Source organism: Salvia miltiorrhiza, chromosome 4, assembly GCF_028751815.1.
Source record: "Salvia miltiorrhiza cultivar Shanhuang (shh) chromosome 4, IMPLAD_Smil_shh, whole genome shotgun sequence".
Lineage (NCBI taxonomy): Eukaryota > Viridiplantae > Streptophyta > Magnoliopsida > Lamiales > Lamiaceae > Salvia > Salvia miltiorrhiza.
Window position 1 is genome coordinate 28,707,546 of NC_080390.1, and position 72,089 is coordinate 28,779,634.

Genomic DNA, 72,089 nt, shown 5'->3' on the forward strand with positions numbered 1-72,089 from the left:
ATTGACTTCGTTTAGATTTGTAATAACTCTTTTATTGGAAATAAAAATATTTTTTTCTTCGGGGTGCGAATCGATTTAACTCTAAGTTCAAGAATTCTTCTAAAACTTTATTAAGGAAGATTCAGGGTATTATAACCCTCCCTCCTTAAAAAAAATTCTCAAAATTTCAAACTTCTAACTATCATTTTTAGCTTGTAGTTCTCATATACTTGCTCTTGTTTGTAGTGATTCTACATGATCTTAAATATAATTGCTCTTCCAATTCTGAACATCATCCTAAATGATAACTTATTTCTTAAAATCTTTTCTATCATTACAAACTTTACTTATTCTACATAAATTATATGGCTGAAATGGCCGAAAGGCCAAAATAGCCTAAATCTCAATATTCATGCATGTGACTTATATTGTGATTTATTGATCTCGTATATAAGTTTTTACTTGATTTTGAGAGAAAATTAAGCAAGAGACTCATATGATGAGACGTAGGCTTCGCATCAAAGTGAGTGTGGCAAGGGTGGAGGAGGAGATCATCACGGTTGTGGTGAGAGAGTGATGGAGCATGATGAGCTAATACGAGGCAGCCTCCTAAGTACGGCCTGCATTCGATGTTGAAGTCATGTGGTTGATAGTAGTAAAAATGAAAATAAACTAAGAACGCGCAATACTTTAATGTCTTTCGAGGCAGTACGTTTTTCTACCGCCTCACGAAGTGTAAGCCTAGTTTGAACCCACCTTCGCCAGTTCTTCATCACTGCAATAAGTGAATGTCTGGACTACTAGCTGAACGCTAAAGATCTGTAGGTCCAATGCGAACAAGAAGTGTTGTTTGTACAATATGTTTAAACATGGTCACAAAGACATGCCTGATCTATGACCAAAGAATTTCACCAGCTAAAGATACCTAGATCAATAAGAATATTGGGAGGTAGATGGGTGCTCATATGAGATAGTTGAGTCATCATATCTGGTGTTTGCAACTCAGTAGCTTCTTGAAACTTATGAAGCTCAGCCAATGTAGCTTATTGAAGTTGCAACAACTCTTGCAGCAGTTGAGGCACCTCTAACATCGTTTGCAAGCAGTCACGCAGCTGAATTTCAGAACTAGGAGGGCTCGAACGGGCAAATTAGAACTTGAGAAAATAGACCAAGGCCCTCTCGCCATGATGAATCTATAGCTTGCTCGAACATCTCCATGCAAATAGGAACATTTCTTGAAGCTGCAACTACTCTTGTAGTTGCTGAGGCACCTCTGACGTCCTTTGCAATTTGTCACATAGCTGAATTTTAGAATTAGGAGGGGCCCAAACGGGCAAATCAGAACTTTAGAAAATAGACTAAGCCATCTCACCATGAATCTATAGCTTGCTCGAACATCTCCACGCAAATAGGAACATGTGATGATCCCTACGACAATACTACTCCACTTTGACAAAAAAAAGTAGTATTACAATTCTACTCAGCTATGACTCTTAATAATACAACAATCCCGATGTCTAGACCAGCGAAAAAAAGTAACACTCCAACCCAAATGATTATATTCTTGCACACACAGAGACGGAGACAGGGGGGTGGCTGGTAGTGGCCACCGCCCCCCTCAAAATTTTAAATTCTTCCATGTATATATATGCATGAATATATAAATGTATATAAATATTTATCTAAATATATATGTGTATACAATTTTTTTAGTGGCTCATTCTATGACCGAGCCCAATATAATTTATACTTAAAATCCAATTTAATAAGTTGAACTAAACAAAATTCATTTAATAAAATATAGTGAAACTTGGTTATACAAAAATTGATTTGCTTGTTATATTCACTCATATATACTTAACTTAAGGATAATCATGTTATTTAAAACTATATAATCTATGAAAATATTGTTCATTATTATTATTACTATTATTATTATACTTGTCTTTTAATAGAAAATGTATGAAATGCCCAAAAAAAAAATTGTTTGTTATTTAGATTATGCTTGTCTTTTAATAAAAAAAATGCCTAAAATATACGAAATGTTCAAAAAAAAATTGTAATGTATTGAAACTAATTTGTAATATATTGAAACTATATAATCTATGAAAATGTTGTTTGTTATTATTATTATTATTATGCTCGTATTTTAATATAAAAAATGTCTTAAATATACGGAAGCCCAAAAAAAATTTCTCAGGGGCTACCGCCCCCGAACCCCCGTAGTAAATTCAGCCCCCCCTGAACTTAATTCCTGGCTCCGTCCCTGTGCACACACATCTTTAACCATGGCAGCTAAATTTTCTCTATCCCACTATCCTCTCCATTTAACCCATTGTTCTCTCCTCATTTAACTAACTAGTCATTTAACTAACTATTCTTTAAATTAGCCGTCATTCTCTCTTTTACTTTTTTTTTCTTTGCCATTTTTCAACTTTTTTTTTCTTTTTCTTCAAAATTCTTTTTCATTTTTTATATTTTCATTTTTTCTAAAATTTGACACTTTGGTTAGTAAAAAAAATTCAATACGCATATCAAATTAAAGATCACGAGAATAACTTTAATTTAATTTAATATATTAAAAATTAATTTAAAATAATAAAGATATACAAATTAAAAATTCAAAATTAATTTCTCTATCTTTTGTTTTATAAAAGAAGTTAGTTTTTCAATTTTTTTTGTTATATGCATAGAATGTTTTGTGAAATAATGAAAATTATGTACATTTTATTATGCAAGACTGAAAGTATTTGTATTAATTTTTTTCACTATTTCCATATTTTATTTTATTTTCACTATTTTTATTCTTAGAGAAAAATGAACATAAACAAGCTATATCAATATGTTAAATTAAAACTTTCCTTATAATATCATTAGTACCATTAAGTTTTAATCTTGGAGGAAGAAATACATTAGGCAATAAAGGATCCGATTCGAACTTCCTTTTACTTTCACTAATTTTATTGAAATTTGATTAAGAAGAACATTCGAAATTTTCTATGACCAAGAAAACAACAAAGAAACAACATAATTAAGGCAATTCAGCAAACGAGAAAGATATCTTTATCTCTTATGTGTATAATTCACAATAGTCTTGCAACAATTTTGAAGTTCAAATGTATTGCTTCATTGTTCTCTTAAGAAAGTCAATATTAATTTATACATTTTTTTTAACTATATATAATTTTATTTTGATATCGAATATTTATTTTGGTAGTAAATTTTTTACTATATTCTTATACTATCATTACAAATTATGTAGGTAAGTTTTATATCAATGTACGCAATTTTCATAAATAACGATAATTTGATAATTTTATATAATTTTTTTTTAAATTAAATTTATTATGATCCATGCATCGTATGAGAGTGCACACGAATTATGATATTAAAGAAAAGTTTTATTAAAATAAAAATAGCAAAAATAGCCACATGGCAAGATCACGACGGTCCACATAGAACGACCCCTATTTAGGAATTACGAACATCAATAAAATAAAAAGGACAATGATAGCACAGAAGCATTCATTTAACTACATTTTCCAAACCCCTTTTGCTACTTTACTAACACCTAGAGACAATGTCATACATTACAACACTAGCAAATATCTAAACATTACAGCATCTTTATTCCAAAGCATCAAGGCTTCAACTGGTACAGTCACCGTTGCCAAGCGATGAGAGTAGGTAGAGAACCTCTTCAGCATTCAAGAAATGGATTTTGCAGAGACGGCATGGAACTCGATCACAGGATTAGGAAAGAATACAAAGAATAATAAATGTAATAACAAGTAATAAATGGTGGAGTTGAGGAATGTGATGCCAAACTGCAAGAATCACAGGCCAGCAGAGACCAACCCGTGCAATGTGACGATACCAATCACAATGTTTTCGTCATTTACGACGGGCAAAAACTGCACCGGTGATGGTGGAGACTCCATCTTCTGCATTGCTTCCACTGCCATGGCTTCTGCGCCAATGGTCCTTGGGTTCCTGGAATTAAGAGATAAAGATCCGTCAAACTTTCTCAATCAAAATTCAAGAACAGAATATGGTCCTAAGAATAGGTCACTAGTGATCAGAACGTCACAGTTAATAAACCTATCTTGCAATATAGAGTTGCATTATAAGGAAGGATGGATAAAGTTAGAGCCAGTTTATAACACGGCTTTGACACGTCAGCATGTTCGACTTTGTGAACTGAAACCTGCTCCTAGATAATTTACTCTCTGTTAAACAGTGACTAAGAACCTGAAATTGCAAGAAAACTGACAGCAAGACTAGGCTGCCTCCCCCCTTCTTCCTATGCCTATTACCAAGCCACTCCCTTTGCCTTTTGCCATACTCGAATGAGATCCCATTCATCCAACAAATTCTAAATATCCCATGTAGGTTTCCAATTTAAAATTCGCCTGACTAAGAGACAAATTAACCACATTGGAACCAGAGCGAGTTGCCTAAATGGTTAAGGAAAAAAAATGATCAGAAATAGAACAACATGATGCAAAATAGGTTGTTAGCTGATTAGGGAGTAGCTAAGATCATTGTTTAGTTCCAGTGAGAGTAATCATAAGCCGAAGAAACCAACACCTAGATCTCATTACAAGAAATCGTCAGTTTGCTTCAGAAATGATACATAAATCAGGTTTTCGCCAGATCACAAGAAATATGCTAATATATCAGCACTAGGGAAGGTGGTTCTAGGCTCTTAAAAGGGACTATCAGCTTCGAGAATCTAAGTTGAGTAAGAGGATAAGTTTAAGTTACTATTTGTACCGACTTAAAAGTTAAAGAATCTTTGCATGACTGCATAGACACTATAGGAAACTTCATCTAGTACACGTATATGGATTCTCAAAATGCACTTCATCATTATGTCATTTTCCAAGAGAAGATGCTTTACTTGCAAACTCAGCAATTGAATGACATACAATCATGAGCCAAGACTATGCAACCGGGTGAGGAACACACCTGTTACACATCTCTCCCACAGTGAGCTTGAAGATTCCCTCACCACTGGCTTTCAATGTGCGCCGCAAGTCACCATCAGTAAAAGTACCTAACAGATGATAATCATCATTTATAACGAGAAGGCATCCACAACCTTTACTGGTCAGCTCTACCAGCAGATCCATGATTAGATCTTGCTCCCTGCACACTGGAAGCTCGTCTTTCTTCTTCATAACATCCTTCACCTACAACCAAAACGGGACTCATTCGCAATGAATCAAGAAAACAGACCAATCATATATAGTCCTATAGAAAAACAAATTGGCTATAAAGACAATCTCAGAATACAACAGAGAAATAGATAAAAGATCCCCAAAAATGAATCTTCTTTCACCAGTTTTCATCGAAATCATACTCCAAGAAACAGATCCCATCAACCCTCCTATACCACTTCTACAATTCTTCTCAAATTTCTCCACTATACAATTCTTACCACACCAAACTCTAAAATACCAAAGCACAGCCATTTACAGCTAAGTCTACAAAGGTGCATTTAATTCAAGAACTTCATTTCCTCCTAAGAACCTCATTCAAAGTTGAATCCAACACCTTTCACCACATTCAGATAAAGCTTCACGACCCTAAGTGGGAGTTTACTCCTCATTACTAGGATATATTCAATCTCACCCTTTCAATGAGATATGAATCACACAAAATTAGCTGAAATGATAGATGTTATCAACGGATATTATCCCAAAGTTCCAATCCTTCTTAGTAAACTATGAATTAACTATCTAGGCTAATCCTCAAAACTAAACGACCACTAAATCCTCCACCGACATTTCCCTCCAAATCCACATCACAAGCTCACACACAATTCACAGATACAAAACCAAGGCAGAAGAAAATCACAAAAATTACCTTAAAAATCAAGCTCTTCCCAATCCTCCCAGCAGGATGGTTGGACGCGTACTCGTCCTTGCTCAAATTCCTCGCCCCCATAAGCGCGATGGCCACCGTATCACCAAAAACCATCTGGATCGCCGTCGACGTCACCGGCGCCAGATCGAAGGGGCACAATTCGCGCTCCAGCGGCAAATGCACGTTCAAATCGCACAGCCGCGTGAGCCCATTCGGCGTCACCGACGTCACCGAGATCAAATAAACCCCCTTCGCCTTCGCGCATGGCACCAGCTTCAACAACTCCTCCGAATTCCCGCTCTTGCTGAACATTACCAGCAAATCCGTCGTCGACAGAATGCCGATGTCGCCGTGGAGCGCGTCGACCGGCGACAGGAACCCGGATTTGATGCCGAGCGACACCAGCGTCTGCGAGATCTTCTGCGCCACGAAGCCCGATTTCCCGACTCCGGAGAAGAAAATGGTGCCCTCGGCCTTCAGGAGGGTCTCCGTGAATGCTAGGGTTTGCGAGAGATCGAGATTCTGGAAGAAATGGTTGAGGTAATTCTGCTGGCATTTGAAGAGGTTGAGCAGATGGGTTTTGTCTAATTTCTGCGACATGTTCATTTCTTGATCTTGTGGGTCGGTAAATGAGAGAGAAAGAGACCCCATTTTTCCCGGATTTCTTGCTCGACTGAGCAGCTGAATCTGTGATTCAAGGAAGAAAAAAACGCGCTCAATATTTTTAGATGATTAGAACTTAGTGCGGATGCAAGTACTATTTATAGTAAGATTGTCTCGTCATATTCTTGCTACTTAGAGAACGTTTATTTACTGTATACTTGTTAATTTTAGCGAATTAATATTATTGTGATAAGTTGGAGTGACAAATTCATATTATTGTAGTTAGTTAAAATAACGTAAATATTCAACTATATTATTGATATATATTATTGAGTATATCGATCAATTAAATCATATCGATATTTTAAGTGTCCATCTAAATATTAATTTGATGGCGATTGATAATTGTGTGAAAGGGAGAATAATTTCAAAATTTATATAGTGGGAGACATAATTTTTCATTCCTATATAAAGAATTTAATAGAAAAAATCGTGTATTTAAGTATAATTGAGCCGTGTCTAATCACTAATCATGTGTATAGTTTATTCTGTAAAATTTAAGTTCAAGCTCTATTTAAATTTATCTAGGTCCAGATCAATACAAATATTTTATAAATCGACAACGCGAACATAATTTCCATAATGATGTTCAATTACCATCCATAAGATTACATAAAAGACAAACAAAAAAAGTGTGTACCAAATTATTAGAGTAAATTCCATGAGAAATCTATGGAAAATTGTCGGTCCATGATGTCATAACAATTCCCAATCACAATATAATTATAAACTTAAATGGGACCCAATATTATTTAATTTTCATAAATATTGATTTATATAGATATCCGTGTTAAAGAATTGAAGGTGATGTTGGGCCCACTATTTAGGTGACATGGAATTAATTAGTCTTCTTATTTATACCATGATTGGTAAAATATTTAATTCATATTTGAAGTTTAACTACTTTGTTTGATGTTGTAAGGGGGTTTTGTAAGGGATTTTTTTTTTTTTCATTTTAAGTGAAAAGTGTTATCAATTATCATCTTTAGGTGCTTATAATTGTCAATCCATTGAATTGAAGGGTATGTGTCTCCATGTACTAGCTACAAGTTGTCATGCACAGACCAAATGCTATCATGCGTAGGTCATATGCAACCATGTGTTTGGCACATGCTCGAAAATATTACTCACCATGTCCCACTAAAAATGATCGGTATTCTCTTTTGAACTATTCCATTATATGGCATGTTTTCATAAATAAAAATTTTAATCTTTATAAAAGTGTAGATCCTATTACCCTATCAATTTCAATTCATGTATACCTTTTCTTTAATTTTCGTGCGAAAAGTTTTGAGCCACTTATAATGAAATGGAAGAAATATATTTAATATTTTAAGTAGTTATCTTTTTATATTAATTAATTGTCCATTCATCTGAAAAATCAATTATAATAAATAATGAGTGGATTTTGAAAATGGTCACTTTCGAATAGAAGATTTAAAAATTGGTCACTAAAATAAAAAAAAATAAAAAAAAATTGTCACACTTACCATTTTACCATTTCACATAAATTTTTTTAAAAATTATCCACGAATTCACAGCAAAGCTGAATTCACAACTAGCATTAATTTTAGTTGTAAATTCAATTATTGAAACTCGAATTCACAACTGAATAGTTAGTGTTGGTTGTTAATTCGAGATTTAAAGTTTGAATTCACAACTAGAAATAGTGTCAGTCGTGAATTCAATGTTTAAAACATGAATTCACAATTAGAAATATTGTTAGTCGTGAATTCAATGTTTAAAATTCAAATTCAAGACTAACATTATTTGTAGTTGTGAATTCAAACTTTAAAATTTGAGTTCACAACCAACAATAGCGTTGATTGTGAATTCGAGCTTTAAAACTCGAATTCACAACTAACATTAGCAATTCAGTTGTGAATTCATCAAATTGGTTGTAAATTCCAGTTTTAAAACTCGAATTCACAATCAACTCTAACGACTCAGTTTTGAATTCGTCGAGCTGATTATAAATTCTAGTCTTAGTTGTGAATTCATAGATCTGTTTGTGAATTCAAGAACATTAAATTGTGAATTCATAGATATGGTTATAAATTCAAGAACATTGAATTGTGAATTCATAGATTTGGTTATGAATTCATAGATCTGGTTGTGAATTCTTATAGTGTCTCTTTCTCGTCTAATCGATCAATTTTTTCAATAAAATTTACAAATCATCACTAATAAAAAAAATTAATATTCAACACTCCAAAGTCCAAACAAGATTCGAGTCAGCTCAAAAACATAAGATTTATAGTTATGATGGAAAAATTTTAAGCCTATAAAAATTTCAATTTGATTGAGTGTTGCATATCAACAAAAAGCAAACTTCATAAACCACAAACTAATCCACTTAAATAAATACTAAGATATACACATACCATGACATATGATGTAGCTTTACATTATCTTGATATGGTGGTTCTTAAGACCAACCTAACGAGTTTGTTGACTATTTATTTATATATATAGCGAAGCAAATAGATTAGTATATATACTAATCATATAAACACACACACACACGCTGCAATTTCTCAAAGAATGAAGGAGAGGGATAAAGAATGAAGTAGATGATGGTGTGAAGGAGAGAAGAGAGTGGTAATTTTTTAATTTTTATGTTAGGGGTAATTTTATATTTTTTTACAAAAAGTGGCCAATTTTTAAAAAATTTATTTGATAGGCTAGTTTTTAAATTTATTATAACAAAGTAGTCAATTTCATATGTTACCTCATAAATAAATACACAAAATTAATTCATAAATAATTAACTTATATGTGTATGGGGTATACAATAACTACAAAATAATAAATAATAAATTAATACTTTTACCAATATTTCATCATGTGTAATTGCACACCAAGTACTTCATTATATAGAATGCCAAATAATCGGTGGGCATTCATCGTCGATCATAAGGGGGCAGATTGAAATTCGAATAGGAATATATAAGGGAGCTTTACCTGGATTATTTTCAGCATACCTTTCACTTTTCAGTGAATTAATCTTAGTCATTTTAGCCGAAATCATATTCAATTGAATTTATCTTAAGTTAGATAAAAATAATAAAAGTTTTGGATTGGCGTATTCCCTCTCATACATTAATACGTACTCGTTCGGAACCAATACCTTATGACATGCATCTCCTTACTTATGGATATATATTAATGTCATCTCCAATTAGATTTTATTTCCCAAGTTTCGCGCTCAGCTTCTAGTACGCAATAATTCTCCAACTTTGTATCTCAATATGAAATTTTATTATAGAATTTATACCCATTATTTAAATGTTTTCATTTTGATAGTATTGGAAAATTGGTTTGGAGTTGAACCATGTTTAATCAATTTTTTGAATGACGAGACATTTAATTTTGTATAATTAAATAACATGTGTCGATCTATGTTCTGAGTAAATGATTGTGATACTTAAAAATAGAGATGCCAATCGAGGTCGTATGTGCCGCGTCGCCGTCGCCACCCGGCCGACCTCGTAAATAGGACAACCACATGCCCATCTTATACTGTAATCGCCTACAAACATTTTAGTTACAACAGACAGTAAGACGTGAAATGAAAGAAACGACAAGGTCAATTTATTTGTAGAGGGTTCATTCATTGTAATGGGCCTTCTGCCTTCAGCATTGATCAATATTAGACGACATTCATAAAATCAATCTGTGCTACTGTATACGAACCGAGCCGAGCCAAATACCTCCAGGCTCGGGCTCGGTTCGTGAAGATTTGGTTCGGCTCGAGCTCGAATTCGAGTCTAAAAATGAGCTCGAGCTCGGCTCGCTTATATAATACCAAGCTCGAGTTTGGTTCGAATTCGGCTCGTTAATTATTCGTTTATCTCGAGCTCGAGCTTCGCTCGTTAATTATTCGTTTATCTCGAACTCGGCTCGAATTATTTATATATTAAGGTTTCATTAAAATAAAAAAAATTATATTTGTTCATATATTACTAGACTATTTATGAATCATAATTTATAATTTATTTTTAACAAATAGATAATTTATCAAGTTAGTAGTATTTTTTTTTAATTATGAGTATTATTTTTATTATTTAAAAAATATGTAACAAATAAAATATATAAAATTATTATTTAATGAACCTATCCGTGAGCCTATTCGCGAACATATTCGTGAACCTATTCGTGAGCCTATTCGCAAACATATTCGCGAATAGGTACGAGCCGAACATGTTCGCGAGCTCACGAGCCGAACATGCACAGGCTCGAGTTCGGCTCGATAATTTTATCTAGCTCGGATTCGGGCTCGAGTTTGGCTCGTTTGGAAAACGAACGAATTTCGAACGAGTTTTTTTCGAGCCGAGCCCCGAATAGTTCACTAGCGGCTTGTTCAGAAAGGAAAATGAAACACTGTTTCAAAATTGAGTGCGTCTGTAAATTCCTGTACAAGTTTATATAAATAAAGACGAATACTAAAGCTTGATAATCTTGCATTGTTCAGTGAGATCAGACATTGTTGGCAGCCGAAAGCATTTTGTTTTATAAACTCTAATCTACAAAATAATTATATGAATATATATATCCATTCTTGGTGTGCCTACAAAACTCTTGCAAAGTTTCTCTATGATTATTAACTCTAATCTAAAAATTTATGGGATTGGTTTTCCTCATATTAAAGATACCGCTAATTATCTAATGCTAGCAATGCTGCCAAAAGTCGTCTACAAAGATTTTAAAATTCCATGACAAAGTAATTAAACTCCTATATCATTACTCTTTCCGCCTCGTAACAAACAAAAATAAGAAAAGTATTTGTTGACTTCGAAAATGTCAACTCATATTTCTTAGGCCAATCTCGTCATTTCTCTGAATAATTAATTACCATATTATTCATTTCCCACCATATAAATCACGAAAACTCCAAGTCACATTAACTATCTATGCAACGTTCATAACCAAATTAAAATTATGGCAAAACGATTTGAAGAGCATCAAATTAAGGCTCTTAGGTCAGCATTTGAAGCTTCCGATCGCTTAACTAAATCGAGAAAAAACGAATTGGCAGAGGCCACGGGGCTGGATGTTGAACAAGTTTCGAGCTAGTTTAGTCGGGAGCGGGCTGGTAAAAAAGCTCGGGAGTCAGTATTTCACCTCGAATTTGAGTACTTGAGGCTCCAAGAAGCTCTAAGGCTTAGTCTCGAGAGAGAGAACGTTCTCCAACTCGAGATTGAAGAATGCAAGAAGAAAGCAGTGGAGATTGAAGCCAAGAATCAACGCTTGAGAGAGAGTTGTAAGAGGGCTGTGGAGTTTGACGAGGTATGTGAGTGGGAGTTGAGAGAGTGAATTAATATATCCTACGTTGTAAGTTTTGTGGATTGGATTTTTCTATTGCAAGAGATGTTTTGTGTCGTATTTTAATGTCATCGAGTATATCAAGTATACTTGATGCCATTGCATATAATTATTTTTGGTGTCGATTATGAGATGAAATATATTCCCTTCGTCCCATTGATCTTGTCCCATATTCCTTTTTTGTTTGTCCCACGATCTTGTCCCATTTTTATAAATGGCAACAATTAACTAAATAATAATAATTCTTAATTACATTCTCTCTCATACTTTATCACTTTTTCACATTCTATTTCCTACTTTGTCATCTTCTCTCTCTTACTTTCTCACTTTATTACATTCTCTTTCCTACTTTATCACCTTTCATCTCCTACTTTATCAATTTTATATTTTTATTACCTACACACTTAAAACACTAATAATATTCTCCTTAATAACCGTACCGAAACCAAATGGGACAAGCCCAATGGGACGGAGGGAGTATTATTTAGTGAAGGTTATTATTGAGAATTTTTTCTGATTTGATGTTTACAATAGAATTGTAACTAGTGCAATCGACAATCTTAGGAGAATAAATTGAAGGCTTTTATATGTTGGTGTAAAGAAACAATTTCATATCAATTTTTCTAGTTGTTTTTCCTAAAAACCTATATACATTGTTGAATGTGACTAAACTGTTTGGTCGAGTATATATTATATATACACGATTCATTCAATTCATTTTTGTTCTAATATATTGATTTGCCAACTGGTAAATATATGTTTTAGAAGTGAGAATAATGAATAAGCCAATATATAATGTTAAATAAAACAGTATATAATGTTGAATATAGATATTTAAAAAATTAGTAAAAATTTTGTTCCTTCCAAGATTCAAATCCAGATAAAAAGGTAAATATCAGCCGTAAAATATATTAAATCAACACCTACAAATCAATCTAAGGTCTCACCATATATTAAGGATCTCATTGGAACCATTCCCCGTCTTTATATATATAAATAAAAAAGTTTGTAAATAAAATTAATTTAAATAATAAAATAAGAAATTAAAAAAAAAAAAAAAAACTTTTTCTCTCACCTAAGCCCATACTTCAATTTTTTTTTCTCCATTTTTTTCTTTTACCCACATCAATTTTCACTTTTTTCTCTCTTATTTTTTCTTCCTCCTTTTTTCTCTTATTTTTCTTCCTTGTTATTTGCATAAATATTTTTCCTATTTGTAGCATATTATAGAAATATTTCCATATTATAATTATAAAACGATAATTCGTTATCTTACTTTATGTGAAAATAGAAAAGTGGATTATTTTTGAAAAAAAAAATTGTGCCCCAAATTACTACAAGTACATTGTGTAAATTTGTAAGACTAATGTTAATAACATTCCAGTCAATACATGGCGGAAATTTAAATAACACACAAGATACTTTTTCATGGGTTATATGTCTCATGGCCAAATTCACTATATTTAACATCACAAAGTACAGTACAAGATTTCTCGACGATCAATCTTTACAGATTAGCTGCCTAAGATTATGACACATATCTACAACCACACCTATGAATGTTGATTCAACGCAAAAAATAACAGTCAATTCACTACTACAAAAACCCTCATACATGAAGGCTAAAAACCGTCATCTATACCCTTTGAAAATCGTCAAGAATAATGCAGTTAATGATGATAAGTTTAGTAACATACATGACAAATTGCATAAACTGTCATGTATAACATTTAAATTAACACACATATATGACACTTTCTAGTTAATGTCATGTATACTATGAATAAACGATGCTCATACATTATGCTTTTCCTAAAAGCGTAAGCACAACGTCATGTATTTGTTACATGACACCGCATACATGTTCTTAAAATTCCATGTATATTAAAAAGGCGCTCATACATAACGCTTTTTCATATAAAAACATCATGTATACTTATTTCTTTAGTAAATAACCTAATGTTAAACGATCAAATAAACAACCTACTATGCTCCATTGATGCCTTGATCTTGGATTCTTGTCGGTGCTCTCGCGGTAATACAAAGAGCATTTACATATTGGCTTCTTAAAACTCATCCTCAAAGCAAGACTTGAAGTAATCCTTTCACGTTTGCAGCATAAAAAAATGACGAAGTGGTTGTGATGAATGTTAGCTCTGTGAAAATACACTTCCAAGTCTTGCGTGAGGGTGAGCCATTTTGCAACTTTTATAGAGTATAATGTCGTGGTCAATATACTCCATTTCCTACGCCTAGATTCCTTGTATAACCATTGCAATCCACTCTAAAAAAATCGCTATTCAATCTATCGTGGAATGTTGGTAGAAGATCATGCTCCTGAAAAATAGGAACAAATGTCTCATTATCCTTTATCATGATTAAACCACATTTTCACTTATTAAAAACGTAGTTAACTACATAAGAAAATTTATTCCACAACCAAATAATAATAAATAGGGTTGTATACGAATCGAGCTGAGCCGAATACCTTCAGGCTCGAGCTCGGTTCGTGAAAATTTGGCTCGGCTCGAGTTTGGCTCAAGCTCGAATTTGAGCTTTAAAATGAGCTCGAGCTCGGCTCACCTATCCGTGGATATCAAATACCTCTCAAACCCACCCTAATAGGTTCGAGTTTTCGCGGGTATGCATTATCCGCAGGTAAATTGTCATCCCTAATTTCAACAGTACAACAAGAGGTTTTTAGCTGAAAAGGCCCAAGCTTTCTAAATTCATTTGTGAATCTAAAGTTCTACTCACTTTAAGTTTTTTTGTAATCTATCATATATGAAGATGCGTTCCAAATAGAGGGCCACCTCTCACAAACACTTGACTAGTCAAATGTGTACACTAATTTTGGCAGGATAGTTATCCGCTCATAATCCAAATTCGTTTAAGAAATTGACAAAGTCAATGCAGATAGATATCATACACAAAATTTAAAAATATTTATGACAAGACAATAACTTGAAATAATTTCAGTTCAAAGATTTTTGAAAAGAATATAATTATTCAAACAAAATATTTTATCTTTATTTGATATGTAATTAGTAAGCTCACCTGATTGCAAAACTTTACTAGCATGCACTCTAACAATTGAATGTATAAAACAAATGTACATCAACATACAAGTCCAAAACCTTTACTTTGTTAACAATGTCAATCACCAATGTCTACAGTCCCTCTCTATAAAAGGATAAACAAAGCTCTGTAACCCCAACCGTACGTGAAAACAAGTAGACCCCACATGGACTCTATAGCTAAGTGCATCGCCAAACACCCAAGAATCTAGCCACTTGAACAAAAGGATCAATTGAGATGGAATTATTTGCAGATATATATAAGAGTCGATATGGAGCATATAGTTAGTTGGAAACGAGCTCGAAAACGACGCCCTAGCTGAGCTTGAGGTGGCTCATGCTCGGCTCCAACAAAAGCTAAAGCTGAGCTGTAGAAAAAAAGTCCAAGAGAGCTTGAATAGAGAAACTGGGCTAGCTCCAAGAGGAGAACTGACGCTTGGCAACTTGTATTGCTGATGAGATTCAATTTCGGATCATTGTCCGATTATTGTCCGAGGGACGTCGGCACGAGGACTTCAACGTTCAATTTCGGATCATTGTCCGATTATTCTCACTACAAGATCGGAGGATTGGGGACCAAGACCTTTTCGGTTCCTCAATGCATGGGTGAATCATTCGGAGTTCGAGGAGATGGTCAAGCAGGTTTGGACGGGGACTATTGTGGGGGGATGGAGCTTTTTTGTGGTTAAGGAGAAATTGAAGAAACTCAAAGAGGCCTTGAAGGAGTGGAATCGGACTTCTTTTGGTGATATTGACTACAAAATCCAAGAACTTCAGAAGGAACTTCAAGAGAAGGATAAGGTGGACGAGCAGAGAGGTCTTGATGAATCAGAGGTGATCAGGAGAAATGAAATTCAAGCCTTGCTCTCCCTTCAATTCAAGAATAAACAGATGATGCTGCAACAGAAAGCCAAACTCAAATGGCTCAAAGAGGGAGACACTAATTCAGGTTTTTTCCATAGGGCAATTCGTGGGAGACGGGTTAAAAACGAGATTGGAGGAATGCTCTTTGAAAACTCGTGGATATCTAAACCGGAAGAGGTTAAAGCAAGAGTGAGAAATCATTTTGAAGCTTTTTTCAAAAGGAAAGAACGACAGATGCCTGATTTCCCCCTGGATTTCATGAGGAGGAAAATTTCAAATGACGAGAGGCATTGGCTGATCAGGGATTTTGATCTGGACGAGATAAAAGAAGCAGTTTGGAGCTGTTGTGGAGACAAGAGTCCGGGACCCGATGGATTTAACTTCACATTCTGGAGAGCGGCGTGGCACGTGGTTAAAGAGGACTTACTCCAGGTTTTGAAGGAATTTCACGAAAATGGGAAAATACCGAAAGGTGGTAACGCCTCTTTTATTGTTCTGATTCCGAAGAAAGAAGGGGCTGGGTCGCTCAATGATTTTCGCCCAATTTCTCTCATCACCAGCTTGTATAAAATTGTGGCTAAAATCCTGGCTGAGAGATTGAAGAGGGTTATGGGGTCGATCATTTCCGATAATCAAAGTGCGTTTGTCAAGGGTCGCTTCATCTTAGATGGGGTGGTTATCCTGAATGAAGCTATTTTTGAGGCAAAAAAGAAGAGAGTGGGCCGTATTTTTTTCAAGATTGACTTCGCAAAAGCATACGATTCTGTGCAATGGGATTTTTTGGATTTGCTTCTCGATCAACTTAACTTTGACGGAGTTTGGAGGAAGTGGATTAAAGGGAGTCTGGAATCTGGAACAGCAAGTGTTTTGGTGAACGGATCATCGACGGGAGACTTCAAAATGGAGAGAGGTTTGAGACAAGGTGACCCATTGTCACCTTTCCTTTTCCTTATTGTGGCAGAAGGCCTCAACGAGTTCATTGAAAGAGCAGCGGAGAGGCAGCTCCTGCTTCCGGTAAAGATTGGCAAGGATAAAGTGCCCATTACACATCTACAGTACGCGGACGATACTATCTTCTTGTTGGAGGCAGATGACAGAAATATGGAGAGCGTCAAGAAACTCCTGATTCTCTTCCAGTTCGTCTCGGGTTTAGCTGTAAATTTCGACAAAAGTAGTCTTATGACAGTGGGAGTGGAAGATGCAGTTGAGAGGAGATGGGCATCGCTCCTCATGTGCAAGATCGGATCCTTTCCGTGCAAATACTTGGGTACTAAAGTTGGGGGGCGCAGCAATGGTGTTGGAGATTGGAAGTTTTTGGTTGAAAAAGTCTCAAACAAAGTGGCAAGCTGGAAGAAGAGACACCTTTCGCTGGCAGGACGAATTACTCTAGTTAAGTCTGTGTTGCAATCCATCCCGATCTATCAATTATCCCTCGCTTTCATACCTAAAGCGGTGATTAAGGAACTTAATTCACTGTTCTCCAAATTTTTGTGGGGAGGAGGTACACAGACGGGGGGTATCACCTGGTATAAGTGGAATGCCTTGTGCCTCAACAAGGATTCAGGAGGTCTGGGGTTTCGGAATATCGATTGGTTTAATCAGGTGCTGTTAAGTAAGTGGCTCTGGAGGTTTTTGGGGGAGGGGAAAGCTCTGTGGGTAAGGGTGATCAAATCGCTTTATGGGGAGCTAGTGTGGGGGGAAGGGGGAGAATGTTCGGTGGCGGGAAGAGGTGGACAGAAAGGGTGGTGGCAAAAAATTGTGGATAAGGGAGGAGGAAGGAGAGAACGGTGGTTCATCAATAATTTGAGGCGAAGAATTGGGGATGGGCTTGAGACCAGCTTCTGGGAGGATGTGTGGGCGGTAGACAAACCCCTTAAGTTTGTGTTTCCGAGATTGTATAATTTGAGCCTGAACAAGAAAACGCTGGTTGGTGAAAGCGGGTTTTGGGAGGAAGGGTCGTGGGTGTGGAGGGTGGAGTGGAGGAGGGAGTTAAGGGAGAGGGAGAAAGGGCTTGTGGAGGATCTTCGGTTGGTTATTGCTGATTTTGCTCCTTGTGTCGAAGTTAAAGACGAATGGAACTGGAAGGTGACACCAGATGGATGCTTCACAATCAAGTCGGCATATGAAATTGTGGCAAAAACAAGAGAGGAGCAACAAGTTGTACCTCTGGAGATGGCAAAGGTTTGGAATGCCCCTACACCAAATAAAGCCAAGGTGACGGCATGGAGATGTCTTAGAAACAGATTGGCAACATGTGATAATTTGAGTAGAAGAAATGTCCAGATCAACGTGGAGGAGAGATGGTGCAATGCATGTGTTTCTAGCGAGGAAACGACGGAACACCTGTTCCTCCACTGCCCGAAAGCAGCGGCGGTGTGGGATCAGATCTTTCAATGGCTCGACATCAAAACGGCAAATCCGAGAGATATCTTTCAACACTTCATTTCTTTCATTGAGGCTGGAAAAAAGAAGAGAGAAAGAAGACTGCTTAACGCTTTGTGGGTGGGAACAGTGTGGTTGCTCTGGGAAAGCAGGAATGGTAGTCGTTTTCAGGACAAGGCTTGGGATATTGATAGACTTGTCTTTCAGATTAAGGGGAGACTTTGGAGTTGGAACGAGGCCTACAAAATCTTGGAGTTAGGAATTCCTTTTACTTCTTGGTGTTCCAAAGACTTCAAACTTGTTTTGTTGTTCTGATTGGCATTCCTGATGCCTTGATTCATTTTCTTTCAATAAAAATTTTACTTTACTGATCAAAAAAAAATTGCTGATGAGATTCATAAATGGGTAGGGACCATAGGGTGATATTGGATGAGTGGAGTTAAGTTGAGTTGAGTTGAGTTTAATAATATCAAGCTGGAAGTTTAGTATATGATAAAATAAACTCCAAGTATAGAACTATATATGTTCAATTCGGTAATAACTAATAAGTATCATATGAGAATATAAATATATTAAATAATTATTCATATAAATTTGAGTAAGTCCCTTGTTTACTTTGAAAGACTAGCCTTGATGATAAAAAATAATCCCTTGTTTACTTTGATGGAATGAAATATTGGGATATTCCAAGACCCTTGATTAATTTCACTCAAATTTAAATAACACATTTTTCTAATAATTAAAAACTCAATTAAATTAAAAATCCTAAAAATTACATAAAAATAAAAACCACCTAAAATGCAACAACCAAATTTTAAAGAGGAGAAGAGAAATAAAAAAAAAAAAAATGGAACGGTCAAAAGACCGAGTTCCAAAAAATGCAACAGCCAATTTTTTTTCAAATTTTGAAAATTTGATTTTTTTTTAATTAAAGCACGCGCCTAATATTCCTTCGCTCGAGTATACCCGAGCACTCGAGCAACCCTCAAGTAACCCTCCCCCCCCTGCAACACCTTACTCGAGTGCAACGCTCTACTCGAGTAAGGCGATCGAGTAGAGCGTTGCGGGTGCTCTAATCTGTTTAGGAGCTTATAAGCTCCTTCAAAGTGTTTGATAAAATAAGAGCTTATAAGCTTCCCAAAAAATAAGTTAATCTACCCCAATTTATTTTCTCATTATCATAAAAGCAACACTCATTTTATAAAAATAACTCAATTGTGATTTTTTATTTTCATCATATATCATTCTAATTTTATTTTTCTATGATTTTCTTTCTCTAACAAAGATTTTCTCTCACTAATTAAAAATTCTCTATTTATCTTATAAGCTCAATTATCTAAATATTTTTATAATTTATAAACTCTTAAAAAGTTATATCTTATAAAATTTTAAAATATCTTATAAATTCCAAGAGCTTAGCCAAACGCATAAACAAGTTTATAGTTTATAAGCTTTGCCAAATGAATAGCAAGTCTAGTCTTCTAAAGTAAATGTCCCCTTGAACTAAGATATCTGTGATACGTTTGTATACTATATAACCAAATATCTTAGGAGTTAGATTCTTATAGAAAAAGGCCTAATTATTATTTCCTCGGCAAAATGGGCTGCAATATGGGCTAATTATTATGCCAAACCACATTTTCCAACTCAGAAAGTACAATTTAAAATAGCTCATAAATCATACATCTAGACTATAGCTGGGTTCACAAATATCGTTGTAGGTTATATTTTTATTTACTTGCTTTAATTTATAATAACTTATTGTTGATTTGATTGTGGTCTAATTTATATTAACTTGATTAATCTATTATAATATATATTCAATTATATGATATACATCTTATATATATATATTTTAAAAATACTATAATTGGCCCATTTGGTAATTACCTTCGCACTAGGGGTGTAATCGAACCGAGCCGAACCGAATAGTGGTGTGCTCAAGTTTGGTTTGATAAGTATCGAATCGAATCCCGAACTTTACTTACCGAATACTTTGAGGCTCGCGAGCGGCTCACGAGCCTAATCAAGCCTATACGAACTTTCTAAATTTATATTTATATTCAAAATATTGATTATTTTATTTTAAAAATAAATTATTTTATTTAAAATAATAAATATATTAATTATTTTCTTATAACAAACAAAATTAATTAGAGATTTAATACAATTATTATTAATTTTAGTGGATAAATATAAGTTATGTCTACTAATAATTTATATTTTTCAAGCTGAATCACTTGACGAACATGTTCACGAGCTAACGAGCCGAATACTACTAAGCTCAAGTTTGGTTTGTTTATTTTACGAGCTTCTCTAAACGAACTTGAATGAGCTTTTTTCGAGCCGAGCTCCGAATAGTTCGCGAGCGGCTTGGTTTGTTTACAGCCCTACTTCGCACATCATATCTATCACTATCATGAATAATGTTTTTGTTTTTCAAAACATTGAATAATGATCTTATTGGAATATACTACCCACTTGAGCCCAGCTCTCATATATTCGCGATAAAATGAAACTAAAAAGTAATAAAAATTAAATTATACACAGAGGTCCTACTCTTTTTTAGCTAAGTCCAAAATGGAATGTATGTTTGCACTTCAATTTAATGTGGCAAGACCATTTAATATAGTAACCTATCCCATGATTTTACTTTCGTGTGCTAGTCATAATTATATTACACCTATTTTTACATCATGTTCAAGTACATATGAAATAAGTAATGAGCCGGTCAATTATTACAAATATAATTTATGTTGTCTATGTGTGTATCTTTGTTCTTGTTTGTTTGATAAATGGTGAAGATGTAATTTAAATGATGTATTTATTAAACCATAACTAGGGAAAACTCATGTTATGCTACACACACCTATTAAACCATACATTATTGAAGAGTGATGTTATGTTACACTTTCACATCTACTCTAAATATTTTTGCGAGCTCTGATTGATGTGTATCTCGCATGAGTACCATCATCTCATAGATTCTCTAATTGTTCTAATATAGTTATCGCAGATTTAATAATTGCTTGTTCGATTTAAAATTTTAATAGTTCTTCAAAATATTTTGAAAGCAAAAGTGAATATAAAAGCCTAAAACTTACGATTCCTACTTATAGTTTTGAATCTATATTTTCATTTTATTTATTGCCATATTCAACGATTTTCTTTGAATTCCTCTTATCACAAATACATGGATGTATTATGAACTATATATTCACTAGGACAAAACGATATGAAATGGGCAAATTAGTAATTTAAACAACGTCCGTGTGTGTAGGTAAATAAATGTATAGATATTAGTAGTTTTTTGCATAAATTATTTTGGTTATCCAATCACATCCCAAGGCCAGAAATTTTGCAGGCCTTCATAATAAAATAATTTTATACTAATATTTAAAATATTTAATTTCAGACCTAACCACACCATGCCCCACAAACCCAACCCTGAAGCCCTGAAACGTCAAAAATAATTAAAATAGTAAAAATTAAACATCCCCTTAATTTATTTTCCCCTCAAAAGTTTAAAAAAGTTCAAACTCAATTATGATTTTTTTATTCGTATTAACATATTCTTCGTAGTATTGCTTACACAGAAAAGTGAAGAAGTGTTTCAAAATTTGTTTACTCAGATTTCTTAATAAGTTTGGGCGATGGATTCAATAACTCCGTTTTTGGCTTCTCGAATAGCATCTCGTCGATCTGTAAGCTTTTTTGCCACTCATTTTAATCTGAATTCGAATTCTCACCCATTTTGCTTTTGATTCGTTGGGACAATCATTCCCATTCACGGAAGTATTCGTGCTTTCTAGGGTTTCGTTAAAGCTCAGATCTTTATGAAATATCGTTCAGGTTTTTTGGTACTTGTAGCTCGGGTATTGTGAATGTTGATGGAATTCTGCGTATTGGGATCCATGAAAATGTCATCTTTGATATTTCTTATGAATCTATTCTTACTGCTTTTAAAAGTGTGGTTTGAGTTTGAATTTCCCCTTCTCTGTTTTGCTTCTGTAAGTTTTTGGTTGTAAGGCTATGGTGAAAAAATGAAACTTCTCTGTAGTTAGTTTTCTTTTGTTTCTGTCTTTTAGATAGAGTAGGGAACTGAAGGTCCGGTTTGAAATAACGGGTTTCTGCTTTATTTGTTTATCTCATTTTTCAGGTTTAGGTTAGTGGTGTTTCCAGTACTTGGATTGGATTGCTCGAAGTGTTTCGAATGGCTGATTCGGGTTCTGTAGATGTTATATTGGAGTTTCTGAAAAGGAACAAATTTACCAAGGCAGAGGCTGCATTGCGGAGTGAATTGGGTAACAGACCTGACTTGAATGGGATTCTTCAAAAGCTTATTCTTGACGATAAGGAGTCAGGTAGATCAGGCAAAGAATTAAATGGGGGTGTTTCTGGAGAAGAAGATAAAAACACGAAAAGTACTGGACATGGTGGGGAAACTCTTAAGGGTTCATTTACATCGAGTATTGTTGAGGCATCTAAGGAGCTAATCGTGAAAGAGGTTGATAGCGGAACTGGAAGAAATGGGTCCGACAACAAGTGGAAAAATGCTGGCACTATTGGCAAGCAGGGAAAGCTTGGTGAGAATATTGTACCAAGTGACAAAAACTTCGCCTTCTCGAATGGTTTGGATGATACTGTGCTTGATCTGTATTCGTGGAAATACGGTACAAGCAATGGTCCAGTTACTCCTTACCAGAACGATGGTGGCAGTGCTGATGAAAACAATTTTCTGGGATTCCAGGTTCCTGGAAAAGCAAAGACAAATTCAACTGAGACTCTTGAGAGTGGTCAAGTTCACCGCAAATCTGGGGATGATGCCAGTGTTTCTGGTGAAAAGAGAATCACTTGGCCTGTTAGTGTTAGTAGTGTTAGCACAGATTTGACTTATGAGAAGAAGAGTGATCGTAAGGAAGTTGTTGATCAACAAAAAATGCCAAGCATCACATGCTCGAAGGATGATCTCGTTGATAATCTCTGGTCCAGAAGTGATGTATCCGATCATCCTTCGTCAGAGCTCCGAAAAGAGTGTTCTGTGAAAACTGTTTTCCAGTCTTCCAGGGGAGATACTTCAACCAGTTATGATAGTGCTATTGCCGTTGTTGATAAACAGGAGGGTAAAAGGAAAGCAGAAGTCAATAACATTAGAGCAGCAATAAAGGAGCAAGTAGATGAGGTGGGTAGAGCTCTTTTCTTTGGGAAGAATCAGGGAGCTGAGCCCAAAGAATTTGGTGCATTAGAATTTCATCTTGCACCTGAGAACCAAAGGGAAGAGTTACCAAGGCTACCACCTGTGAGACTGAAGTCAGAAGACAAGCCTTTCAATATTCACTGGGAGGAGAAATATGAACGTGATGCACCAAAGATCTTGGATACTGATAATGCTTATCTTATTGGGTCATTTCTGGATGTACCTATTGGCCAAGAAATCAATACTACAGGTTTGTCTGAATACTTAGAATGTTTTATTTTCCAATATATTTGCTACGATCACAAACTTGCTGATATAGATATAAACAAGAACATCATTGCATTACTCAAATTGATTATTTATGCTGATATAATTGAATTGGTGGATAGCTCAACCTTGTGAATATACTGATTCTGAATGATTGATATATAGGGTGTCAGTCACTATTACTTGCTATATTGATTTTGTCAAACCTGTGCACTGTCCTACTTGTCCTCATTTGAACAGTCTGCTTCTAAAACTACTTGAGACTTGAGAGCACACTTTGGTTTGCTTAACCTCATGCTTATTACTGCCTTGCTATATCTAGAGTGGAAAGCTTGAACTATCTGACTCTTACATGTGTAGAGAGGAGCACAGATGGTGTGGAATAATGACGAATATCTTTAGTCTCCTTTTTCCAATTTGTTTCTTTTTTTGCTTTACAATGATTTTATTCTTATCCTTCCCTTTAACAACCACATTGTTGACAAGTTGCATTTTTATTATGTCATCCTTTTATTTCTATCCTTGTCTTCTTTTTATGACTGCTCTCTAGTTATTTAATGCATTTCTATTTGCATAATGATGATTCATAGGAAAGAGGCTGGGCGGAGGCAGTTGGCTATCCGTGAGTCAGGGTATCACCGAGGATACTTCTGACCTGGTTTCTGGTTTTGCAACTATAGGTGATGGAATGAGTGAATCCATAGACTACCCTAATGAATATTGGGACTCTGATGAATATGAAGATGACGATGATGTTGGCTATATGAGACAACCTATTGAAGATGAGACCTGGTTTCTGGCTCATGAAATCGATTACCCAAGTGATAATGAGAAGGGGACAGGACATGGGAGTGTTCCAGACCCTCAAGAAAGGAGTCAGAACAAAAATGATGAAGATGATCAGTCATTCGCTGAGGAGGATTCTTACTTCTCTGGGGAAAGGTATTTCCAGTCGAAAACTGTTAATGCTATTGTACCTGCAGATGACCCTGTTGGGCTGTCAGCTACTGAGATGTACAAGAGAGACACAGAGAATGATTTGATTACGCAATATGATGGGCAGTTGATGGATGAGGAGGAGCTCAATTTGATGCGTTCAGAACCTGTTTGGCAAGGGTTCGTCACTCAGACAAATGAACTCATGATGTTAGGGGATGGAAAGGTTATGAATGAACTGGGAAGGCTGCAACCAGACATCTGCATGGATGATAATCAACATGGTTCAGTTAGATCTATTGGTGTAGGGATCAACAGTGATGCTGCTGATATAGGCAGCGAAGTGCGAGAAAGTTTGGTTGGAGGCAGCAGTGAAGGTGATGTAGAATACTTTCAGGATAATGATATTGGTGTTCAAGTGTCTAGACACTCGCAGCATGACTCAGATAAGAATGCTGGTGAACGATCTAAGAAAGACAATAATAGATCAAAGACTCATAATACTGAGAAATATATGATGAATAATGATAAGAGTCCATATGCAATAGCAAAGAATCAAATAGAAGGAGGTTTCTCGTTTCCTCCTCCTAGAGATGGACAGTTGGTGAAAAAAAGCTCAGGTAAAGCTTTGTGGTCAAACCAGAGTAATACCATCTTGGGGGATGAAGCTTATAATCATGGCATGGCGAATGACGACATGCTTGCATCATGGAGGCCGAAAAGCAATGACTCCTCACCAACTAAGAGTTCAATGGATGAACGTCCTAATGCTGGAGAATCAGCAAATTCAAGTCCCTCATCTCTTTCAAATTATGGCTACATTGATAGGGAACTTGTAAAGAAAGAACAAGATGTGAAAACAACAGGCGTAACAGAAGAGGATCCAGTGGCGTCCCTGGAGGATGAGGAAGCTGCTGCTGTTCAAGAGCAAGTGAAGCAAATCAAAGCTCAAGAGGATGATTTTGAGACCTTCGATTTGAAAATCGTCCACAGGAAAAACAGGCATGTACCCTGTCCCTCTTTTCTTCACCCCATCCTGTGAATAGTCCTTGTTTGTGGCTTAACAGTTTTAAAGTTGTGTGATACCTCAATGGGGGTTGTAATGGAGCATGCTGAGTAAGCCATAAGTGAAATTAGCTTGATAGCTGTGAAACCTATATAACTCTTTCCACTTCCCTGCCATGCTTAGCTCCCAGCTCAAGAACTCAAATTGGAGATCACACTGTTGCCATTTGAATCTGTTGTAGCTGAAAACACCATGCTACCACCACTTTATAGCTATTCAAATTTCTGGGATATGGAGAAACACCGTTGATGTGAATGAATAGACTTATAACCAAGTCATGTTCTTATGCTTGTTTGATGCTTCCCTATCTCCCTCTTATCATTAGAATTATATCCCAATTATATATCCAAAATAGACTGACTGTGAAGTGGTAGTCTGTTAGATCATAGAGTTGATGAAGTTCGCTTTCCCCGCTTCTCGTAAGTGACTGTGTAGATTTCATATCACCCCCACGGCCCCACTTATTTGCTCTACTAATTCTAGCTGTGGTAGTAGAAATGGTTTCCTCAATTATGCTTCTGTTTTTCGTTTAGGACTGGCTTCGAGGAGGACAAAAATTTTCATGTTGTTTTGAACTCAGTCATTGCTGGTCGTTATCATGTCACTGAGTATCTTGGATCAGCTGCATTCAGCAAAGCTATTCAGGCACATGATCTGCACACTGGCATGGATGTATGTGTGAAAATTATAAAGAACAACAAAGATTTTTTCGATCAGAGCCTTGATGAAATAAAGCTGCTCAAGTATGTAAATAAACATGATCCTGGTGACAAGTATCATCTTCTTCGGTTGTATGATTACTTCTACTATCGAGTAAGTAAGCAATTCTTCCATCAATTTGATCGGCATACCTTTGTTCAACATTAACTGTTGCATGCTTCCTCGCCTAAAAGGCAGTAGCGGAGTTGATTTAAGATATGCATCAAGAACTTTGTTAGCACTTGGCTTGAAACATCCTCCTGGCTAGCTTCTCATTGCTTTTGACGACCTTGTCTTATAAATTATAATCATATGGAGGCTATATCGACACTATACATAACGTGATTGAATCAAATGCAATTTTTAAATATAGCTCAGAATTTATTAATGAATTAGTGGCATAATTACTATCAATCTCTTTTATTAACTGCTTAGAATTAAATATTAGCTCCGGATCTGAGGGAAGAGGGTCTCTACTGACAATTATTCATATATGCAGGAGCATCTACTGATTGTTTGTGAATTGCTCAAAGCAAACTTGTATGAGTTCCATAAGTTTAACCGGGAATCTGGAGGAGAAGTATACTTTACAATGCCAAGACTACAGGTTTTGTGTCCTAAATTTGTTATGTGCTTGCTTATTATTGAATTTGCTACTGACTAGAATTTTAATTGCTGCAGTCAATCACGATTCAATGTTTGGAAGCTCTTCAATTCTTACACAGTCTTGGCCTCATACATTGTGACCTGAAGCCTGAGAATATTTTGGTCAAAAGTTACAGTAGATGTGAGGTTAAGGTTATCGATTTAGGAAGTAGTTGCTTTCAGACCGACCATCTTTGTTCTTATGTTCAGTCTAGGTCATACCGGGCCCCCGAGGTTATTTTGGGACTTCCATATGGAAAAAAGATCGATATTTGGTCCCTTGGTTGCATCTTGGCAGAACTCTGCACAGGCAATGTAAGTTTTATTGTTAACGATGTGTTGAGTATTTTATTGGATAGGTAAATTACACTGAATAATCATTCAATGTAGCTGGGACTATTGCTGGCTTCTAAGTTATCTGCCTGGCTAAAACACCAGAAACCTGATATCTGTGCACCAGGATTAATGCATACTGTCAAAAAACAATTTGCTGTTATGATCTATTGTTATTGTTTCTTCTTCCTCTGTTTCAATGTTATTACTCATGAAATCCATGTAACTTCAACGCAATGTTTCCTCTATAGGTACTCTTTCAAAATGATTCGCCTGCCACCTTACTTGCTCGAGTTATTGGAATCATAGGCTCTATTGAGCAAGGGATGCTTGCCAAAGGACGCGATACTTACAAATATTTCACTAAAAATCACATGCTTTACGAAAGGAACCAGGTACCTCATGTTATTCGTCCCCCTTTTTATGCATGTTTCTCGTTTTGGTGATGCATAACGAAACGAGGATGGTTGGTGGGCTTAATGCAGCCTTTCTATCATACTCCACTCCAAATCTCAGTCTCAAACTGTGGTCCGATCAAATAATAATGTGATGGCATTACCACTAAATGCAAAATAACATCTTTCTTTACTTAAATGTATGCATGCATTATTACATCTAACATATCTTGCTGCTCTATATATAAACTGTATGCATGCATTATTACATTTGCGCGATCTTCAGAAAATGACGTATTAGCTCCTCTTTTTTCCTCAGGATAGTAACAGACTGGAATACTTGATACCCAAGAAGTCATCCTTGAGACATAGGTTGCCAATGGGGGATCAAGGCTTCATCGACTTCGTTGCTCATCTGCTCGAAGTGAACCCGGACAAGAGACCTTCTGCATCAGAGGCTCTGAAACACCCTTGGTTACAGTACCCTTACGAACCCATCTCATCATGAGAATCCGAATGGCAACCTGCTATGAAGGTTAGTCTTTGATGGGACGCATCTCCAAAACTCCCCACAAATGCCGGCCTCTGCTCGTTGATCTGCAAATCAGTCTTCGATGCAGTTGTAATGTTGGAGCGCCTGCACAAAATTGGAAGTGTGATTGGTTTTAACGGATGATAGAATCTTCCTTTACCTCTGCCAAAATTGTATCTGATTATTACAGAACAGAATTGTTATCTTGCACACGAAGTGTATCGATAGGATTCTCTGCCTTTTTTTTTGTTTTTTTTTTTTGTTGAGCCTTTGCATTTTGTGTTGGTGGGCAGGAAAGGAAGTCATCACTCTTGTTGTAAATGATGTGTGATAATTCTTTTAGGTAATTTAGTTATAATAGCTTGTGAAAAATAGTTGCTTATCCAATTTTGATTGTACTCACTGTGATCAATTATCGATATTAACCCAATCTTCACACATTAACTTTTCTTTTTATGATATATATATTTTTTATTATTATTCAATCCTTACTGATCTTATTTTGGGCTTGTTTTATTTCTGTTTTTATTTGGGTACATTAGTTGAACTTTTCTATTATTTGACGTATCAGTGTTATTAGTAATTTTCTTTACTAATTCTCTTGTTCTATTCTATTTAATCTTCGTTCTCTATTCTTATCAATTTCTCATATTTCTCTTCCTAAATTTGTCTTCAATGCTGTTCTAATATTCTAGCGTTAGCGTCTGCACAAAAGTTTTCTTTATTGGAAAATATAGGTATCAAACCTTTAAAATAGGGTTGGTCTCCTGTGCGTTTGACCGCACCCTATGCACTGGGTTACTTTTAATAAGCATAGGATATAATTTGTTCATATAAATATATACTTATGTAATAGTACAAGTTCTCATGAATAAAAGTAATAATTATCGTGAATAAATGTACTAATAATTTAGAAATATTACATTTCATAATAATAATAATTACTTTTTATTACGACAATGATTACTCGACCAAATAATTAAGAATAAAAGTATTAATGAGTGAAAATAACTAAAAGTAAAAGTTCTTATGAATAAAAGTAAACATTATTGTGAAAAAATGTAAACTTTCAAATCGTCCGCATCTTAACCGCATACGAGAATTTGCGTTAAAATGAGTTAGATAACTTTATTTAATTTTCATAAAATACAATTACTCAAATGTCAGATGTCTAACTAATTCCTAATTTTCTACAAACTAATAAGGGTCATATGTAATTTTGATATTAAATTAGAATTTAATTTTACTTTTTTTTGTATAATATTTTTTCCATTATTTCGGTTTTTGATTTGGTTCGATTTTAATTTTAAAGATTTCGATAAATTCGATTCAATTTTTTTTTAAATTAAATACAAATATGATTTAATTTGGTTTTAATCAAATAATCGAATATGCTCACCCTCTATTTGTATAAAGTGCAAGGTGCTAGTTTGTTATACAAAGGGGCCGAGATGTAATTGCATATAAGGGCGTGTTTTGTAGGTAAGTATACAACACATTGCTTATACAACTTGGTCATTTTTGTCTGTTTTGTAGCCAATTTTTGGAATAGCGTGGCCCGCTCTAAAAATACTATTCATCTTGGAATCTAAAATCGGGACTCACCCTCGTTTCCATTTCAGCCATTGCTACAGTTCATCAGTTAATTTTTGGCTCTTATGATACTACCCTCAAAATCAAGGTTAAAAAAAAGCAATTCTCATTTCCCTCTTTCGTCTCCCCAACTCGATAGACTTCTGTGTTCTTCATCCAAAAGCAAGAGCGAAGATATTCATTCCCAGCCACAGGTGAGGTTTGCCAGGTCTCGATTTTTGTTGACTTCGACTACCGATCGTACATAAGGGGAGCAGAGTAAGAGAAGCTATTTGAATTCTTGTGGATCTAAATCCATTTTTGAGTTAGGGGTTTTTAAAAAAAAAAAAAAACTTTCCTCTTCCAGATTTTGGAATCGCAATTGGCGAATATGAATTTCTACTGCACTTGTGGGCCTTAGTTGTCATATGATTGTATATTCGATGTGTGTCGATGTGGAATATATATTCAAACTGTCGGCTAAAGCATTGTATTTACATATTGACACAGGCGCGCCGGCGAACATAAGTCCATTTTTGTCGTGGATCTAAATCCATTTTTGAGTTAGTTTTTTTTTTTTTTTTTTAACTTTCCTCTTCCAGATTTTGGAATCGCGATTGGCGAATAGGGATTTCTACTGCACTTGTGGGCCTTAGTTTTCATATGATTGTATATTCGATGTGTGTCGATGTGGAATATATATTCGAACTACCGGCTAAAGCATTGTATTTACATATTGACGCAGGTGCGCCGACGAACATAACTCAGGCCTCCCCTGTTTCGCTGTTGGTTACATAGGTGAGGAGCAATCCTTATTGAGTGAGAAGTATTTAGGCTAGATGTCTTCGAATATTTGTGAGTACAGTAAACCATTGTTATTATTTTGATTGTCATGTGTTTTGGTCGGCCAACGTTTGCTGTGATTGTCATGTGTTTTGCTTTACAATAGTATGCCATGTGAGGATATTTGATAATTAGATGAATACATCCTGAAAATCAGCCACAAACATTTCAAGATCAGATTGTGAAAATTGATATATGTTCTATTTGAACTTCAGCCATAAAGAATGCAATTTCAGATTATGATAGTTGATATATCTTCTATTTGAAATTCATCCAATTCTTACAAATTTCAGATTAGGGAATTTGACAGTAACCATGCTCCCTCGACACCGCATAAACGCGCATGTGTATTCAATGGTTGAAGAGATTATGCATCAACTATTATTGCAACTCATTGTTGTATTCGATCACTTAGACAGTATTAGGTCGAGGAAAAGAAAACGATGTTTAGGACCCCGTGCCTTATGCTATACTGACTCGTATCCCCGATCAAGTTAAGCACATGAATAGGCTAGTTGATGTTACTGATGTTGACTGTATTGTAAATTTACGCATGGATCGCATACATTTTGGCGTCTTTGCCAACTGTTGAGGGAATTGGGATGGCAGGTTCGTATATGTTGAGGAGCAGGTTGCTATGTTCCTCTCCGTACTCGCACACTATAAAAAGAACAGGGTCGTCCAGTTTGATTTTTGGAGATCGGGGTATACCATCTCCAAGTACATTCATGTGGTCCTTAAGGCTATCACTTCATATATTGCTATTCGTTAGACCACAACCTGTCACGGACGATTGCGTTGACAACTGGTGGAGATGATTTAAGGTAAATTAAATATGTCATTATACATTGGTGTAATTTCATATTATAAAATACACATCATGCTCTATTGTTAATTATGTGAAATATTAGTTGATTTTGGTTTTTTCTTTGTGTATTTGTTTGATAGGGTTGCTTGGGAGCTTTAGATGGTACATACATCGACGTGAAGGTACCTAACAAAGATAGACCACGTTATAGGACACGGAAGGGTCATATTTCCACCAACATATTGGCCGTTTGTGATCACAACCTCAAGTTTGTGTATGTCCTCCCCGGTTGAGAGGGCTCGGCAGCGGACTCACGTATTCTACACAATGCACTAAATAAGCCTCACGGGCTGCGTGTGCCAAAGGGTAACATCAATTATTCTTATTATCTCATGTTGTAATAAATATCAAAATGTTTCTGCAACTTAGGAAACATTTGCAATTCATAATTTGGTTATACTTTCATTTTCATCATAGGAAATTTCTATCTGTGTGATAATGGATACGCCAATTGCGAGGGCTTCCTTGCACCGAACAAGGGGATTCGCTACCACTTGAAGGAGTGGGGCCCGATGGCAGCACGACCACAGAACTCTCGGGAACTATTCAACTTAATGCGCAAAGGCTCGCAATACCGTTAAACGTGCCTTTGGAGTCATGAAGATGAGATGAGGTATTTTGCATAGTGCATCGTACTATCCAATTAAGATACAGACTAGACTAATCATGGCGTGCTTCGTCTTAAACAACTTTATTCGGGAAGAGATGCCTGTAGATCCGATCGAACAACAATTCGACAATATGTTCCCCGATACAACTGAACTTGAGTCAGATCACAGGGAGTTTGTTGAGAGTGTTGAGCCTTCTCTCGAGTGGACTGCAGCTAGGGACGAACTCGCACTTTCAATGTGGCAGCAATATATGGCTAGTTAACAATGCGTTGGTTATTGTAAGCCTGACCATGAGAGTCACCTGTTTTTTCTGTTATTAGGATTTGTAAAACCAATGTCTTGATTCAAATATTTATGTGTGTTCATGGGATCTTGTACGACTGGAATGTTTTTAAGATTGGTGTTTCTCTGCTAAATGTGCTTGGATTGCTTGTTTGCTATGGAATTTTATCTCGTACTTGGTTATTATTAATTTTTTTTGCTAGAGTATTGTCTGCTCATTTCCAGTTGAAGGCACGTTTGTTGATGTGTTTGATTGATTCTTGTTATTGCAGACGATGGACCACAACGATGTCAACGACCATCAAGGACTCGAGTGCATATGCGGTAGGGGTAAAATGGTGCACCTCCCCGAGCCATAACACCGCATTACTACGTTCCATGGCCCAAGTTAGAGAGTAAGATCCGTTATCCTACTGTTGATGAAGCACTGATGACCCGTAAGAATGTCAACGCGAAGAACGAAACAGACAAAGCATGCCTAGGTGGTGAGAGCTCATGCGCTTCATCATCTCCTTTTAAATAGTTTGTAGGCTTGTTCTAGTTGTTTTGTATGGGCTACCCTCTTGCTTAATTCTATTTTGCATTATCAAAGCTTTGGGCAGTAAAGTGATTTTGGTTTGTAATATGGGTGTTAATCCCATGTGCCTGGATATGTATGGCAATATTTTGCCAAAGCATAAGTTGGGGCAGCCTCTAGGATGCAATATGGAATGCTTAACATGTCGCCTGGCATAATTTTTCCCATTATGCCTGCACCTTATCATCTATGTGTCATAGAGCAATTGCATTATTACAAAATCACAAAATGTTCTTAATAACAACCTCTGCACTTTGATGGAAATAATACTCCCTCCGTCCGCCAAAAGTATTCCACTTTGGCCGGGTACGAAGTTTAATAAAATGTGTGATGATGTTGATGTAGTGGAGAAATGGCCCCACCACTTTATGAGATGTGTGGTTGAGATTGAATTTGGGGTGACTTTTTGTAAATAAAGAGTGTTTGTAAGGATAAAATATAAAGGTGGATGGTGGGACCATGGCTTAAAAAGGAAAGTGGAATACTTTTTGCGGACGCCAAATATAGTAATTGTGGAATACTTTTGGCGGACGAAGGGAGTATTAACTAATGAAACATTCCAATGTTTATAAAAAATGATAATGCTCGTGGGAGCAATTATTTCTCGAAAGCTATTTAACATAATCATAATTGACCATATGAAAAAAACAGTTGTGTTCAAAGCACAAACAACAAATCCATTAACAAACGAAGCATTCTAATATGCATCATAACATACTCTTAGATTTCAAAGTTATAGCAAAATCCAAAGATAACATAACTTATATAGACAACTTCTAGCTTGGGATTCGACAAGCCGCAAGGGCTTTCACGAGTATCGCCCAGACTCAACATATATACACAAAATACTTAACAACCAACAAGCCAAAAAGATCTTGGATCCTATATAGAAGTTTGGATACAACAAGACCACAGAAAGTGCAAAAAACACTGAAGCATGATCAAGGGAGACGTTCCTGATTGTTTTGTGACTAAAGAAGACGTTCAACATACTGGGACTTTGCTTTGTCCGGCAGCCCGATGAAGATCTCTAGGCGCTGCACCTTATCGGCTAAGATTTCACAAATATCGAACTTTTCGTTCGTAGTCAATCCAAGTATCTTGCCAAGCTGCTCGCATACTTTCTGCCGTGCCATTCCAAGGTCGAACTCGTAGCATATTCGAGTTGCAAAGTTTTCTAGACGTAAACCGGTATTCCAACTAATTTCCCCGAGACACGCGTAGACCCCGTTCATCTCTTCTTCGGCTTTGCGTTTCTTGGTCGATTTCCCTACAGGTACAACCTTCGTTTCACCTTGGCAAACGCTGTCCTCGGCATTGTCGGTAGCTGTTTCTTCTTCGTTATAATGACCGTTTGAGCCATTAACACCTCCGTGTGCAATGTTATCACCTCCGACAGCAAGGTAATCTGCCTGATACATCTTGTGCATTGCCTCCATAACGTCCTCTACATTAGCGCACGTTGCACGATCCTTACCAAAAACTTCTTTCCAAGCTTCAAGGAATGGCCAACTTTTGAAATGCATCAGACGGGCGTTAGGATCACGCTGCAGAGATTGAAATAAATCCAGTTAATAAGAGGTATTGCACATAAATATTTACATCAATGAATATATAACAAAACAAACCTTGATAATCACAAAACTAAATATAGAATAGCATATTTTGTTGGAGTGTAAAACACCATCTGAACAATATCAAAACCAAAAACAATTGATAAACTAGAAGGGCACATAATGAAATGAGTTTTATTACAAGGGAAGAACACTATCAGAATTTACATGTAAACATTAGCAGAGTTTTATGAATTACTGAAAACAGGGAAACTCAAAACGAGGTAATCATTCTCCAAAATACGAAATGAGTAAACCTCGAACCTATTAATGGAAAATATGGAACAACGCTTGACAACTAACGACGAACTGAAATCGCCTAGACCCGCAATTAATCGAACCATTATATTGAGAAACGATGAGCAAAAGGGCATGTTTCCAGATTACCTTGTTGCGCCTCACTCATGGTCGTTCTTGCACTTTCAGATGTAAAGTCCAACGTCCTAGCCTTGTTCTCTTTTCCCGGAAGTGGCTCCAACAGTAAGTAGTTGATGGTCAAGGAAGGAATGAATCGTCCCTCTTCCTTGAAAATCCCTAAAAAATGTACCCTATGGACGTGTTTTCCCGCCGATATATAACTAAAAAGTGGGAGGATACGTTGGTAATTTGGCAAAAAAAACAGGGGTATAATACTAAATTAATTTGTTATCATATGTTTAGGGGGGGTGTATTAGTTCAAGACTTATGTAGATTTTAAAAGTCCGTGGATTTTAAAAGTCTATAGAATTCTCACGGATTCTTCATGATTTTGAATGAATTCTTGGTCGGATTTTTAATGAATTAGCAAGAATTTGTCGTGATTTTCTCGGAGTTGAAATCCACAAAACCAGTGGGCGTGGAGACCTCGCACCACTTTTAGATCTCCCAACTCCTGTTTAAATTCTGAAACTGCCTGTGGGAACTACCGCAATCTTCGACTGTCTTTTGCAAGTTCTCTTCTTTCACAAAATCTAATAGGCACTTCCGATTAGTAGTTTGTAATGATGGATGAAGTCTGATTGCTCACAATTTTTCCATCATCAAGAGGATGAGGGTTATGAGAGGAGGACAGCGCTGGGGGATCAGGGATATCAATAATATCAATAACCTTTGACAACTATAACCTAAGAATCAACTGTTCTACAGCTTCAGCAGCAGCTAAACCCAATTTCCCTTATCCGGAAATGCCTCGATACAACGACTAACCAAAGCAGAAAAACCCAACAAGATCCTATCACCAATAATATCCCAAATGCACATACAAAACCTCCAAGATAACACTAATCACTCCCAGACCACCATTGATTTAACCAAATAAACTTGAATTCCACCACTGATTCCTTTCCCAGAAATCCCCAAAGCTCCTCAGAGATCTGCAGACATAGAATATTCAAAACAACGAAAATTGTAATTGCTACCGACTAACCGCAAAATCGCCCAACAGAAATAAAGGAGCACAATTCTCAACGCACCGACTGCATATGATCAACAAATCCCCAACTTCAATCATAATTGTCAAGCATCCATGCAATCAAGCAACCAAAAAGTCGAAACCCAATTCCCCAGCGCTCGCTGAGTCCCAGCGACCGCTAGGTGCCAGCCGGCGCTGGCTTCTTCAGCCGCGCTCGCTTAGGATTAATATCATGGATGAACCAATGAAACGTGGCCCCCTTATCTATATGGACCAAACCCCACCAAGCTACAAAACAAGCCCTAAATAAACTATATATATGCGCCCAAATTAAAATCACCTAAAATAATTTCTCAAGCTCTATTGGATATGGCGGAAGAGGACCAAACTACCAAAACGACGCCGCTCTTCGCCGCTTTCGCCGGCGGTGCCGCCACTGATAGTGGCAACAACGCTACGGCGAAATGGCTGCAGAACTCCAGCTTCAACACCGACCTCTCCGTCATAAACGACGCCGTTGCCAAATACAACCTCACCTACGATGAGGAACCGGAGGAAGAAGAAGACGCAGCGGAAGAAATTAATGCCAGGAAACGGCCGCCGCAGTACGAGATGGTGCCGTCAGATGCTAGCGCTTCTTCGGATGAAGACCTTAGGAGGAAGAGTAAAAAGAAGAAGAAAAGGAGAAAGGAGGAGTCGAGCGCTTCGCGTGCATCGTTTAGCTATGCCGCAACACTATCCTCTACTTCGAGGAAACCAGGTGTTGAGAAATGGGCGTCTTCTCCTACTGCTAATGAGAAAGAGTACTACTTTGATTCCCGTGGAGATCGCGATAATTTAGCCTTTGGTAGCATCTACAGGTTATATTTCGCTTGATTTTATGCATTTTCTAGGGTTTGATGCATTTTTTGGAGGGAATTAACTTAATATTTCATTATTGGCTGCAGCTTGTACTCTGTTCTCTGTTTTTGCATTGTCTGCGAAAGAGTGTTTTGATTGCAGAGTCTGAAATATGAAAACTACTTTTCATTTTCTTGATGTGATGCATTGATCATTTTTCTAGAGTATGATGCCGTAGAACTTTGATTTTGGTCAATTTTTTTACTCGCAAAATTCTTTGGGATAGAAGTATGTATGCTTTCTTTGAAAAGGGACCAACAACGACAATGTCCATTGGTATGTGGATGAAGGTCTTTTGTTTTTGGAAAACGATACTGTTTGTGATCTTGGACTAACTATAAGTGTGATGATGAAATGCAGAATGGATGTTGCTCGTTATAAGCTTTACAATTCTAAGAAAGTATCTGGACAGAACTTTTTCCAGCGGAATAAAAGAGCTTGTCGTTTGGAGGGGGATAATGATGTTGATGCGTTAGATAGCAAACTCAGGTCAGGGGGGCGCTATTGGTCGGTAAAATATGCTGCTATCGAGCGTCATAAGGACTTGAAACGAATGCGAGTTCTTGCTCCTAGAAACCATGTCAAGAGCTCGGTTGCTGATTATATCCCCTTAGTTGATGAAGGTTCTGATAGTGGACGGGTATCTAGTGCTGAAGTAGTTGAAGAGTCCTGGGAAGATGAGGTCTCGCGGAAAACAAAGGAGTTCAATAAGATGACAAGGGAACATCCTCAGGACGAGAGTCTGTGGTTGGCCTTTGCGGAGTTTCAAGACAAGGTGGCGAGTAAACAGTCTCATAAAGGTGCTCGCCTACAGATCCTTGAGAAGAAAATCAGTATTCTGGAGAAAGCAACTGAGATTAATCCAGAGAGTGAAGATTTACTTATTTCTCTTATGAAAGCTTATCAGAGCAGAGATAGCACCGATACGCTGATTAGGAGATGGGAGAAGATACTTACATCCAATTCTGGAAGTTGCAAGCTGTGGAAAGAATTTTTGCGGGTTCTCCGGGGTGAATTTTCCAGATTCAAGGTTTCTGAGATAAGGAAAATGTATGCAAATGCTATCCAAGCCTTGGCTGGTGCTTGCATAAAGCAGCATAGGCAGGTTCTCACTTTAAAGATCCATGCTTTTCCCCTTTGCTTGTATTAATACACTTAAAACGGAATTACTTGCAGAACACATAAGAAGAGGAAGAAGAGCATGTGACAGACTCACATATTGAATAGTAGTGAAAGTTTAGTCTTATTTGGCATACACATCCGTTAAATTTGAGCATGAAATACTTCCAGAGCTTATGTTTCTTTCTTTTGTTAGTCATGTTGCATTAGATTGAGGGATTAGTTTTCTTTTATTAGTTAGGATTTCTGAAATATTGATCCCGCGTCCACCTTGTGCTGGATGCAGGCTCATCCATCCGACAATGCAACATCAATTGATCCGACTATTGTTCAACTGGAGCTTGGTTTGGTCGATGTTTTCATTGGTCTTTGCCGCTTCGAGTGGCAGGCAGGTTACCAAGAATTGGCAACTGCTTTATTTCAGGCAGAGCTTGAGTATAGTTTGTTTTCTCCATTTGTTCTCTCGGAACAAAGTAAGCAAAGACTGTTTCAGCACTTTTGGAGTGGTAATGGTGCCAGAATCGGGGAAGATGGAGCCCTTGGATGGTTAACTTGGATAGAGAAGGAGGAAGAACAGAGACAGAGGCTTATCTCTGAGGAGGCCTCAGATGCAGTTGAGGAAGGTGGTTGGACAGGTTGGTTTGACCCATCATCCGAGACTAAGGAAATTGAAATGCCAGGAATTACTAATGAGGGACAGGTGGTTGAAGAGGAATTAAATGATGAACTGGACTCGAGTGATGTTGAGCAGAAGGATGATGTTGAATCTCTGCTTAAAGCACTTGGCATTGATGCTGCTGCTGAAGCTGATATAAAGATCAAAGATACAGAAACATGGACTAAGTGGTCAAAGGCAGAAATCACAAGAGATTTCGATCATTGGATGCCTCTTCGTGCTAATTCTGGTTTGTCACCATTCTTGTGCTGTTTTTATCAATATACTTATGGTTACTCGTTCTGAAAAGATAAGTTATAATCTACGCAGTATGATTAGTTTAACTGAACTGTCATTTCATATGAATAATAGACCTTATAATGCATGGCATTATGTCCTTGCATCTCAATTCCATTAGAAATAATCCTATGGCTTTTGTTTTTCCTTTCTTTTTTCCTGCCTACTGAGTTTATTTTCATGCAGTCTGAGTGACATATATGTTGAGTTTATTTAACAACTAGTACTGCTACCCCGTGCGATGTACAAGAATGGTTATAGTTAACATAAAATAGTACCAAAATAATTAAAATAAAACTGTAGAGTGTGAATTGTGGAAGAAAAATAGGCATTCTGGAATTTGAAGTACCGAAAATTCAACTTCTTAAAAGTGACGGTAAAAACTAGTCGTTAAAATTGTGATTTTATATATTATATAGATAATAGATATAGATGTAGATATCGATATAGATTGATGTTAGATTTTTGCTATAAAAATTGAGAAAAGAAAAGGAAAGAAAGCAAATTAAATAAAACCCAAAATATAAAAGGTAAGGAAATATAGAAAATACAATAAATAAAGCCAAAAGATAAATGATAATGAGAGAAAAAAAATTAGTTTGAGACTTCTAACTTCTATAATAATTTTATTATAAATCTATTTTTAACATAATATAATATTAAAATTAAAGCTTTTGTCATGATCTTTATTCAATAGTATATTGAAAATTTTATCATTAGTCAAACTACATGAATTCAAAAAGAAAAAAGAATAGAAGAAAAAGAAAATAACAAAAAAGAAATAGAAAAAGGGTAGAAATGGAGCAGAAATGTGGAAATATAGGCTTTCTTAGAGTGGAAAAGAAAAACTGAATTTGCCACCTGATTCTGCTAGCGGAAAAATAGGCATTTTTTCATTGAAACAACTTATTTTTTTCAAAAATTTGCCGATAATTTGTTACCGTTGCAACTGTTGTTTCATATAATATATAGATATAGATTTTTTGGTGAAAATGACTTTGCGCCAAACAGATCAGGTTTCTCATGATGATGCCACTGCTGAAGCTGAAGATGATGAACAAATTTTGAGCATAATATTGTATGAAGATGTGAGCGATTACCTGTTCTCACTCAAGTCTGAGGAAGCCCGATTTTCTCTTGTCTCCCAGTTTATAGATTTCTTCGAAGGAAGGATAGCTCAGTGGTAGGTGTTATGGAATTATGATATCTACTGCTGTTTCTTTTGTTCCCTGACCACATCATTCATGTTCATAGGACTTGCACAAACAGTTCAAGTTGGATTGCAAAGACACTTAGTTTAGAAAGTCCTCCCTGTTCTCTTCTAGAGGATTTGGGAAAAGTGCACGATGTTCTGGTGAGGAAGTCAACCAATCTAAGAAGTTTTAGCTTGGAGCTACTTTTAAAAAGTTCAGATGACTCGAATATGAGGACTAATATGATGAAATTTCTCCGAAATGCTATCTTACTTTGTTTGAAAGTGTTTCCAAAAAACTACATCTTGGAGGAAGCTGCTCTTGTTGCTGAGGAGTTATCAAACACAAGGATGAATTCAACAAGTTATTCTGTGACACCATGTCGAGCTCTGGCCAAGACTTTACTGAAAAATAATAGGCAGGTATGTGTTTAATATTTTTAATTTGACCTTGAGTTCCCGAGAACTGCAAATCCTTTTCCCATACTAATCAGCAAAATGCTTTATGAGATATGATGCCAATCCCCAGTCAATGTTAATCTGAAGGAGGCATACTACTTGGTCGTTTTTAGATGCTTATTGGAGGGAATGTTGTTTACTTGAGAGATCCACTGCAGGGTAAAGCATATGATTCTGCATGTGTTTAAAACAGAGGATCTACTATGCACTCTCACCTTCTAAAGAAGATCCAAAGATTCTTTTGAGATTTACACTTGATTAGATATTCTTTTGAAATTTATAAAGTTCAGATTTACTCTCACCTTCCTCCAAGATTCTTTTGAGATTTACACTTGATCCAATGATCAATATTCCCATAGAACGCTTCTCTTTTATCTTTCGTCAAACTCAACTCAAAACTGGTCTGAAAGTGTATGGATGCTTTATAACTTTTTATGTGCTTCATTGTTATAGGATGTTTTGCTATGTGGAGTTTATGCTAAAAGAGAAGCGTTCTATGGGAATATTGATCATTCCAGGAAGGTTTTTGACATGGCTCTATCATCTGTTGAGGGGCTTCCACTGGTATGTATTGCCTTAATGTGACAAGCTCTACAGTAGTTCAGATTCAGTAGAAATTTTAAAGTACTAATTCATCATCCACTGTTTGGTTATTTTGCAACATTTTGGCCAAGACTTATCATATTGTAGCATCCTCTGAACATTTTACAATTCTTTTAACGTATAAAATTTGTTATTATATTGAGTTTGAGGCAATAACTGAACTGGCTGTATTTACCAACTTTTTCAGTTATCCTGCTACTTGTTTCTCATTCCAGTATATCTCTTTTTCAGTTATCCTGCGACTTGTTGCTACAGTGAATTTTCAAACTTAAAATAGTAACATCAAAGTTCTCCAAAATAACAATGTATCTTGCCAGAATCAACAAAGCTGTTTCAAGACATTCAGATGATGATATTATGTTTATTATTCATGGTCACTCCTTGTATGTTGTAATTCTGCTCCTCATTTTGCATCCATGTAAAGCTGAAAATGTGTTTGTACTTAACCAACCAGGATGTTCGGTCAAATGCATCTCTGTTGTACTTCTGGTATGCAGAAGTTGAGCTTGCAAATGATTCTTCAGAAAGTTCTGACTCCTCATGCCGTGCAATACATATCTTATCTTGCTTAGGCAGTGGAACAAGATATACTCCATTTAAAGGACAATTGTCAAGTGTCCAACAACTTAGAGCCCGCCAGGGGTTCAAAGATCGTATAAGAATGTTGAGTTCAACATGGGCACATGGTGTCATAGATGATCATTCTGCTGCTTTTATCAGTTCAGCAGCTTTATTTGAAGAGCTGACGTCTGGATGGGCCTGTGCTTTAGAAATTCTGGAAAAGTCTTTTACAATGGTGCTTCCAGGTGAATATACTTCTTCTGTATGTGTTTTATGTAATGACCCTCAAGAATTGGACTCTTTTTGCCAGATGCACTGTTTCGAATAGCGGAATTCCTCAAACATGTATTATCCTTACAATTATTTTCTTCCTGCAGAGAGGAGGAGAAATAGCCGACAGCTTGAATTCTTGTTTACCTATTACGTGAGGATGCTTGACAGAAATCACATGGAACTTAAGCTTTCAGGAGTTTGGGAATCTATTGTGAAAGGGTTGCAGTTATATCCATTTAACCCGCATCTTCACTATGCTTTAGTTGAAATCAGCTATCTCTACACTTCACCCAATAAATTGCGGTGGACTTTTGATGATCATTGCCGAAAGTATGACTCTTTTTCATCATGTGCTATGTATTCTTATTCTCTGGTTCATTAGTTCTTGACAAGGAGCTGATTACGTGATTGATAAAATATCAGAAACCCATCTGCCATTACATGGCTTTACGCGTTGGCATTTGAGATGAGTACTGGAGGCTCCCAGCACAGAATACGCGGACTTTTTGAAAGGGCGTTGGAGGATGACAAATTGCACAATTCAGTGATTCTCTGGCGCTGTTTCATTGAATACGAGAGGAGTGTAGCATGCAATAATTCTGGAGCTAAAAGAGTGTTCTTTCGTGCAACACATGCATGCCCCTGGTATGACTTCTTTGACAACAGTAAAACTACTTGCTGTATCGAGGATAATATTCCTTTCAAATTAGCTGGGATTGTTTTTCAGTTACTTATTTTCCTCTTGAGGATCAATACTGCAATCTAATTTAGTATTTGTGTACAAATTGTCATAACATCCATCTGGAAATTCATACTCGTTCTATTCTTGATAAGTGTCCAATTATATGAAGGATAAGAAAATTAGAAATAATAATAGAATTATCATCAAGACTTGCACCAGATGTATGTATGGTATCTATAATTGTAGCTACTGAAGAAAAAACTTGGCTAAGAGCTGACAGCTTTGAGCTATAATGGTATTACCTTTGTCGGTTTCTGAATGTTGTTTGCCACTAGCTGAAGTTGTTTGATTCCTGGGAACTAAAAACTTTCTCTTGAAACGAGTACAAGATGCGAAACCTTTTCTCAGTCCCTTTACCATAGAGAGATCAAACTTAAATGGCATTACCATATATTCTGATCTGATGATATACCTGCAAAGGCTGTCTGTTTGCTATAAGAGTTCCCCACTATTTTGACACGTGACCTTTCTTCCAACTTCCAGGTCGAAAAAGCTGTGGCTTGATGGTTTTCTCAAACTGAATTCAGTATTGTCTGTGAAAGAGCTGTCGGACCTCCAAGAAGTCATGCGAGAAAAGGAACTCAATCTCAGGACTGATATATATGAGATTTTATTGCAAGATGATGAGATGGATGCTTAGCCTTGTTTAACTCACGTTGCCTGCTGCTCACTCATACACCACCGTGTTATCAAGCTCTCGTTGTCTGCTGCTGTTTCATTGTCATGGACCACTCACACACTGCGCGTTAGAAGCTCCAGGTACAAGGTTGTATCAGAGATGGGAAATTTAGGAGAAGCTTGTGAATGGGAATTATCAGAAATATAGTAGGATGTTCGCTGGTGGAGCTCTTTTTTCCATGTTTTTGCTGTGAAAAATTGATCAATAGAAGGTATGGTTACTACTCACTCATAAAAGAAAAGGGATGGCTACTGAAATCACGAATTCATGTTTGTAGGTAATGCTGAGTTTGTTAATAGGATTTGATACTTTTTGTTGTTTGTGAATAATCTCGCAAGAATACAATTAGACCACTGAATTGTATGGATTTTCAAATGCTGCTAAGTTCCAAATTTTGAGCATTTGAGTGATTTCTCCATATTTACTTCTGAATTCTTAAACATGCGTTTGCTGTTCTCTGTGTTTGGAAGGGTTATTCTTAAAAAATAGGCTGAACTTAGATTATGGTGATTTTTGTCTGAATTTACAATAATTATAAATATAGCTTGTATTTCTATTCCTTGTTCGGTTGATAGTTCGAGTCAAAATTTTCTGTCAATTTATATCTATATCGATATAATACAGTATACAATATAAATACCTCTTTCATATGAAAGACCATCTCCCAAAATAATGTAGTTTTACCATTTGCTTCTTGAAATTGTGAAATTTGATTTCTAAAAAAAACATTCAATGTACATCTTATATTAAAGATTATGACTAAATCTTTAATTTGTCTGTTAATTTTAATATAACTTTGTAGATGAATAATTTTAATATATATATATATATATTAAAAATATAATTTCAAATATGATTTTTTATTTATGTATGCTTATGAAAATATTTATTTATTTATTTATTATGATGTGTAGTACTCTCTAGTAGTAATAATAATAATAATAATATGCAATGTTAATTTTCACTATCAAATTATTTTTAATTATTTAATACTCACGAAAATTAAGGAGTTGTAGATTAGTGTTTTAAGTGTGTAGTTAATAAAGTATAAAAGTGATAAAGTAGGAGAGTGAAAATATTAATTATTACCTTATTTAGAAACATGTCAAGATTTGTGGGACGAAGGGAGTAACTATAATTATCATTTTCTTTATACAAATCTAAAAATTGACGTTTTCAAATTTGAGTTTTTATTGAGTAATTGATGTGATTATTTTATTTTATTTTAAAAATATATATTTGTATTTATTTATATTTTAATTATGTTTAATATTTATATTTATTTATTTAAACACGTCGTTTGATTTCAATGATTATCGTGCATCACACGGGAAGACGTAATAATTTAAAATTAAAAGTGAATCTTTTAGTCTATTACTCCTTCCGTCTTATTAATAATATTCTATTTTTTATAATTATCTTATTTATAATGTCCCAATTGAAAAAAAAAAAAGTAAGGTGTACATCTATCTCACTTGAATGCAATTTACATTACGTGCGTCTCTCTCACTTTAATTTTAAACCATTTTCCTATTTCTCTCTTTTCATTTAATTATCTTAATTAAGTTTAGAAAGGCTACTTTATTACCTAAAACACCATTTCCTAATTTGCGTGGGACGGAAATAATAGTTTTTATTTATTACCGTGCCACATTTAGGGGGGGTGTATTCGTTGTGGATTTTAATAGATTTCTATGGATTTTAAAAGTCTGGGTGTATTCGTTCCAGACTTTTAAAAGTCTGCAGAAATCTGGGTGTATTCGTTTAAGACTTTTAAAAGTCCATATAAATCTGGGTGTATTCGTTTCAGACTTTTTAAAATCCATACAAATCTAGGTGTATTCGTTATTCCATTGACTTAAAATCTGGAATGACTTTCATGGATTTCATCCAAAAAATACACACGACGAAATCCGGCCAAGAACCACGAGAATTGAAATCCATGAAATTTTAAGCGAGCGCTGAGTTCCAGCGCCCGCGGCCAAGAAGCCAGTGAGCGCTGGAACTCAGCCACCGTTGAGAGAGTCCAGCATATGCTGGATTCCAGCATATGTTGGATTCGAGCGAGTCTGAATTCTCTGCCTCTCTCTCTCTACGCGCTCCGTGTCTCTCGCCACGCCGTTGCCGCTGCCGCCGCCGCAGGCCCACAGTCCCCCAGCGCAGTGTGAGCGCCGCACCATCTCTCCTCTCCCCGACTCCTCCGGGACCGCCCCGGCGCACCCCTCACCTCTCAGCTGCTGTGCCGTTTTGGTGCCCAATGCATTGCTCAACACTGGGTTTCCATGATGCCTTTTTGGTTTCCAGCGCTCGCTGGATTCCCAGCGGTCGCTGGACTCAGCGGGCGTTGGCATCATGGATTTCAATTCCAGAATTATCCCCTAAATTCTTCGAAAATCAGTGAAAATCGGGGTGAAATCCAACCACGAATTCTTTGAAAGTCGTCTGGAATCTATGTGAATTCCATGGACTTTTTAAAGTCTGTGGAAATCCACAACGAATACACCCCCCTTAGTCTTAGATACCCAATATAAATTACAACGTACATTTATAGCATACTCTCACTTGTAATTTCTATTTCTCTACTTTTTTATCTTTACATTTTTTAAATTTACTATGTATTAATTAATTTGTTACTATTATCAATCAATTTATATTAATTAATAATCTGAAAGTTGTAACTTCGATCATGTTCTTAAGGAATATTGACCATTCTCAAGGACGGTGTAATGGAACACGTTTAGTGATTACAATATAAGATTTGGTAGCCACATGTTGGAGCCTAAAATATTGACTGGTACTAATTCTGGCTAAAAAATGTTGATTTCTAGAATGTCTCCGACTCCAACAAATCCACGATTTTTGTTCAACTTTGAGCATAGACAATTTCCTCTAATTGTTCCGCATGCCATGACAAACAACAAGAGTCAATGACAATCTTTGTCACATGTGGAGCTTTTTCTAGAGAAACCAATATTTTCTCATGGTCAACTTTACGTTACTGTTTTAAGAGTAAGGAGTTCGAGTGGCTTGAAGATTTTAGCATGTGATAAAGATAATAATAAGATATCAAATACTCCCTCCGTCCCTGAAATAAGTTCATCTTTTTCCTTTTTGGGACGTCCCCCAAATAAGTTCCTCTTTCTTTCTTTCCATTTTTGGACAACTATCCCACCACTAATAATACTTTATTTATTCTTACTTTTTCATTTTTTCACCACTCTCAATACTAATTAAAACACTTTTTCACCTTTTCACCACTCTCAATACTAGTATAACATATTTTTCTCTACTATCAATACACTTTACTACTTTTCCTTAAAACTCGTGCCGTCCCCAAAGAGGAACTTATTTTGGGGACGGAGGGAGTATAATGAATGTTGTCTACAATTTTTTTTTCAAAACTTATAAATTTACTACCATGCTTTATTCAATATTATAATTGTCGATTTTACAATTAATTAATTATTATTATTAGTATAATTAAAAAAATTAATTTATTTGATTAATTAAAGATTATGTTTTTTTTCCCACTATAACACAATAATTTTTATTTATTATTTTAACACAAAATATAATTAGTTAACGCTATAAAAAAAAACTACAACAATTTATCATGTACGCAAGAGTGACGGGTGGAATACTACTAGTACGATGGATCCTACTAGTTGTTTCCCTACAAAAGTGTCTCGAGTCATGTAGTTTAATGATAATTGGTTTGAAGAAGTACTACATCCGAGTTGAGATTGTATTTTGGTCTGTATGTTGAGTCTGTTTTATTCTCTTTGAGGCTAAGTACATATTGGTAGTCACCGATTCTTAATAAAGTTTATATACCTTGAAAAAAAAGCCACATTCTTAATGGAGTTTTTAATTATTAGAAAAATATGTTATTTAAATTTGAGTAAAATTAATTTAAATGAAAAGCATAAAAATCAAAACTAAAAAAATCAAGTAGGCTATCAACTAACCTCAATGCAGCACTACTTATTTAATGTGGTCCCCCACTATCAAGTAGGCTATCAAGTAAGTCGATTGCGGATGCTCTAAGAAAGATTTGTTCCATCCCTAAAAAAACAAGAAAAGTCTCTGTACCATGCATGTGGTCATAAAATACGGCCAAATTCACAATTCTCCCACTTATAATGAAAACCACTAAATTTGCTTGATTTATATCAATTTAAAACTGATGGGTGAAATTCCTCCCTAATCAAAATTGAAGCTCTCAACCATCAACAATGGCGTCGAAAGAGTCAAGCAACCCGGCGCTCGAACCGGATACGGAGAGCCCAGCGGATCCGGGTCTGGAATTGGCCCAGTTTGCCGCCGGTTGCTTCTGGGGGGTAGAATTGAGCTTTCAGAGAGTGGAAGGCGTCGTCAAGACTGAAGTGGGCTACTCGCAAGGCCACGTCCACGACCCCAATTACGAACTGGTTTGCACCGGATCCACCAACCACGCCGAAGTGGTTCGCCTCCATTTCGACCCCAATGTTTGCCCCTACACAACTTTGCTTCATGTCTTCTGGGCCAAACATGATCCTACTTCTCTTAATCGTCAGGTATTTTCAGTATTTCAATACATTATATATGATGTGGTTGTCAATTTATATATTGAATTTCGTTTTTATGTTGTTTAAATTGATTTCTAGGTATATTTTTCTAGCTTGCTAAAGTTAAGCTTTGAAATGGATGGAAATTGGATCATGAAATGTACTTCCCAACATAGTCCACTCGTATTTTTCACACGTATTAAGTAAATATATTTGGAGATACTTTGAGCATAATCTTTCACCCTTTTTTCATCTAAATAGGTATTATAAGCTCTTAATAGAGGAAATTTTATAAAAAATTGATGAGATTGTTTGGAGTAATAGTGATGAGATTTGAAGAATTTAGTGATATGAGTTGTAATAATGTTGCAGGGAAATGATGTTGGGACACAGTATAGGTCAGGGATATACTACTACAACGAAACACAAGCAAAATTAGCACAAGAATCATTAGAAGCAAAGCAGAAAGAGGTGAAGAAGAAGATAGTGACAGAAGTAGTTGGAGCCAAGAGATTCTACAGAGCTGAAGAGTATCACCAGCAGTATCTGGAGAAGGGCGGAAGAAACGGCGCTGGCCAGTCTGCCGCCAAGGGCTGCAACGACCCCATCCGTTGCTACGGTTGATTTCCATCTTCACAAAAACTTGGTTTATGTTTGAAAGCTTAGATGGATTATGCTTTGTCTTTATTTTCTCCTACTATGTTATGTATTGAGCAGAAGAAGCCTACATCTACTTCCCACCTATCAACTTGTATCCCCAAATTGAGGTGTTAATAAACTCTCTTCACCTCGGATGTATGACCATCAGATTCATGTTCAACTACTTTCTACTCTGTTTCGTTTCAGGTGATAATCATGTGTCAACTAAAATATGTAGTTGGTTCCACTGCATACCCAACTCACAAGATTTTCTTCCAGTATCCACCAAAATAGTTGACCACATCTATTATACATTGACATAGAGTTGATTAGTAGTTTCACATTCAAAAACTAAAAACATTGCTGGACTTGAATCGGTGGCTTATCATGAATGTATCTTAAGCCTTTAGCAGCTGCAACAGAAATTTCAATTCTTTGGGATCAAGGCTATAAAAAAACCCCATAAATTGTATTCTCATAAACCTATAAGGGGGCTTTTACCCTCAATAGTAGGATTACTTCAATCCCACCATTTTGATGAGATAAGAACAAAACAAAACTAGCTTAAATGATAAAACTAATCAAGGGCTTTGGGATATCCCAAGGTTTCAATCCAACAAAGTAAACAATGGATTAGCCTTACTATTTTTATCAATCAAGGCTAATCATTCAAAATAAACGCCCCTAACAGTGATTCATTGTCAGCATCGATTAAAGAAAGAATCAGTATATAATTAAGATTGTCACAAACTTATACACAAAGATTTGCAGACCATGTTCCACACACCAACCAAGTAGCTTCACCACATTTTCATCTCCATACTGTAGAAACCTACAAAATTGTATTCATATTCTTTCCCAAGTTTGCAGCCACATCAGCAGATATTCATATAATGTTATTGCCAAAGCTGTGCTAGAAATAGTCTGAATTTGTAGCAACTACTGACTGCCCTTAATCTATTCTTTATAGACAAAAATAATTCCTAAAAATTATTGCCCAAAAGATATCGATACTAATTCAACAAATCAAGTCATAGATCTTTCCACGTAATAATGCATTAGTTCGACCTAATGCAGCAGAATGAATGAAACCCTTGAAAGCTTTTATGTACACTTCTTTTAAGTTTAAGGCTTCTTCTACTCATGGAAAAAGCTGCAGTCAATTTTGCAGAGTTAGTCTACAATATGAGTAATAAGTAGCATCCAATCCAACCAATCACATAGTGGTAAGATGTACAAACCTTGTGTTGCTTGTATTTCTCCATCACAGCAACCCCTCGTTTGCTCACTTGCAGATCATCAACTACGCCAATGCATTCTTTCAGATCCTTAAATGGAAAATATCATTTTTCAATAACAACTTATAAAACACCCAACACCCAGAAAAAAAATTAAGAATCAAAGATCATCAAGAACGAACGACCAACACATTGTTATAATATTTCACAACAATCATAAAGTATATTAATTAATATTATTGGTACACAGACTGACAACTTACTAATTAAAATGAATGGCAAACATAACATATTCGAACAAACTCTTTAAAACTAACGAACATAAATGGTCAAATAAATAGAAATAAAAATCATGTCTTTCATGCAAAACAAACTTACAACAAACAAACATAAAATCCAAAAATATTGATGAATACATATTTCTCATCAGTTAATACATTGAGAAACATCATAGCAATTTATTTAGAAATTACAAATCCAGACAACTCACATCAAATAATAACAAAAATAAACCAACAATTATTTTCGAACATAGTTAATAAAGCTAGGAACAGAACCACTAATCTACATAATCTATAATAAAATACCTTACACAATGTTCAATATGGATGATTCTCCGGTCCCCAAGGGGACACTAAGCGGTGCGAACTCCTGTATACGAAAAGTGAGGTCCAGGATTCAAACCCCACCGCCCCCCTCCCCCAAAGTGTCAAAAAAATATGGATGATTCTCCTGATTTGTTCCTTTTCATTGATGGATTAGACAAAGAACCTTCTCCTATACAGTATATATCTATTAAGAAAAAGATAATTAATTTAAAATACTAAAATGACGAAAATATATCCAAACCTTGTAGTGTCCTTTTTTTTGCCTTTCACATACAACAGCCTGCAACAAAAATCAAAAACTCAGATAGTTGAAAATCATTAATCTAAAACAATCTCAAAATATATATATATATATATATATATATATATATATATATATATAGGGTTGAGTTTCGGTAGTATCCAAGCTTATAATAGATCCGTAGATCCAAATCTAGACCACACATTTATGACATGTGGCGCTTCAAGATGGTGACACTTGGCAAGGCATTTCAAGGCAAAATCTGGAGAGGAGTAAAATTGGAATCTAATTTTTGAAATTAAAAAAAAAAATTAGATTTTATCAAAATAGGTATATTTTAGATGCATAAAGTTTCATACGAAAATGCATGAACTTTCATATAAAAATGCATAAAGTTTCATATAAAAATGCATAAGATATCACCCCACCCCAACCCCACCCCCCACCCACCCTTCCCCCCCAATTTTTTTTTTAAAACTGATTTTCTGACCACTGACCCCCCCCCACCCACCCCACCCACCAATTTTTTTTTTTTTTTTTGAAAAATTGATTTTTACATGCATAAAAAAATTACATGTTTTACATGCATATACTTTCGCAAAGAAATGCATATACTTTTACACAAAAATGCATATACTTTCACACAAAAATGCATTACATTTTTTGAAAAAATATAAATTTTTTTTGGGCTGGAGGGTGGGTGGGGGGTCAGCGGTCAGAAAATCAGTTTTTGAGAAAAAAATATTTGGTGGGGGGGTGGGTGGGTGGGGGTGCGGGGGGGGGGAGGTGGGTGGGTCAGCGACTCGACAATCAGAAAATCAGTTTTGAAAAAAAAAAAATTTTGGGGGGGGGGGGTAGTGCTGCCACGGTTCAACCGGGACCGGCGGGCCAACCCTGAACCGGCCCGAAAGTCAACGGTCCGGGCCCGGACCGTTGACCACGGGCCGGTTTCAGAACCGGCCCGTCAAGGAGCTCGGTCCGGTTACGGTTCAAGGGGAGAGCGGCCCGCGGCCCGCCGGGCCGGCCCGCCGGTTCGGCCCTGAACCGCCGGGCCCGGCCAATTTTTTATTTTTTTTTAATTTTATATTCAAATCCTAATAATTTTAACTAAATGTAGTTTCACTATTTATAGTGTACTACACATGGTAGAGAATCCTACATTTTTCAATGTGGGATATCCTACATTTTTCAATGTGGGATAATGTAGCTTAACTATTTATAGTGTACTACACATGGTAGAGAATCCTACAATTTTCAATGTGGGATAATGTAGCTTCACTATTTATAGTGTACTACACATGGTAGAGAACCTACATTTTTCAATGTGGGATAATGTAGCTTCACTATCTATAATGTACTACGCATTATAAAGAATGCTACATTTTTCAATGTGGGATCACTCAACCTAACTTATAAATATATAACTTATATTTAATAACTTATAACTTCTAAATATATAACTTATATATGTAACTTATAACTTATAAGGTCGAGGGATCAATTAGTTAGTTTACTTATTCAATTTTAAAGATTATGTAATTTGTATCCTTGTAATATTTTTTTGGTACATAGAATGAATTCAATAAAGATATCTATTTTTATGAATTCATTTGAATTTTTGGTTCTCAATGTGTTAATTATTTTTCCTTTACTTTATTTCAATTCAATTGTCATTTGAAAAAAAAGATGACATAAAAAATATTATTATATTATTAAGATTTTTAAGTTGAGTAAATTTGAAAATTATTTTACTTGGTAACTTGAGTAATTTCAAGCTTTAAAAAATAAAACATATATTTAAAAATTATATATTTATATGACAATAGTATATAAGTTATTAAGTAATTTAAGACTTTAAGTTGAGTAATTTTAACATTTGAAGTTTTTAACATCTTAATTTATAAAACTATATAGTATAAGTTGAGTAATTTTAATATTTTTTTCAACATTTGTAAAGTAAAAACTATTACATGAATATAAGTTATAAGTTACAAGTTATATTTTTATAAGTTATAAGTTATATATTACATGAATATAAATTATATATTTGTAAGTTAGGTTGAGTGATCCCACATTGAAAAATGTTGTATTCTTTACAATGTGTAGTACACTATAGATAGTGAAGCTACATTAAGTTAAAATTATCTCACATTGAAAAATGTAGGATTCTCTACCATGTGTAATACACTATAAATAGTGAAGCTACATTATCCCACATTGAAAAATGTAGGATTCTCTACCATGTGTAGTACACTATAAATAGTGAAGCTATAAGTTAGGTTGAGTGATCCCACATTGAAAAATGTTGTATTCATAAATTCTTTACAATCGTTTCCCCCCTGTTAGACAACTCTCTTTCGGAATTTATTGTAAACTTGTAATGAATTAGTTATTTAGTTAGTGTTAGTTTGTTTACTTATTCAATTTTTAAGATTGTAATTTGTATCCTTATAATATTTTTTGTATACATAGAATAAATTCAAGTTTTATGCATTATTTTGATTGTCAATGACTCAATGTGTTAGAATTATTGTACTTTTATTGTATTTCAATTTTCAACACAAGTCATTTAATAATAATAATAAAAAAAGCACAAGCATTACTAAAGAATTAAGATGACATTACTAAAGAATTAAGATGACATAACAAAATATTATGTAAAAAATATATTAATTGTCATGTTTATAAAATATAAATTTTCAACAAGTCATTTAATTTAAAAATATGACATAAAAGATATTACATGTTTATATTTTCGATTTCAACACATGTTTATATTTTATATTGTAAGTTGAATTAAAATTTGGAAATTTCATCACAAATCATTTAATTTCATAAAATATACATTTTCAACACAAGTCATTTAATTTTAAAATATGACATAAAAACTATTACATGTTTATATTTTCGATTTCAACACATGTTTATAATTTTTATTTAAAGTTGAATTAAAATTTAGAAATTTCATCACAAATTCACAATCATTTAATTTCATAAAATATAAATTTTCAACACAAGTCATTTAATTTTAAAATATGACATAAATCATTTAATTGCATAAAAAGAAAAAAAAATATGACATAAATCATTTAATTTCATCACAATCATTAAATTTTCTACACAAGTCATTTATATTATATATTTTAAGATTTAAGTTGAATTAGAATTTTGAAATTTCATCACAAATCATTTAATTTCATAAAAAAGAATACAAAAATAAATTAAAAAAAAAAAAACCGAAAAAGCCCGGAACCGCCGGTTTTCGGCCCTTGAACCGCCGGTTCTCGGCCCGAACCGGAACCGCCGGTTCAGGGTCAGAAAACCGGCCCTTATAATATCATCCGGGCCGGTTCAGGTTCGCCGGATTCCGGACCCTGAACCGCCGGTTCGGGCCCGGAACCGGCGGTTCCTGAACCGGCGGCAGCACTAGGGGGGGGAGGGGGTGGGTGGGGGGGTCAGTGGTCAGAAAATCAGTTTTTTTTTATAAAAAAAAAATATTGGGTGGGGGGTGGGGGTGGGGCAGGGGTGGGGTGGCGAAAATACCAGATTTATTAAAATGAAATGCATTGTTTGTATAATTTAATGCATTTTTATATAAAATCTTTATGCACTTTTATTTGATTTTATATGCATGTAAAACATGACTATTTTGGGGGGTGGTAATGGGGCGGGTTGGGGGGTGGTGTGGGGTGGGGTGGTGAAAATACCAAAACTGTAAAAATCAAATGCATTTTTCTGTTCAAAATGATGCATTTCATGTGAAAACTTTATGCATCTTTGTGTGAAACTATATGCATTTAAAATATATCTATTTTGAGAAAATCTAAAAAAAAAATATATTTTTTTAATTATTAAATCCGAAAATTACATTCCAATTTTACCCCTCTCCAGATTTTGCCTTGAAATGCCTTGCCAAGTGTCACCATCTTGAAGCGCCACATGTCATAAATGTGTGGTCAAGATTTGGACCTACGGATCTATTATAAGCATTGGATACTACATGATCTCATTCCTATATACTCCCTCCGTCCCTGAAATGGCTTCCTCTTTGGGGACAGCACGAGTTTTAATGAAAAGTTGTAAAGTGTATTGATAGTGGAGAAAAAGCGATATAATTATTATTGGAAGTTGTGAAAAGTGTTATAATTAGTATTGGGAGTGGTGAAAAGTGAAAAGTAAGAATAAATAAAGTATTATTAGTGGTGGGGTAGGTGTCCAAAAATGGAAAGAAAAAAAGAGGAAGTTATTTGGGGGACGTCCCAAAATGAAAAAAGAGGAAGTTATTTTAGGGACGGAGGGAGTATATATATATATATATATATATATATAGGGAGAGTGTAACACCCCGATAATTTAGATTTATTTTATAAGTTTAATTAATAGTATTTTCTTGTATAGCTTATTTTTTTAAATAATTACATGATACATATAGATACGCACCATTAATTTTATCTAGACTATTATTATTATTATTATTATTATTATTATTATTATTAGTATTATTTTTGTTTCCTATTAGAACTAGAACTCTTTAAAGACTAGTATAAATATGAAATCAATTTACAAACCCTAAAGGAGACATAGAAACTCGAAGCCAACAGTAAATTTTAGTCGGGTTTTGGAGAGCTGTGGGGCGCAGGAAACGTGAGGAGCTGGAGTCAGATTTTCGCAGGAAATCAAGTTCTGGCAGTTTCGGGAGAACGACCATAACTTCCTCCACAGAACTCCGATTCAGGAGAAACAGGCGGCCACGGAAAGCTCTCTCGAAGACGAAGAAGTCGTATTTCTGGGCGAAATACGATTTAAGGACGTTTGAGGCTTCAAACGAAGGCTTGAAGCTGACTGGTCTGTTCAGCTGCGAGTTTGACGAAAACTTTAGAAATTTCAAGAGTTCATATAGGGATGCGTTGGTAGAAATCATCAAAGGGAGTTATCAATTTCAAGAATTAGGTGAGGGATTTTACGCTTATTCATATAGTTATATATATTTTTATTATCGCGTTGATTACTTGTTTACGTGCATCTTATGACTATGATGTTATGTGCGATCATGGGACCTAAGCCATTGATCTATATGATGTTATGTGCGATCATGGGACCTAAGCCATTGATCTATGTTATGTGCGATCATGGGACCTAAGCCATTGATCTATGTTATGTGTGATCATGGGACCTAAGCCATTGATCTATGTTGTTATGTGCGATCATGGGACCTAAGCCATTGATCTATGTTATGTGTGATCATGGGACCTAAGCCATTGATCGATCATGGGACCTAAGCCATGATTTATGTATGTGTTTGGTCATGGGACTTAAGCCATCGACTCAAACTATGATTATGTTTGTCAAGGGGCTCTAGTCTCTTGGCGTATGTTTGCAAGTATGATAATGTGATTTAATTATATATGTGACATATATGAATATTTTGTTATGTTCCTCACTGAGTATATTTTCAATATGCTCACCCCTTATTTTTTCAGTTTTGCAGTTTTAGAGTCGAGGTGGCCATGGAAGTCGAGAATGACTAGAGATTTAGTATTTCCATAGAAATTTAAGTTGAAACATGTTACTTTTTAGTTTATCATTTTATTTCATGTTACTACTTTAGTTTTGACAAGTTGATTTTAAATTGGTTTAAACTTTTATAATTCAAGAAATTTTATTTTTATATATTAGTTTTCAAAGATTTTATATTGAAAAGTTTATGAAAATTGGGGTGTTACATAGTGGTATCAGAGCGGGTCTACGTTCCTGTAGACTCGTGCCCCAAAAAAAAAATGTTTTGCTTTAAAAAAGGTTTAAGTAAGCTTAAAAGGTTAGTTCAAGAAAGAACCATAAATAAAGAAAGAACGAAGAACCATTTTCAGTCATTCGATCATCAAGATCTACGGTGGATGCATCATCTTGTTGGATGAATATAGAACCTAGGTTCGAATCCTGAAGGGAGCATTTTTTTAAAAAAAATTTAGTGCATTAATTTTAACACCGAATGCATTAATTTTTACAGTGAATGGTTCTCCCATTTTCACAAATAATGTAGTTCTCTGTAGAACCACACCCAAGGTTTAATTGAGAAGGCCTATATGTAATTGAGAAAAGAGAAGTAATTTTGGTCCTCCATCTTACTTAGAGGGTGTTTGGCTGAGCTTATAAGCTCTTAAACAGCTTATAAGCTGTTTAAGAGCTTATAAGCTCCTTCAAAGTGTTTGGCAAAATAAGCTCCTCAACAGCTTATAAGCTCCAAAAATAAGCTCCAAGAGCTTATAAGCTCCCCAAAAAATAAGTTGCTCTACCCCAACATATTTTTTTATAATCTCATATGCAACAATCTTTTTACAAATATTTTTCAACTATAATTTATTATTTTCATCATATATCATTTAAGTTTATTTTTCTTCGATTTTCTCTTTCTAAAAAATATTGTATCTCTCTAGCAAAAAAAATTCTCGCTCTAACTTATAAGCTCAATTATCCAAACACTTTGACAACCTATAAGCTCTTAAAAATGAGATCTTATAAACTCTTGAAACATCTTATAAGCTCCAAGAGCTTATAAGCTCTTTAAAATAAGCTTAGCCAAACACCCTCTTAATCTAACGGCTTCTAATTTCTAAAAATTCGTCCGCCAAGATTCTAATTTCATGCGGTTTTTATTGATAAAAAAGATATAATTGTAAAATGCTTAGAAAACATAACCGTGATCTCTATAATTAAGCTAAACCAAATCTATCTATATTTGGTAGATTCTGACTTCATGCTTTTTTATGTAACAAATATTATTTCCAAACAATATTTTTATTATGTTTCATCACTACAAAAAAATCGCAAGCCGTCGGCATTTAACGGCGGCCTTCCGACAGCGCGATAGACAACTCGGATTTACAAATTTCCGGCGGCAAAGACGCCATCGCTAATTGCCGGTGGCGATGCCGCCGGTAATGTCTATATTTAATAAAAAAATTAATTAAATATATTACCGACGATGTGGCCGCCGCTAATTAGCAGCCGGGCTCAACGCCGTCGCTAATAGGAATCGGGTCGCGGAATAGCGACATCATTTTGCCGTCGCTAATTATTAAACCCTTTTCTTCCCCCCTGTTAGTTTCCGCCGCACAGACCCCCCCACCCCCAGCACCGCCGATCCGCCTCGCCCCGCCCCCAACCGACACCACCGTCCAGCCCCCGCCGCCGTCAGCCACCGTTTCCGGCCAGTCACCCCCTGCAGGTCCTCTTTCTCTCTCTCTTTTACATTTCACTCATTCTCAAGTGTAAAGTGCTTTTGAGTGTATTTTTTGTTTAGTTTTAATGCTATAAATTGTTTTACCACAGTCAACTCATGAACCATGGTGGGACACGAATTTCGAGAATGACTGCTTTAATTTTAATTTTTTTTTCCGCTGCTACATAGAAGTCGTGTTTTTACTACCACGTTTTTTCGCTGCTTTGTTTTATTTTAGTAACTACTTTGATTTTATTTAATGTGGTAAAAAAATGTTTTATTACAATTTGTTCACACTAATCTAAATATTTGTGGAAATTTGTTCACATTTTATTACTTTGTTGACTTGACTTTCGTTAGAATAAAAATTGAAAACAAATTTGTGGAAATTATGTGTAATATATATTCTTAAGTAAATTAAAATGTGATTAAGGCATATAATTATAATTAATTCATAATCATCATAATATAATGCTAAGGTGTTACATCCTTATAAAATACAAAATTGATTATTGACTTCTACATGTATAATATACCGCGTGTCTATTGGTTGGCGTGTCGGTATTAAATCACTTTACAACATACTGCTTAGTTGGTTTTGATGGGTAGTTGTTATTGACACAACGCGTAGTGTAAATAGTCAATTTTTGTTATTTTGGTACGTCCATATAAAATACCATCTTTTCACTTATATAGATATAGTCCCACAAAATATTAACCTCAATCAGTATATCAATTCGTTTACTTATTCTATCATTTTTTTTTATTCCTCAATTTCAGTTTGCTTTAAGGGAACAGAAAAAACTTATAAAGGCGAAATCAGCCAAACCGCATTCCAAACTTCTGGTTCCAGAAACTGCCAATTGTCAACACAACATACTGTATGGAATTCTAAGGACATTCCAACAGACAAGTTTAAATGTGTAGAAGAAACAAACTAAAACACCGATTATTGCAACGGCCTTCTCATTGGATGGCCTAAAGACTCAATGGTGCTTTACCTCGAATAGGCCATCTGAACCCCAAGGAAACTCCTTGTTGCGGAAATGCAAATATGGATATGCGGATGGCTCGTCGTAGTGCGGATTGGCCCTTGGAGAGGTTAAAGATAGCGAGAGTAGAGCATGCCACTATTCCCAAATATGTAATCTTCTCCCACTTGGAAGCCTCAGCAGCTTCGTCGTGACCGGATGAAGCGGAGAAAGAGCGCCTGGACGCCGGTGAGACGCGAGGGGTGGAGGCGCCACCGCGTAGGGCGGACCGGAGGCTAGATCTCACAATCGTCGTCGCCATTTTTGTGTATTTTTCCCTTGTGTCTGTGCGTTGTGTCCATTTACTTATTCTATCATACACTTTGTTCACTTACATACAATTAATTAATCATAATTAACACTATCTTTAAAATAAGATCATTCCTCTACTCATAATACATTCAATTATTTTTGTTAAAATTCGTTTCATCCACTCTTTAAATTATTTTTTCGGAACAAAGGAACTCTATTAAAGTTGTGCAAAATATTTTTAATTGCCGCAATAAGAATCGGAATATTTTCAATTGCCATGATAAAAATTGAAATACAAATATCAATAAAATAAAATGCAAGGTAAAAGTATAAATTATGAAATTATATTTGGAACGGAGAATTGGGGATATGGAACCGTGCTTGTATGATTCTAGGTTGGATTGATTGTGAAGAACCGTAGCTTTTTGTATTTACCACTCATTTACTGTACATTAGTAAGTAATATACGCATTTTTTATTTTTTAGACTACAACCAACGATGACCATATGTGTGGGTCCCCCTAATCAAACGTAATGTATGTCCAGGGGCGGTTTTTCTGTGTGGGGATCACGACCGCATAGGGCTCCAAAAAAATAGGGGCCCTATATATATTTGTATATGACAATAAAAACCCACCAAATTAATCAATTGTCGAGTATAGTTGATTGGTTAAGCGCCTTGTCTTAGAATCTATTCACCTAAGATCCATTCTTCATAGAAGCATTTTTTCCTTTTTTTATTTTTTCCTTTTGTTTTTTTGGAAACTTGCAATGCATTTAATTATATTGAAATGAGACTACTAATCTGGCAAATGGTTGATCAAACACTAAAAGCATATATATTATTATATATTTCATTTTGAACAAATCTATACATTTTACGAACAGATCAACATAACTAACGAACAGACTTATTTAGTGAAAAAAGAGAAAAACTCGCCACCAACATGATTCGAACCCGGGGCAAATTGTTGTTCATGCAGTACATTGATTTGTTCGTAAAAATTGTAGATCTGTTCGTTTTTATTTCACGAATTCTCTATTATCTAAATATTTAGCATTCTCTGTTTAACTTTTCTATATATATATATATATATTAAATATATTCAATATGGTTGGCATCAATGCTGGAATTACAACGGCGTTATCAAAAACTAGAAATTCTAATTTGTTCCTCCAAAACAGGACGGCCCAAGCCCTAATTTTTCAGGATTTTCCCCCAAGGCACCGACTCGATTGCGCTTTCCTCCAGCACATCCTTCATCGAGGCGTAGTGCTCAAGCCCATCCAACCGAAATTTTGTTTCCTTCGGAGTCTCCTACAAAAGCGTTATTTGTTATTACCAATTGACGTTGCTAAAAATTGCTAAGGGCAGAACCAGAATTTGAAATGGATGTGGGTTTTTTACCCTTTCCATGTCGTAGTTTCCCTGGATGTGAACACGGTTACCCTCGACGTCGTAGGTAACCTCTGGTATGGAAATGAAGGCGACGAAATGGTGGTACTTCCGTATCAAAGTCCTTATTCTGCCCAGGATTTCGCCGCGAGTACGGCGAAACACTTTCGGGGTTAAGTAACTCAAGCTTGATTGTATTTCATCGATGATGAGCCGCACCTCCTTGGGGTCAGACATGTCCCGGTCGACGTCGCCGGTTTGTTGATGAAGCACGTTCATCAACTCGTGAAGTTCAGTATTGGTCCACGAGCCAAGCTTCCGTGTAGCCATTGAAGCTCAATTCAAACAAGAAGGGGGAATCAAACCTAATCTCCCGGCTGATTTTGTTCAAAAAAAGATCACAACAGACATGAAACAACTTCTGGATGCTCAGTTCACCGAGGAAGAGGTTAAAGCGGCTGTGTGGAATTGTGACGGAAATAAAAGTCCCGGACCCGACGGCTTCAATTTTCATTTCTTGAAAAAATGCTGGGAAATTGTTAAAGAGGACCTGATGAAAGTTATGTCTGACTTTCACACACACGGCACTATTCCAAGAGGATGCAATCCTTCGTTCACTGTTCTTATCCCGAAAAAAGAAGCAGCTTCGGTCTTGAAGGATTACAGGCCAATCTCACTCATCAATTGCCTTTACAAAGTGATCGCGAAAGTGCTCGCTTCCAGATTGAAACAGGTAATGAAGTTTATTATTACTGATTGTCAAAGCGCTTTCATCGAGGGGAGATTTATTTTGGACGGGGTGATTGTGTTGAATGAAATTATTGAGGATGCCAAAAAGAGAAAGAAAGGGGTTACTCTTTTTAAAGTGGATTTTGCTAAGGCTTTTGATACAGTTGATTGGGATTTTCTGGATTTTATGCTCGAGAAAATGAACTTTAGTCAAAGATGGAGAAGGTGGATTTCGGGGTGTCTTAGATCTGCCACGACTAATGTTCTGGTGAACGGGAGCCCATCGGGTGAGTTCCAAATGGAGAGGGGGCTCAGGCAAGGTGATCCCATATCACCTTTCCTTTTTCTTATCGTGGCGGAAGGCCTCAACATCATCACGGACAGAGCGACACAAAGAGGTTTATTGGACCCCGTTGTTCTTGGGAATAAGGTCAGAATCTCTCATCTTCAATACGCCGATGATACTATTTTTGTGGCTTCCGGGAAAGAAGGTAATGCTTGGGCTTTCAAATGCATCCTAAAACTTTTTGAAGTTTTATCGGGCCTCAAAGTTAACTTTGAAAAAAGCAATGTCTTTGGTATTGGGTTACCCAGCCCAGTGTGTTCCCAGATGTCGTCGGTCCTCAATTGTAAAGTCGGAACTTTACCCACAAAGTACTTGGGCATTCTCATCGGGGCTCGAATGTCTAGAGTGTCAGACTGGAGTTATTTGGAGGAGAAGATTAAAAAGAAAATTGGCATGTGGAAGAATAGAAAACTCTCGATGGCAGGAAGGATTACTCTTGTTAGATCGGTTCTTTGCTCCATTCCGATCTACCACTTGTCGTTCTCTATCATTCCTAGACGCATCTTTGCAGGTATTCAATCCCTTTTGAGCAACTTCATTTGGGGAGGGGATCGTGGTGAGCCGAGGAAGATTCATTGGATCAAATGGGACACCATCTGTGCCAATTTTGAAAATGGAGGACTTGGAATCAAAGATCTCGAAAAGTTCAATAAAGCCCTCATGGTCAAATGGATCTGGAGATTCTTTTCTGAGAGGGAGTCTCTTTGGGCTAGGGTGATGAGGGCAAGCAAAGGAGAGATTGAATGGGACGATGGTGGATTCAAACTTCAAAGAAACTGGGCTTCAAATTCAGGCTGGTGGAATAAGGTACTGGGTCTGAGTTCGGGGGTTGGAGGGAGTTGGTTTAGGGAGAACATGTTGATACATGTTGGGGAGGGAGACTCGATCCTTTTTTGGCACCACTGTTGGGCAGGAGATAAGACGCTGAGAGACCGTTTTCCTAGATTATTCCATCTTTCCAATAATCAGGGAGCAAGTATAAAAAACATGGGGGAATGGGATGATGGAGTCTGGGTGTGGAAGTTGGAGTGGAATCGGGAGATACGAGACAGAGACGCACATCATATTAATAACCTCCAAGTTTTTCTTGATGATTATTCTGTGAACGCTGGTGAAGCAGATGGCTGGAAATGGAAGCTTACTTCAAATGGAATTTTCAATGTCAACTCCGCTTACAAAGCGATCTGCTATCACTCTTGCTCAAACACCCAACAAATTTATACTCCAGAGTGTAGGAGCATTTGGAATTCATTAGCCCCTTACAAGGTGAAGGTTACAGCTTGGAGAATCTTGATGGGTAGGATGGCTACTTGTGATAATTTGATCAGAAGAAAGATCGAAATTCCTGCGCCGGAAGCTGTCTGTGTGCTCTGCCAAAACCAGGTTGAAACTAGTAATCATCTGCTCTTCTCCTGCCACAAATCCGCCGAAATCTGGTACGAGGTTATCCTTTGGCTTGGTAAAAACTCAGTTCTTCATTGCTCTGCTCGTGAACATTTCACTGCTTTCATGAACATTGGAGATAAGGGGGATGGTTATTTTCTGAGAAGTGTTTGGCTCTGCATTGTTTGGTGCATTTGGAAGTGTCGAAACGAATGCAAATTCAACCAGGGTCAATGGAACAAAGACAAAATGATCCGAGAGATTAAGACGAGGCTTTGGACTTGGAAGACGGCTTACAATCTGAAAAACTCTGCTGGCGATTTCAGATCTTGGTTGTCAGGTTTTGGAGTTCTGGGATAATTCGAACCGGTTGTAGATGCGGCTGGAGGTGTTTCTTCTTTTTCTTGTTGCTTTGGTTTTGCTGTTCTTCTCTTCTTTTTGCTGCTGTACCCTTTCCTTTCTTTGGTACCCCTGGTACCTTGAGTTTTATACAATTTGCCACATTTTCCTGATCAAAAAAAAAAAAAGGAAGAAACGAATATGAAAGGGGAAGTCTTCACCAGACAATTGTGTTCCTTTTCTCCTAAATACTCGAGGATATTAATAGATGGTGACAGACAGCTGGGTTTTCGATTTTTAGGGTTTTGCACAATATATTTGTTTTTTTTATTTGGGTGAATTGTTATATAATTATTTTTCGTGGATAGGTTAAAAATCACTTTTATTTGGGAGAACCACTTTATTTTTTTTGGGAAGAATCACGAAAATCACCTTTATTTGGGAGAATCACTTTTATTTTTAGGGAAATCACTTAATTTGGAAAATCACTTTTATTTTAAAGGAAAATCACTTTTAATTTGGAAAATCACATTTATTTGGGAGGATTGCGTTAGTTTTCTTTAATTTGGGAGAATAACTTTTAGGGTTTGGCACAATTTTGATTATTTTCTATATTTATTCTCACAGTAAAAGGTGATTTATGTCAGCATAATTTGAATTTTTTGTTGAAGATTAAGAAGCACAAACATATATACGAAAAGTGTGGTTTATGAAACCACATATACATATCATAATTAATATTTAACTAGCATCGATTGCATAACAAAATGGAAGCCTACAAACATAAGATTTAATGATAAATGTACACAGTTGGGAAAAAAAAAGAAGGCCTCGCAGCCGATATATCAAAAACCCAAAAAGAAAACCATTTCTAGTACTCAACCCTCAAGTATGAAACCCCAAGGCACCAACTCAATGGCACTTCCCTCCAACACCTCCTTCATCGCCGCATAGTGCTGAAACCCATCCAACCTAAATCTTGTTTCCTCTGCCGTCTCCTACAAATGCTTCTATGTTTATGACCAATAGTTTTTAATAATAACAGTACTGAGTTTAGTAATGAGTGTTTACCTTGTTGTAGTCGTAGATTCCTTCGACGCGAACGAGGTTGGACTCAACATCGTAGATGATTTGGGGTTTGGAAATGAAGGAGACGAACCTGTTGTACGTCTTGATGAAATCCTTTATTTTACCTAAAATCTCGCCGCGAGTCCTGCGAAATTGAGTAGGAGTGAAGGTAGCCAAGCACGATTCTATTTCGTCGAGCATGAGCCGCACTTCCTGCGGGTCCGACATATCTTTGTCTACGTTGCCAGTTCTGTAATGAAGTACTTTGATCACTTCGCTTCTTTCTGCGTCTGTCCATGCACCGAGGTATTGCTGAGTCTGAGCCATTTTTTGGGACGAAAGTGGTGAGAGGAAGAAGTTGAAAGGGTAGATTTTTGCAAAGTGCGGCAGTGCCTGTCAAAAGCGCATATTAATAAATAGGAGTTAGGGTTCATGAATGCACGCGTCTCTTCGAAATGACCGGCATTCAATACGATACGCAGTCGGTAGATAGATGAGAGTTAACATGGCCCAAACGTGTGTTAGTTGAAAACATTGACCTTCCTTTTTGTTGTTCCATAGCTGGAGGCATTCAATTAATGGACGAGATATGGATCGACATGTCTTTTAAAATGTGGGAGTTAATTATATTATTATGTCCATTAGTGGGGGACGGTTCCATCGATTTAAGCACCCCTTCGGCAGATCTCCATTCTCTCTATTTAATTGCTAGACCACAATTCTTACAAAACATACTACCGCCGATTCTATTCGTGTTTTTAAACACATATCATAAAATGGCGATGCAAAACAGAAGAGCCTGGTCAAAGACCGAGGAAGAAACCTAGTTGCACATCCTTCACTATCGTGCCACAGATTACGATGCAAATATGGGGCAACCTGATTTCATGAGCACCGTAATTGACGACATCGAATCTTCATTGGCCTGGATGGTCCACCCGCGCCTGCAAGCAACTCAGGGGGATATCATCTCTAAGGTACGGTCCAACATAGAAAGATACAACAGCTTCCAAAGGTTCCTTGCCCGTGAGGACGTTCTTCGTTACGATGAAAAAAACGACACGGTCATTTTGGGCCCAACTTATGATCATCCAACTGTAAGTCATATGTGTCATGTTGGTCTTGAATTTTAAATATTATTGAAATGTCATATTAATATGTATTAATGTATATATACAGGAGACAGCGGAGGAAGCAAATTTCAGGCTGGATGGGTTTCTGGACTATGCGCGCGTGTCTCAGATTATGGAAGCTCATGCAATCGAGTATGTGCCATGCGACCGAGTGGTTTGAAGAACTGTTAAATTAGAAATGGATCAGATTCTTAAGGTTCCTAATCTAACTAGGAATTCTTAAGGTTCCTAATCTAACTCGATCATCCTCTTCCAACTAAACCCAACTGTCTGAGCACAAGTTCTAGTTTCTGTATGAACATCTGTAGGCCTGCAACTTTCTTGAGGCGAACTAGCGACCCAAGTTCACAGTTATAAGCGGCATCACACTATTGTTTTTTCAAAAATCGTTAGCTATTGGAGTTTATATATGTATTTCTTATTGTTGGTGCTTGGGATATAACAACAAGACAACGTTCTTTAGCTTCTATCCTTGTCAATCTCCACTCCCTTTATTCTTCTATTTCAAGGAACCAACAAATTAAGAACTACCACTGTGTATACATGGGAATCTCTACCAACGGAAGACATGAATAATATGATTTCAACAAGCTAAAAGAGAGTGGAGAGCTTCAACTACAGAGCTCATATGTGGACGAGAGGCGGCTTCGTCTCTCACACACCAAACAACAACTTCACCCATCTGTTTAAAGCAATTCAAACATGAATGTCTGCTCACATATGCTCATATTCATGGAACAAAGCGATTGATAAATTTTACCTTTGCAACTGCCATTGGAGGGTACTCTCCTTTCAGCCTAGCATCAACACACTCTTCCATCTTATCTTCGCTAAGCTTTGATTTCGCCTATTTCAATGTTGGGTGCATAGAAACAACATTGTTTGAGAATCCCTTAAACATACTTATGAGCATGAAAAAATGGAAAATTACATACCCATTGAACAAGATCCTGCTGTCCTAATGGTTGTGTGTGATCAATTGGTTTACAACCGGTCAAGAGCTCCAAGAGTACAACGCCAAAGCTGTAGACATCGCTCATCCAACTTTTCTGGCCAGTGGAGACATGTTTTGCTCCAGAAACAAACCATCTTAGGCCATGTAGAAAGTTGGTTTTCTTGTTGAGGGAGTGGAGATCAAAATCTGTGATCTTAGCAACTTCACAATCACCAAAGAGTAAGACATTGCTGGATCTGATGCCTCCATGAATCTGTGCCTTCTCATGAATGTATGCTAATCCTCTCGCAGCGCCAACTGCAATTTTAACTCTTTTCATCCATGACAGAGCTGGACCCGGTGTTGAGCCTTTGATGCCCTTTTTCCCTGCATAAATGGTTAAATGAAGTTGCAATGACTGAATTAGAGCTAAACGGTATAGGATTTCTTGATTGTAGTTGAAACAATACATGCTTCATGAAGTTAAATTGTGTTGAGCTCACCATGAAGGATATCATGTAGGGACCCACTAGGAGCATATTCATAAGCTAAGACGCGTAGTCCACCATCCACGCAACAAGCAAGTAGCTCGACCACATTTTCATGCCTTAGGCTGGATAGCATTGATGCCTGCAAGACCAATATTAAGCATCTTTAATAAAGTTATATATGACATTTTTACTCACGCGTTATGGCCAAACCTTTGCAATAAATTCTTGGAGTGGCTGCTTTTTAGAGTCTAGTTTTTTAACTGCTGTAACCTGTCCACTTTTCAAGACTGCATAATATACCCTTCCATGGATTCCCTCATAAATGGAACACTTAAAACCGAATTGATCAGCGACCTCCTTCAGTTCATCAGCTGGAATTCGAGGGATAGTGACCATCTGGGTATTACCACCATGTTTGACCTTAAATTCATCTGCTAAAATGGCGGGGACTCCAATATCGCCGTTCTTCTGCACAGTTTTTGTTGCATTATAGCCTGCAGAAGTTTGAGAATTTACCAAATGAACAAGAAATTACTGTTGAATTCAATGCTGCAATACAAAGTTAGTTGATAGCAATAACAAGTCATTGTTAATTACCTCTTTTTATAAGTACACCCCTTTGCCAAATATGTGATGGTTTCTGTATCATGGCTCTTCTAACATCTTTTCTTCCGGATGAGGGCTCAAATGGAACCATTTTTCTCATAGTTTGAGCGTATTTGTAGCCTATCTCAGAATTGACAGATAAACTATTAAGATCTTTAGATGGATGAGTATCATTCAAATCACTTGTTATAGCGTATGGAGCAACAAATTTTGAGCTATGTTGTTGCTCAAGTGCAAACTCAAGTTGAAGAACAACTTGAGCCATTGTTGGTCGTTTCTTTGGCTCACCGTGCAAACATCTTGTAGCGATCCCCACAAAGGCCTCCAAGCTCTCCTTTGAGATTTCAGTCCTCAGATTCGAGGCTACAATCCTCTCAGCATGTCCTTTGCTAATATTTTCTCTAGCCCACGCGGTTAAAACCCGCTCCTCATCTGCAACACACGAATCTACAGCTTGTCTCCCAGTCAAAACTTCCAACAGCAACACCCCAAAGGCATAGATGTCACTTTTCCTGGTTAATTTACCAGTAGTTACATAAGCCGGATCCATATACCAATATGTGCCCTTAATTTTTGTACTAACATGGCTCTCTAATCTGCTTCTGCTCAAGTGCTTAGCCAAGCCAAGATCTGAAACCTTAGCTACGAATTCTTCATCCAGAAGGATATTTGAAGCCTTCACATCGCGATGTATGAGTGAGTGGCCTGTGTGAAGATAGTCCAGCCCTCGACCAGTTCCAATGCATATGGAAAGCCGTTGCTTCCAAGTGAGAGATGAGCATACACTGCCATTACTCGATAGTTTGTAAAGGTGGTCGGCCAAAGTCCCATTTTCCATGTACTCATAAACAAGAATCATTTCACCATTCTCGTTGCAGTAGCCAATCAGTGGGACTAAATTTACATGCCTGAGCTCGGTTAGTGTCTCAATCTCTGTCAAGAACTCCCCTGCTCCTTGTCTAGAATTTGATTTTAACCGCTTTATTGCCACTTCATCTTGACAACCATTGATTATGCCTCTGTACACGTTACCAAATCCACCCTTTCCTACAAGATGTGCATCACTGAAACATCTGGTAGCTGACCTGATCTCAGCTAGTGAAAAATGACGACAAACACGTTGAGCTCTGGCTGATAGCAAGCTGTTCTTCTCAGTAACACAAGCTTCCAAGATTTTTCTCATTGTATAAATAATGACATTCACCAAAGCAAGCAGTGCCACTGCAGCAGTCGCAATAAAATTTCTGCAACCTACAACTCTATGCAATGATGAATCTTGCATTAAAGGCAAAGGGTTGGGACTGGCAAGACTATTATCAGGATTGCTCAACTTCAAGATCTCAGCACTTGTAACCGGACCGTGTCCAAGAACGAATTCAACATTACTCGACTGCAGACATATCAGTAAATCGCGTTTACCCTCTTGTTTATACCCCTTCATCATCACCATGTAGTCCCTATATAAGGGAGTTCTATTTTCATCATCCATTTCTCCAACTATGCCAATATCAGTATCAATTACAATCATCTCATTAATGTATATTTTAAAACTAAGACCAAAAATCTCCACCAACTTAAGTCCTAGCTCAGAGAAATGGATCCTGATCAAGTACTGAAACCCCACATCCACTGAGGTGATCCATGTAACATTCTTCAGCTTGCCAGATTTATGCTTAGGAATCATTTCCCTCTCCCCAAACATTTTGCCATCATCGCTTACAGAATCCTTTCGAATATTTAGTCTGCGAACTATTTCAAGAGCAGTAGTGCCGTCAACATACATACACCAAAGATTTCCCCACAGCTTCAACTCCAACATCAGACCCTCTTTCAAAGTAAGATAAACTAGCAGGCACTGATAAAATCTCAATTCCATTTATAAATGCGTATGTATTCAATGACGGGGTAAGCTCAGGAGAGAAAACTACGTGTAACTGTTGATGATTTTGAATGTTTATGCAGTATTCTTTGGCAAAAGATCTCAAACCAAGAGCATCAGCAGTAATAGAAGCACTGAAATTTCGAAGCAGGGTGAAAGCAGCAGCTTGGACAGAGAATAAGTCTTTCGAACTTTCGAATCCTCTGTATGCAGCTGCATGAAAGTGAAGGCGGAGAATTTTCTGACCTGGGCTTACTCCAAATGTGTAGGAGAACTGGGAACGAGAGACGCGTGTAGTTTTGTGGGGGATTGTTGGGATCAGCTTATCTACGATGAGTTGAACATCTTCCCTGCCATCACTTGAAGCAGCAGATGCGCTGCTTGATGAGCCACAGTCTGCGAAGAGAGTTGGAGTAGTAATAGCCGTTGTGGGAGTGTTGAATGAGAAGAAAAGTAGCAAAGTTATTGAAATTGGATGCGGATTCATGCTTTGAAGCTCAGGTTTGTCTGAACCAGAAGAAGAATGATGAATTATATGTATAACAATTTTCAGTATCAGCAACTGTAATGAAGCCGCGTTGATTGACTTTGGCTGGTCATTAATCACGTTTTTTAATGTTATAAATACTACAATAAAAAGACCTGATTATTTAAAAATCAGCAGTACTGATGTCGTCAATAGTAACAATAAACCGGAACCAATTGTTACGTAAAGACTAAAAAATAAGAAGCTAAAAAATCATTGCTAATCTTGATAAGAAAAAAATCTTTCTAATTACACAAATTCTCCTACACATATGAATATACCATATAATCGGGTCAAATCTGACCCGATCAGAACTACATAATACTCCCTCCGTCCTCCAAAAATATGGCACAATTACTATACTGGACGTCTGCAAAGATTATACCACTTTCCTTTTAAGACAATAATCCCATCATCCACTTTCATATTTTATCCTTACAAACACTCTTTATTTATAAAAAAACTCACCCCAAATTCAATCTCAACCACACATCTCATAAAGTGGTGACACCCTTTTTCCACTACATCAACATCATCACCAATTTTATTAAATCTCGTGTCCAGACAAAATATCATACTTTTGACTGACGGAGGGAGTATGTAATAAATCCGCATCTCAATTATTAGTTCAATTAATTTGAACCCACGCCCCACAACCACAAGCAAAGGTCGCGGGTTCGATTCCCATCCCAGACGAAATTTTCTATTTTACATGGTTTCCACTTTCCACTTTCGAGCGCTCTTTCCTCTTTTTTGTTCTCTTTTTACTTCTTTTTGATAAATGACAAATTTTCTATTTTCAATAATGACATTTGAACACCAGGTGTACTGAACACCTGGTAAAAAACCGATTTTTTTAATAGATAGAGAGTGGGCCGGTTTTAGGGGTTTATTATTTTTACTGTTTTATCCCTTGATTTTTTTTATGTATATATATCCAAAATTAGTCTCTCTCCCTTGATTTTTTCGTCCATTTTCTTTCCTTTTTTTTCGGCTAATTTGTTTTCAATTTTCACAAAATCTTCCGTTTTGTTTCCTTATTTTTCGAAGACTTTGTTTCCTTATTTTTATGTTTTTATTTCAGAAAATTTTATAAATTATATAATTCGAATATATTTTTTTTTTCGGTTTTGTTTTTGATTTATTTGTTTTTAAATTTTATTATTGATTTGTTACCAATAATTTAGTGTTTCTTGTTATAATAATTCTAGATTTGTTTCCAGCTATTTTTTTTCTAAATTAATATTATTTATTTTTTCCCGAAAATTATTACTCCTAAATTTTGTGTTTATTTGTTTTTTATTAATTTGTTTCAACTAATTTTGTGTTTCTCCTTAAAATAATACTACTAGATTTGTTTTCGGATATTATTTTTAAATTTTTTCAAAAATTATATTTTTTTTATAAGATAAAAATAAATAATATTAAAATATGTTATTATTTCGGATATATATATTGCTAATTTTTTTTATTTGTTTCCACTAATTTGTGTATTCCGCTAAAACAAGTTTAATTGATAGTTGAAATTAATTAGTGAATTTGTAATTATTAAAATGCGATTTTATTAAAGAAAGAAAGCAAAAAACCTAAGAACCCTTGAAAGCACAAGAGAGCAGACTAAGGGCCGAGCCTCATTAAAACCTCTCTAAAGAAAACCCAATGGGAAAAACCTTAGAGAGGAAAAAGAGTACTCGTCTACGACGAAACCAACAAGAGGGAAACAAGCGGAAGTGGAACCACTTCCAGAACTCCGGCCTAACCATTGTCCTGAAGCTGTCCCGGCTTGTTTCCCAAACCAAAAAACGCAGACCAGAGCCATAGAGGGCAAAGAAGAAAAAACCATCACAAAAAAGAGAAGAAAAAACAAGACCCAAATTCGAAGACGAACAAACGCAACAAAAAAGAAAACAGCAGCAAACAAACCAAAAGGCAGCTCCACCATCATCAACGAAGGAAACGGCAGAAGCAAAGACCAAACCAAAGATCTTGCCAGACAACTCCTGTCGCTGCTGAAACA

The 72,089-nt window shown here is 36.2% G+C and overlaps 4 protein-coding genes, 1 long non-coding RNA gene and 2 pseudogenes across 7 annotated transcripts; 4 read left to right on the forward strand and 3 right to left on the reverse strand.

The window, feature by feature from the left end:
* Positions 1-3,449: 3,449 nt before the first annotated feature.
* LOC131019635 (probable arabinose 5-phosphate isomerase) lies at positions 3,450-6,644 on the reverse strand. Its single transcript, XM_057948225.1, has 3 exons — positions 5,851-6,644; positions 4,951-5,174; positions 3,450-3,972 (listed from the first exon to the last, which is right to left on the reverse strand). The coding sequence occupies exons 1-3, from the start codon at positions 6,499-6,501 to the stop codon at positions 3,816-3,818; spliced, it is 1,032 nt and encodes a 343-aa protein (XP_057804208.1). The 5' UTR covers positions 6,502-6,644; the 3' UTR covers positions 3,450-3,815.
* A 15,029-nt stretch (positions 6,645-21,673) lies between these two features.
* On the forward strand, positions 21,674-28,671 carry LOC131019622 (uncharacterized). Of its 3 annotated transcripts, none has more exons than XM_057948213.1 (8): positions 21,685-21,865; positions 22,321-23,608; positions 24,216-25,563; positions 26,161-26,440; positions 26,826-26,933; positions 27,008-27,286; positions 27,556-27,699; positions 28,019-28,671. In XM_057948213.1, exons 2-8 carry the CDS (start codon positions 22,375-22,377, stop codon positions 28,205-28,207), a joined length of 3,582 nt encoding a protein of 1,193 aa, XP_057804196.1. In that variant the 5' UTR covers positions 21,685-21,865; positions 22,321-22,374; the 3' UTR covers positions 28,208-28,671. The 3 variants fall into 3 exon arrangements, 2 of the variants coding, with proteins under 2 accessions (XP_057804196.1, XP_057804197.1); XM_057948214.1 differs by lacking the exon at positions 21,685-21,865 and adding an exon at positions 21,925-22,013; XR_009100355.1 differs by lacking the exons at positions 27,556-27,699; positions 28,019-28,671 and having other exon boundaries at positions 21,674-21,865; positions 26,161-26,444; positions 27,008-27,146.
* A 1,739-nt stretch (positions 28,672-30,410) lies between these two features.
* LOC131019642 (uncharacterized) lies at positions 30,411-32,570 on the forward strand. The gene is made up of 3 exons (XR_009100360.1): positions 30,411-31,470; positions 31,595-31,820; positions 31,932-32,570. It is a non-coding gene; the product is annotated as an uncharacterized LOC131019642 (long non-coding RNA).
* Positions 32,571-36,231: 3,661 nt separating this feature from the next.
* On the forward strand, positions 36,232-43,907 carry LOC131019623 (uncharacterized). Its single transcript, XM_057948215.1, has 10 exons — positions 36,232-36,847; positions 37,248-37,992; positions 38,293-38,911; positions 39,970-40,141; positions 40,213-40,573; positions 41,063-41,173; positions 41,667-42,018; positions 42,151-42,376; positions 42,470-42,691; positions 43,272-43,907. Exons 1-10 carry the CDS (start codon positions 36,357-36,359, stop codon positions 43,426-43,428), a joined length of 3,456 nt encoding a protein of 1,151 aa, XP_057804198.1. The 5' UTR covers positions 36,232-36,356; the 3' UTR covers positions 43,429-43,907.
* A 3,632-nt stretch (positions 43,908-47,539) lies between these two features.
* On the forward strand, positions 47,540-48,867 carry LOC131019638 (peptide methionine sulfoxide reductase-like). Its single transcript, XM_057948229.1, has 2 exons — positions 47,540-48,023; positions 48,387-48,867. The coding sequence occupies exons 1-2, from the start codon at positions 47,703-47,705 to the stop codon at positions 48,636-48,638; spliced, it is 573 nt and encodes a 190-aa protein (XP_057804212.1). The 5' UTR covers positions 47,540-47,702; the 3' UTR covers positions 48,639-48,867.
* A 9,897-nt stretch (positions 48,868-58,764) lies between these two features.
* On the reverse strand, positions 58,765-59,282 carry LOC131019641 (cytochrome c oxidase subunit 6a, mitochondrial-like; annotated as a pseudogene).
* Positions 59,283-66,019: 6,737 nt separating this feature from the next.
* Positions 66,020-70,090, reverse strand: LOC131019625 (putative receptor-like protein kinase At5g39000; annotated as a pseudogene).
* Positions 70,091-72,089: the final 1,999 nt, after the last annotated feature.

Bases quoted from the DNA above. Each gene is read 5' to 3' on its own strand.
- LOC131019635 (XM_057948225.1), bottom strand. From the start codon at position 6,501: ATGGGGTCTCTTTCTCTCTCATTTACCGACCCACAAGATCAAGAAATG. The intron at 5,175-5,850 runs GTAATTTTTGTG...TTTTGGTTGTAG, and splicing joins GGAAGAGCTTGATTTTTAAG to GTGAAGGATGTTATGAAGAA. The intron at 3,973-4,950 runs GTGTGTTCCTCA...TCTTAATTCCAG, and splicing joins GTGGGAGAGATGTGTAACAG to GAACCCAAGGACCATTGGCG.
- LOC131019622 (XM_057948213.1), top strand. From the start codon at position 22,375: ATGGCTGATTCGGGTTCTGTAGATGTTATATTGGAGTTTCTGAAAAGG. The intron at 26,934-27,007 runs GTTTTGTGTCCT...TAATTGCTGCAG, and splicing joins TTACAATGCCAAGACTACAG to TCAATCACGATTCAATGTTT. The intron at 27,700-28,018 runs GTACCTCATGTT...TTTTTTCCTCAG, and splicing joins TGCTTTACGAAAGGAACCAG to GATAGTAACAGACTGGAATA.
- LOC131019623 (XM_057948215.1), top strand. From the start codon at position 36,357: ATGGCGGAAGAGGACCAAACTACCAAAACGACGCCGCTCTTCGCCGCT. The intron at 38,912-39,969 runs GTTTGTCACCAT...TGCGCCAAACAG, and splicing joins GCCTCTTCGTGCTAATTCTG to ATCAGGTTTCTCATGATGAT. The intron at 42,377-42,469 runs GTATGACTCTTT...ATAAAATATCAG, and splicing joins TTTGATGATCATTGCCGAAA to AAACCCATCTGCCATTACAT.
- LOC131019638 (XM_057948229.1), top strand. From the start codon at position 47,703: ATGGCGTCGAAAGAGTCAAGCAACCCGGCGCTCGAACCGGATACGGAG. The intron at 48,024-48,386 runs GTATTTTCAGTA...ATAATGTTGCAG, and splicing joins CTACTTCTCTTAATCGTCAG to GGAAATGATGTTGGGACACA.